The sequence below is a fragment of the Hoplias malabaricus genome, chromosome 8, assembly GCF_029633855.1.
Source record: "Hoplias malabaricus isolate fHopMal1 chromosome 8, fHopMal1.hap1, whole genome shotgun sequence".
Taxonomy (NCBI): domain Eukaryota; kingdom Metazoa; phylum Chordata; class Actinopteri; order Characiformes; family Erythrinidae; genus Hoplias; species Hoplias malabaricus.
In genome coordinates this window covers 27,554,229-27,626,317 of record NC_089807.1, presented here as the reverse complement: position 1 = coordinate 27,626,317, position 72,089 = coordinate 27,554,229, and the positions used below count along the sequence as shown (strand labels likewise).

The 72,089-nt window shown below is 37.7% G+C and overlaps 1 protein-coding gene across 1 annotated transcript; it reads right to left on the bottom strand.

Moving 5' to 3' along the window:
* Positions 1–31,148: 31,148 nt before the first annotated feature.
* Positions 31,149–68,479, bottom strand: mlip (muscular LMNA-interacting protein). Its single transcript, XM_066678267.1, has 9 exons — positions 68,306–68,479; positions 50,393–50,533; positions 45,881–46,003; positions 43,363–45,012; positions 42,975–43,046; positions 35,447–35,527; positions 35,289–35,372; positions 34,129–34,185; positions 31,149–31,202 (listed from the first exon to the last, which is right to left on the bottom strand). Exons 1-9 carry the CDS (start codon positions 68,477–68,479, stop codon positions 31,149–31,151), a joined length of 2,436 nt encoding a protein of 811 aa, XP_066534364.1.
* Positions 68,480–72,089: the final 3,610 nt, after the last annotated feature.

Sequence of the window (72,089 nt, the reverse complement as noted above, 5' to 3'; positions counted from 1 at the left end):
CACAGTCATCTCTGAAGGTTTCCTCTTTCGGTTTTGAGAATGTTAGAGGTCACCTTGTTACATTTCTTTCACAGACCATCACAACACATCCCCCACATATTTTCTCTCTCCTGCTCTTTGTGAACACTTAAATGGAAGTCTCTGGGGTTTCCATTTTCACATGAGTGTGCTTTAAAGATGTTGCAACACCTTGTGGAGAGCCATGTCTTGGAGATGGAGCCCTGGCTGTGGCCTGGGGAATCACAGACAATGGATTTGATGGAGAACCTCTTAGTTCCTCAGGGGGAATCATCTTTCCATGAGCCAGTTCTAGCCCCCAAGCTGCTTTCTTATCCTCCTCATCCACAGCAGCAATCTGCAAAACAAGGTTTTAGAAAAGACCATGTGAATTGAGCTATTTATTAAGTCAGTTTACCTAGTTTATCTGCTCCAGGTTCGTAATTGCCAATTCCACTCTCTAATTAGTTTGCCCCCAGTCACACAACGCTACCAAGCTGAGAGAGTTCAGACATGCATGATAGCTCCAAGACATGTGAAGCCAGCCCTGCATTTTTTTAAACTGTTGCTAATGCAATGTTGTTGAGCAGTTCAACACTTGAAGGTGACCATTAACCGCTCAATTATTTTGTGTTAGCTAACAGACACCCTCAGCGGCACTGAACAGTAACAATGGAGCAACAGTGGAGAGAGGGCCAACCTACTCATTCAGAGAAAGCAGTGCCAGATGTGCTCTCTTTTGACACTTTTCTACTGAATGGTACCTAATAGACTTGGCTTGGATCTACTCAGCTCTTCTGTTTTCCATTAGGCATATTTGGTACCTGGAACTGGAACTGTGTACTTTCTTAGTCCCTGCTCACTTGTGGCTCCAAGTGAGCTGAGTAGGTATTGACATGATGCAGGGCACTGATTGGCCAGAGAGATTTGTCACACATGACAAAATAGAGACTGTCGACACAAATTAACCATTTGTAAAATTTCCAGGTTACAATGATTCATGTTTATTAGACTCACAACGGCAAACTGTAAAATTAAACTGTGGTCTTTTAACAAGTTTCAGAAACTCTTGGGAGCTGTGGTAGAAGAAATATTTCAACAAGAGCGAGACAATAAGGAATGAAACAACTCTACTGATCTGATTGATGTGTGGCTAAGCTGTGTTCAGTCCCTGAAACAACAACATGTAAATACAAAATGAGTAAGCAACATTTTACATTACCGCTGTCACCATTGTGGTTACCGAAGCTAACAATTCCGGTTAGAGACTGTGTTTTTGGATGTCACTGGCTACAATTCAGGGAAAGTTGAGCTAATGAAAAAGCTAACATAGACCCAAGAAGCATACTGAGCTGAGTCAAGTAGGTACTATTCAAAAGTGCCATTGGACTTCCAGTCACAGATGACTATTGGGTCGCCAGAAAAAAATCTTCCTTTTTTCATGGAAAATATTTAATTTCAAATTTTTTATAGCAGACCAAATATCATGAAATTACTATCAAAAAAAGAAATATGGACATAAAAAATACGGAAACTTTATGCTAGATTTAGATATTTGAATAATATATTTAGGTTGTATAGGAACCGGGCTGATATATGATAGGTCATAACGTTTTATATTTGGTGGGAATAATCCTTCATAGGAGTTGGTCATTTTTATACAGACACTTTTTCTCTAAACAGCTGCCTGCATGTCTTCAAGAAATGAAAGGGAAAGCTCTCATGCAAAGATACTGGATCTCTTTAGTTTTTGCTAAATGCCATATGCAATTTTCAGTCATTCTTCTTCTGAAACGTTTCATCTTTTTCTGAGCTGTGGTGGGTCCGGCACCTACCCAGAATCATTGGACACCAGGCAGGAACAATCTAGTGCCAGTCCATTGAAATTACTCACACACGTGGACACACAGCTTGTCACACACACACACAAACAGGACCTCAGGACACTGTAGCTGTGTGGCAGCAATAATATCTGCTGTGGCACTTTACTCTTTTGGGCTTGGTACTTTTTTCTTGCTCAGGGGTGAACAGGACTGGATTGGTTAGTGCTTAGACAATGCAACTGAATTTGGATATCACTTCACTCCACAATGCGCTGTCACATCTCCATGATTACATCATCAACTTCTTGCTTTGCAATATCATAACATTTCAACAGACTTATGCCTCTACTTCTTATAGAGCCTGGCATTATTAATATAGTCAATATGACAAGGCATCAGCCTCTGTGACTCTCATGCAGATGGATCACTTCAGAGAATCATTGATAATTCTACAGAAGTCTGGCTCCTGATTGATTGGGCCTGATTGGGCGTAGCTGGACTCAATGCAAGACAAACAATCAGACTTAATCAAAGTTTTCTTTGAAAGTAGGAAAGTGCTCACAAAAACTATGTATCATTTCTTTTGGCTGTACTCAGCTGTCAAGAAAACTGTACATAATTTATTACCTTGCCAGTTATATCTCTCACTGCCACCATAAGCAGCATTCAATATTAATGCAACATAACCCTCATATTCTAACATGTCACTAGGTTTTATTTTCAAAACTAGAAAAGAATAATATCTCTTTGAATGATTTCTTTAATTAAAGAGAAACTCTTGTAGTTAAGATATGGAGGGCAAATACTATGCAAACACAGAGAATTTATAATAGGCTTAAAAGAGAACTTATCTAGAAGTAAAATATACAAATCAGAAGAAGTATTTATATAAAACACCCATGCCATTTAGACATAGAATATTTTTTAACCCTCAGGTGCAGCTCACAAGTAGGAAAAACAAGATTTGTGGAAGGAAAATTATTATTATGCTTTTGATGGCTAAAATTGTACAGATGATTCTAGAAATATTTTTCAACTGGTTTTGGTGTGTATAACAGTCAGGAAAAAAGATTATGTGGAACATACATTAAACTTTATTATTCACCTTGACCTTCAGGGCTTGATGCTAGCAGCATGTTACAAAAATGTTGACACGTTACAATAAAAACAAGAGCGAAGAGAAACTAGGTAAGCCTAGATTTGCCGGACTGCCATTAGCCACTGACATAGGTTTTTCTGGCATTTCAAAAACAGGAAAGCCCAAAATACATACCCTTGTTATTGGAAGCTTGGAGAAGCTTTGGTGCTTCATATCAATGCCTTTGTTTACATGGTTTTTATTATGTGATTGTGTTGTACAGAAAATATGGAGGGCAGGACTAATACTTCCAGAAATGAAAAAAGGAACAGACCACCAAAGAACAGAGAAGACCAAGAACATTTTGTTGATTTGAAGAATTACAATGCTTATTTATTCAAATGTAATGAGTTAAAACATGTGAAGTTTAAGGAGGCTGTGTGCAGCTATATGGAGGTTCATAAACACACTAAGGACACAAAATGTCTCCCCAACACTTCCCTAAACACTATTTCAGGCAAAAACACACACTCACATGAAATAAGACAAATTTAGCAGTCCTCCTCTCTCTGTGAGATATAATACGTGTATAAGATGTTGCTGAGTTCCAAGCCATCCTGCTGAACTTGTGAACTAACCAATGCCAAGCCAAGGCTCTGACCAATGTGCATTTCCTATTATTCAGCCACGGTTCATGCTGAAAAACCTACTGTTCTTTGATTCCAGCTGGGAACAAATTGTATTTTTTAAAGATACCAAACATGTGCCTGACAACATATTAAGGCAAAATCAAAAGTATATATAAACGGCCAAAATGTGAAATATGGCTGAACTAAAGGCCGATTTATACTTCTGCGTTGACTCGCCGCGAGCCCTATGCCGTTGCGAGCGTTTATACTTATGTGTTGGTGTCTGCAATGCTCTGCAATTATATGGCCACACCACTAGAGCTGAATCTCAAACATCTTCCTCTACACAATGTAATACACTATGTAATGGTGTAATTTAATTACTTTCATAAATCTTTAAAGTGTGCTATTAAGGGAGTAAGTTGTTGTTTGGGACAGAGACTAGTTTACATGAGGTGCCAGGAAAGTAACTAATACAAAGCCAGCACATTTGTCCCTCATGGTATTACTTCCCGTTATTTTTATATTTTTCCTTTGCTCAAAATTTTTATTCATCCCTAAAGCCCACACCATGTCTGAGGAAATCTCTCGCTGTGAATGTGCTGCTCTGTGTCTGGAGGAGAGGAGTTCATGTTTTTGTACTTCTTTGGTTCTGCATAAACAATGTTAGTCTGACTTCTGACTAATCACAGTTGTTGCTGTCTGTCAATACAGTGCATAATAACATTTCTGGAGAGATGTGCATCAGGCTATGGTGTAGGGTTCGCATTGACTTGTAGCCTGCAGCCTAGTGTCGACACAGAAGTATAAATTGGGCTTAACAGTTCCTATTCGCGCATGTTCGTTTCAATATTGGGAATTGTTCAATGCTACAAAAATTAGCAACAGGTCAGTGAGAAGTTTTTCAAAATAAACCAGCAGAAAACCTGAGCATTTCATCATAGAGTACATAAAATGTTTCAGAGAATCTAGGGGGAACACCCAAAACCAACATTAGCTGGCTGTGGTCTTTGGGTTCCAAGGTGGCACTGAACTAAAAACAGAGACAAATAACATGTGTAATCATAGCAGGGGCTCAAAAACACATCCCAAAACCATGTAAACGTTTCTTACCGCATCCAAAAATGCTCTATCATGCAAAGAATATACATATATAAACAGAATCTAGAAACACATCTGCCTTCTCTGGGCTGAGAGGTGAGAGGTGGAAACGTGTCCTGTGGTCCAAAGTATCAATATTTTAAATGCCTTTTGTAAACCATATATTCAGTTTCCTCCAGGCTAAAGATGAGTGGGACCATCCAGCTTGTTATAAGCACACAGTTTAAAAGCCAGTATCCATGATGGAATAGTGCTGCATCATTTGTGTTGCTTTTTTAGGGAAGGAGTTGTTTATTTTAGCAAATCAATGCCAAAACACTTTCTGCATGGGTTACAACAGCATTGTCCTAAAGTAAAAGGGAAGATTCTAAACTAGTTCAGATTCATTGAAATAATTTGGGGTTTGTAGAAAAAGTGAACAATCCAGTGTTAAAAACCAACATGACAAGAGTTTCAAGAGACTCACTGACAAGCAAGTGTTGCAGCACCTCATGCAATTTGGACAGAGACACAGCAAAAACACACTAATCAAAAGACAAGGACCCAGGCTTACAAAAGCCTTTCCATTATTTGTACACACACAGCCAACTAAGGGCCACTTAATCAGTAACCGCCAGCTGAGAGTACACCCCCCACAGACACAGCCACCCACATACCTTTGACAGAAGAAGGCAAATTATGATCAGGACACCTCCGATGGGTCAGCTGGGGTTCATCAGCACTAATTAAGCATCTTCATTACAGCTTAGTAAAAGAGACCAAATACAAACAGAGCCAGGGACCATGTAATTAAACATCAGAGAGTCAAGATAGTAATTTTAAACCAGTGAAGAGAATCTATTTGAGACTGGAAGATCAGAACCTTAGAGTGAAATTAAAGCTATCATTTGAAAAGTAACTACTAGGAGATGGCAGGGTGCTTCCAAAAGTAGTTTGCATCAGTGTAGAAATATATTTTATTATTTAAAAACTGGCCAAATTTTCTTGGCCAAGGATTAATCAGGATGCTGCAGGGAACAGTTGAAAGAAGCCCAGTGGGAATCTGGCAACTACGAGTATGTTTTTCCTTGTCTGCACTGAATGAAGTCACTGACATCAAAAGGTTTCTGGACAATTATTATAATAATTTGTGAACAGACAGATTTTTAACCCTATTTTTAATTTTCACATTACTCATTAAGCCTTTTCTACCTTAATTTTAGTGATACTTCATATTAATCTTGCTGTAACTCTGCTGTCAATCAATTCCACTGGGTTTTGCACCTTAGCATTAGCATCTGACCTCATTAATAGTCTAGTGACTAACTATCATCGAATTTTCACAGCAATGTTCCAGCAACTAATCTTCCTAAAAAAGTAGAGGTTGTTATTAATGAAAGCCTTGTTGTTTCAGAATAACTATATTGTTTAATTCATTCATTATCTGTAACCGTTTAACAAGTTGTGTCACGGTGTGTCTGGAGCCTACCTGGAAGCACTGCGCGCAAAGCAGGAATACACCCTGGAGGTGGCACCAGTCCTTCGCAGGGCAACACACACACACACGTACATATCTATAGACACTTTTGAGTCACCAATCCACGTACCAAAATGTTTTTACCAACCATGGGAGGAAATCAGAGCACCTGGAGGAAATCCAGGCAGACATGGGGGGAACACACCAAACCCCTCACAATCACCCAGAGTGGGCCTTGAACCTACAACCTCCAGGTCCCTGGAGCTGTGTGACTGTAACACTACCTGCTGCGCCACTGTGCTGCCCACTATAACATTTGCTACAGTAAATTAAAAAAGTAAGTTTATGCTGCAGCTAATGCTACATCTTTTTTAGCAGTTACAGTAAGTGAACCTCTATGATTGTGTGGAACTGTACTTCTCTCTGGATTGTTTACATTCAAAATCACTGCGTCTTTCAAGTTGGAACAGTATGTTTGAGGAAAAAATATGGATAATGTTTAACCTGACTGTATGTTTTTGTTCACTGTTTGAATTACCACAGAAACTTGTTTGTTACTTAGGTTGCTTAGTTTTGTAGCATGCAGTTAACAGTCTCCCAAATTTAGAATGGGTTCCTTCTTGAACAATCTGAAACAGCCAAAAAAAAAAAGTCAGTATTACCCACTTATGAATCAGGAAAAGGCAATATCCTCATCTTTTCATGTTTTTCAATGTTTGGTGCTCTCTTGGCCTTGTTGTGAACAGAGCCACTTTGTTGTTTTTTTTGTTGTTGTTTTTTTTGGCACTGGGTTTTTTTTAAAAAACACATTGAACTTGTTTTACAGTGCTCAAATAGATTGGAGAGCTAGCAAATAATGAAATATCTGAATTTTATAAAAAGTGTCTGTGCAATCGTTAAAGTTGCCTTTAAATTATGTTGTAAATTATGTTGTATGAATGATGTTCTGTCGCTAATGCTCTGTTGTTAATGTGGTCAGACAGATGCTAAACTTTGCAGGTGTGAGAGAGTAACAAATAACAGCTGTTTTTACTTTATTCAGTATATTTATATTTTAATTTAAATTTATGTATTCTAAGATTTGTACTGCATGCAATAAAATATCATACATAATATATAGTTAAACAAACAAACACTACTTCTGCTGCAGGAAATCTAATTAGTATAAAAGAGGATATCACCCAGTAATGATATGAACAATGACTAGTGTTTTTAAAGGCCCTTGCATCATTTTGCATTGATTTTCTCTTAATATGGTTAATATTAAGGTATAATACAGTCATATGTTGCATAAATCATGGTCCTGATCGTTATTCATGGCTAAACTCGACTTCTTGCTGCTGTCCAGGTCAGTGATCAACATTTAGACCCTTCAGCAGCAGAGAGGATGAATGCTAATCACTGTCTGTCTGGTAGTACACGTAACATGTATCACAGAGTTCCATCATTTTCTTTTTTTTTGTCATGCATGTCATAACAATATCTAACAATTAAAAAAATAAATAAAATCTAACAATAGTAGTAATGTGCATGCCTGTGTTTATCCCTATTAAAATACTGTCTTGGTCATACAGTGGTTTCCATGCACAGTAATACTTATTTCAGAAATATTCTTTTTGTTACAATATTTATGTTTACTCACTTTTTAAAAATGCCATACACACTGTTAGTTTAAATTATACTGACCAACCATGTAATGTAAACCAATTTCCTGTATTTACATTTGTCCATTTTATCAGCTTTACAGTAGTGGCATTGTGCTAGTGTCACAGTATGGTGTAGGTAAACTAGGAGGCAGATGTAAATGCACAGATGCCAATTTATTAAACGAGAATAAGGAATCAATTATACACCACAAGACAACACACAGACCCTAAAAATAAGACTATGAAATCAAAAACGAATTGGCAAAGGGGAAAACAAATATCTAGAAAAATATATCTATTAAACATACAAAATAAGCAAAAATAGTAAACAAGAATACAGTAAGGAATACAGGACCTAGAATAAGGTAAACCTAAAAAATAAAACAGACTGGGACAGAAGATCACACCAAGAAAGCATTAAAGGTGTAAAGACAGAAAACTAATCTCCAACAGAACAGGGAAAGAACATAAACAGAGACAGAGACTATCCAATGAACTAAATGCTAAAACAAAGATAGACCTAGAGACAAACACAGACAGACACCAAAGTAGAAACAGTTACAGACAAAGTCCAAAGAATTAACTCTAGATCAAAGACTAAAACAAACAGACTCTAACAGAGGAGACAGAAGCATATAAAATAACAAATCCTGAAAACAAACAAAAAACACTCACTGGACACTCCATTAGTCACACTATCACACTATCAGAGACTGATCATCATTTTCTGGTTCATCTGTTGCTGCACGGTTTGTGTTTGTTGTCCTCCAGTCCTTCATCAGTGTTCACAGGAGACTGCTCAAAGGAAGCTGATGTCTGAATAGTTTAAATTTGTGGATTATTCTCGGCCCAGTGATGATACTGAGATCCAAAAGCACTGCTGTGTCTGATCCATTCATACAAGTCTGTAATTGTAGAACTATAAACTTTATAGATATTGTCAGTGGCGCTGATAAATTGAAATATGAGTATAAAAACAAGGAGTTTGTTGTAATGTTATGGCTGATTCCTCCCCCCAAAATAAATAAATTAATAAATAAATAACTATAATACATTGCCAATGCTCATGTGGCTAAAGGAATTCAAACCCCTACAGAAATGTTTCAATATCTTGTGTAAATCTTTTAGAAAGACTAGACACAGAACTCAGAAGACTCAGAATAGAGGCACACGCTGTCTTCCAATACCCATGATTACAGAAGAGATTTTGATTGATCCACAAATGCTTGGGACACCATAAATTGGACAAGTAAAGTAGGCTGTGACTTTGAACACAGCCAAACAATTCTGAAGTCAACTGTCTGAAGAGACATGGCAGTCCATTGTTGCTGTCCACTGTGATGGAGTTACTGATTAAAATATTGTATGTGTGAACATTTGGTGAAACAGATAAAAAAAGTGAAAATGCGACTGTGATTCTATAAGAAAGTGAGACAATCCCCATCCCCCACCCCAAAGTACCTTCACTTGGGGAACAGAATTTGACCATAATCCCATTTCTCTCATATTTTAAATTAATATTGACTGCATATGCACAGTACTGACTTCCATCTTGTTGCTGTATTTTTCTATTTAGAAATTTTAGGTTAGTGCTGAGCATTCTGTCCAAGTGCATTAAAGTTTGTTATGGCAGGATGAGGATGGTAAAAACCATCCAGTCTATCAGAGTCCAGCTTTCCTCTCACTGAAGACATTCACATTAAAAGATATCTGAGGACAGCTGGCAGTATCACCTCAGAACACACATACACTTCAACATGGAAAGAGAATGGGGAAGCGCTGTGGCAGAATTACCAAATTCAGGAGCCGTTTCTACCCTCTAGCTTTTTAACTGGTCATCTCCATGGCTGCCATAAAAAGTTGAATACAAACATGGGCTGTCGCTGATCATCAGCACATAATGCCTTCTAACTATGTTCCAACACTTTTCCATACTTCCATATGATGCTAGAGCCAAACATTTGTGGACACATTTTTGTCCAAGATTTCTTCAGAAATCATTGCCACATGAAGGAGCATTTTGCCATGCACCTCCATTTGATGGCATAGGCATAGGGCGGGTGCTTCAGGTTACATGTGGTGTACCGCAGCTCAGATATTATGCGGATAAAGAGTGCACACATTCTTACTCCTCGTTCCTCCTAAATATAAGGTTATCGATAGGGAGTTTGTTCTCCTTTACTTTGGAAACTGTCTTTTGCGAAGGCTTTTAAATAGTAGCTTACAGCCTGTAATAATTTATATAATGGGTGTATAATTTAACGACCTGCGAAGTGCACTATGTAGAGGGCAGAGAGGTATTTGAGTTTCTCTCTTTCTCTCTCTCTCTCTCTCTCTCTCTCTCTCTCTCTCTCTCTCAGTAGCAACTATCACATGTTCTTGCTGAGTGAAAAAATAAACTGAAATATATGTTCTTTCTATTTGTTTGCCGTTTAACAATCTTCTTCAATTCATCAAAGAAAATTGAGGACATTCAGGAATTTTACAGTGTTTTGTAGAAATGAGGTTTGATTGTGTTTAATGTTACCTGAATCTGGCATGATTAGTGTAGCCCTGCATCATAAGAAATGCTAATTTTGCATTAATTCATTCATTGTCTGTAACCGCTCATCCAGTTCAGGGTTGCAGGGAATACAGAGCCTACCTGGAATCACTGGATGCAGGGCAGGAACATTCTGGATGGCGCACTAGTTCCATCACTAGGCATCAAACACTCATATCATGCACCCTGCCAGAACACCAAAAACCCACACAGACAGAGGGAGAACGTATTAATCTCCTCCCAGACAGTCAGTTAAGGTGTGGCTTAGACTCACAACCCCAGGACCCTGGAGCTGTGTGACAGTGACACTACCTGTCATGCCACAGTGGGCCAATATCAATTCATATTTTTTTTAATGAACAAAATATGTATATACTTCTGAAAACTGTAAAAGAGCATGGCAGTGTTGTCAATGGTTAATACTTTTTACAGAGCAATACACCCCAATTCGGGTGGCACGGTGGCACAGCAGGTAGTGTCGCAGTCACACAGCTCCAGGGGCCTGGAGGTTGTGGGTTTGATTCCCGCTCCAGGTGACTGTCTGTGTGGAGCTGGTGTGTTCTCCGCGTGGGTTTCCTCCGGGTGCTCCGGTTTCCTCCCACAGTCCAAAAACACACGTTGGTAGGTGGATTGGCAACTCAAAAGTGTCAGTGTGTGTGAGTGAATGTGTGTGTGTCTGTGTTGCCCTGTGAAGGACTGGCGCCCCCTCCAGGATGTATTCCCGCCTTGCGCCCAATGATTCCAGGTAGGCTCTGGACCCACCGCGACCCTGAATTGGATAAGCGGTTACAGATAATGAATGAATGAATGAATACACCCCAATTCACCATAACATTATAACCACCTCCCTGTTTAACTCTGTCCATTTTCTCAGCTCCACTGACCATACAGGAGCACTTTGTAGTATGCAGAGCAACAAATAGACTTCTGTTTATAATTGTGCAAACAGACAGAAGTGTAGAAACAAGATGGTGGTCATAGTGGTATAGTTGATTTGAGTCAACTAATAAGCAGGAAATAAAGTACTTTCAGAGAGAAGTCTTTTGTAGTTGATTACTTTTAGGTGTTAACATCATTAATGCATCACTTTTCAGGAAGTCTTGTGTCCCACAGGCCATTAGACTGTTCAACACATCTTAATTATTGCCAATGATGCATATGATTTTACTGGTGGCTATTCTAAGTGACCTGTTCCTTTGATCTCAACTGATAATTTTGAGGGAGTAAAAATCATCTCAAAGCCATTTGCACACATTAGGTCAATCTGTGTCTCCTGATGTGGGAAGGTCAGGTTCAAAGCGTTGTGTTTTCTTAGGCCATGCACATGCACACAAATACATCTCCTACACAGTTACTGTAAGTTGTGTCTTCTACCCTAGAAGACCCTCAGGGTCTTGACATAAAAGCTTTAAATTAAAGTGACTGTGCACAAAAATAAGAAATATGAAGAAACATAAATAAATGACACAAAATGATTCGTGTAATAATCAATAACTATTATTATTATTATTAATAGTAGTAGTAGTAGTAGTAGTAGTAGAAGAAGTATAAATTGTGTGGCATAATATTAATAATTATAATATTAATAAGGTGACATATTTAATATGACATGTAACATGAGAAAAGCATTGTTTTATTATTATTATTATTAAATATTATATTATAAATATGTAAATTGTCAAATCGTCAAAATTACCTCTATTGATTAAAAAAAAAAGACAAAAGCAAACACCAGATACAAGACACTGAATCTAGAAATAAGATGGGTGTTCCCGCCTTGCACCTAGTGATTCCGGGTAGGCTCCAGACCCACTGCGACCCTGAACAGGATAAGTGGTTTCAGACAATGAATGAATGAAAAAACATTTATATCAAGTAAATAAAATAAACGTTTCAAAGGCAATTATAAACTTATGAAGACAAAGAGAATGGGACTCATAACAACTGTACAAGACCATCAAAACATCAGCATCAGATAAACCTCACTTAAATGAACACACAATGGAAAACTGTATTTAAATTGGCAGAGTTGAATAAATAGTTATGTTTTGTATATGGAAATGATGCTAGTAGTTAAGTTAATAAACTTTTTGGAGAGCATTTATCCGTCTGCTTTAATTGTAGAGAAGACATAGTGTATTGACATAGATATGTGTTTTTGTTTGTGTGTGTCCCTACCAATGTTGAGACCAAATCTATGCCCTTGTATGGTGACAAAGATTATGTGTGAGGACATAACAGGCTTTTTGAGTCTTCTCACATTGCATCTAGGCAGGAGCCATAAAATTTAATTAAATCATATGTAAATACAGCAATACGCTATGATTTGCAGTGCTATTTCAAACCAGGACAAACAATTACTCTCTCAGTACTCACAACATTTCAATTTTGTGATTCTATGAGTCGATGCAGTGCTTCACTACAAAAAATGTCAATCAAACAAATTATTCTTGAGCCCACCAAAAAAAAGGGAAAACAGTTTGTTTCATTCCGAGGCTAAATCATAGGGTTGTAAATGGGCATGTAAAACAATATCTGGGCATTTTCTGCATTTTCCCCAAACAAAATCCAAATACCTTCTATGTACACATCAGAGGACAATAAAAATACTAAATAAATATGTTTGATGGCCAATTTAAAGCATTCAACTTTATCTTTCCACTTTGAAAGAGCTCCATTGTGTGGGTCTGAAAGGATGTGAAACTGTAATGTAAAGCCAAATGTGAGAAAAGTAAATAGACAGAAAATAAAGAATATATGTGGAATAGAACAGCCTACCTGGAATCACTGAGCACAAGGCAGCAACACACCCTGGAGGCTAGTTTTTCATAGGGCGAAACACACTCACACCTATGGACACTTTTGAGTCGCCAATCCACTAACCAACGAGTGTTTTGGACTGTGGGAGGAAACCGGAGCACCGGAGCAAACCCATGTGGACACAGGGAGAACACACCAAACTCCTCATAGACAATCACTCTGAAGCGGGGCTCGAACCTACAACCCTGGAGCTGTGTGACAGTGACATTGTCTGCTGTGCCACAGTGACACCTGCTTTTCATAATTTTAAAATAAAATTGTATGTAATTTAAACATCTAAGCAAACAACTAAATTACAGCAACATTTTGGACACACTAGGTCAGAATTTAACACTCATAGTAATATCCATCCATCCATCCATTATCTGTAACCGCTTATCCAATTTAGGGTCGCGGGGGGTCCAGAGCCTACCTGGAATCATCGGGCGCAAGGCAGGAATACACCCTGGAGGGGACGCCAGTCCTTCACAGGGCAACACAGACACACACACATTCACTCACACCTACGGACACTTTCGAGTCGCCAATCCACCTGCAACGTGTGTTTTTGGACTGTGGGAGGAAACCGGAGCACCCGGAGGAAACCCACGCGGACACAGGGAGAACACACCAACTCCTCACAGACAGTCACCCGGAGCGGGAATCGAACCCACAACCTCCAGGCCCCTGGAGCTGTGTGACTGCGACACTACCTGCTGCGCAGTTATGCTTTTCAATGCTCACCCAATTTACACAAATTAAGCAATTATGCAGATTACCGGTACACACTTTAAAATAATCTATTGGGTTTACTTTGTACATACATGTTGCCTGTTGACATGATTACATTACCACTTTATGAACAATCTGGTTAGAAAAGACTGAGCAAGATTTTGCTTAATATAAAATAATTGGTAGGGTGTCTTATACTGCAATATTCATTCATTCATCCATCCATCCATCCATCCATTATCTGTAACCGTTTATCCAGTTCAGGGTCACGGTGGGTCCAGAGCCTACCTCGATTCATTGGGCACAAGGCAGGAACACACCCTGGAGGGAGTGCCAGTCCTTCACAGGGCAAAACAAGCACACTCACACGTTCACTCACACACTCACACTACGGACACTTTTGAGTCACCAATCCACCTACCAATGTGTGTTTTTGGATTGTGGGATGGAAACCGGAGCTACTGCAATATTTAGTTTTTCAAATGACCATCTATTTGCACCATCATAACATTACCAAGAAAATGGAAGAAAAAAAAACTGTAAATGTCACATTAAAAGAGAAACCAAAATGTATCATTTATCAACCTGAAATTAATGCATATTGGGGCAGGGATTTTTTCTGCAATATCCTCTCTCAGGACACAATATTTTTTTTGACAACTGTCTGATGACTCACTGCCAGCATTTTTATGTAAAAAAGGCAGGTCATTATTATAAATATTGTATTTAGTGTGTCATTTTTTGGAGGCATGGGTGTGGGGGGCAGCGTGTTTCTCAGGAAGTTGGGGGAAATTTTTGGACAGCTGACTACTTATGTGTTTCTCTGAATGCTGTCCTTGCTGTCCAACCATTTGATTCAGCTTCAGTGATAGCACCATTTTAGAATATGATTACATTTTTAAAGTTTCATACATGGTTTAAAATGTGTTAATTAATGGTTATTAATTATGCAGTTAATACATTAAAAGTCATAAAAACATTTATAACACACAAATAGAAAGGGCAACAGTGATATGCTGTTTGCCAAATAGAGATATATAGTGAATTGTTACTAAGCCTAACATTAATCCCAACATTGATAACACTTAATTCACATTTTTGGGTCTTAACTTATTCTTTATCTTGACATTTTTAGTAAGCTATCTGGCACAAACTGTATTAGACAAAACAGAAATTACTGTTTTACAAATTATCATTAAAGACATTTACAACCTAATTATTAACCATGAAATAAATACAAATTGTTAAAAATGTAACCATACTTTAAAGTGGTACCCTGCATCCACATTTATTCTTCAGATATACACATACATGGGGTACACAGAAAAATTTCAGAGAACTGGGTAAATACTGACCTTCTGCAATTCTTAAATTAATCAGACTTTGTCTAAATCTTAATGATAAATAAACTATTTTTTAAATGAAGATGCTCTGAAGAGGTCCTTTTAGGTGGCGTTACCTATATTTATTGTTGTTATCTAATTGAAGGGAATGTTAGACTGCTTGCTTTTATGTGCATTAGGTATATTTGATATAACCATCCATAACCAAATTTAATTACTATCATTACCTGCATGGCTGAAAATCTTTTAAAAATTTGTAATTGTTCATTTCTCTGTGCAAAACTTGAAATAAACTCTCTCTGACAAAAAGCAATAACTACTCAAGCTTTTGCCAAGACATTTGTGCATTATGGGTAAAATGTAGTGTCTGTGGTGAATTTGCGTAGCACATGCACATTTTAGCGGGGCACAGCAAAATTTTACTGGTGCACATGCCCCAGTAAACTGTGCCTAATTACACCCCTGATGATGAACATTTAAATAGTTCCCCAAAACCCGAAAACTAGTATAAAAAACACTGAAACATGGTGCATTTATCATTGATAGATAGTTTTTTACTCTCAATTTCCTTTGCACAGAGCAATTTAATACAACACAGACTTTGATGAGCACAAGCTAACTACCTGCGTGCTGAGTGATGGATTTTAAATTGGGATTAAAAGCAATGTTCAGGGACACATTATAAGAATTGAAAGTGAAGGTCGAACTCTGTCCTGCAGCGCTCAGGTACAAGGTCAATTCCCTGTAGTGCCCTGTGGTGATTCAAAGCTTTTATCTGTGAGCATCTATTGCTATGAAATAGATCCTTCTAATTTTTTTTCCCACTGAGCAACCTGCCAACTCACAATCACAATGAGAATCACAATACAAGAGAAAAGATGACAGATTATTTCAGCATGTTTCAGTTGTATTGCAGCACTTTCATTTATGATGAATCCACAGATGTATTCCTTTATTCTTCTTTGCCCTGGCCAAGAATTCCTTGAAAAATGTTTATTTTCAGGCAGACATATTTCTGATGTGAAATCACCATGAGAGAGGGAACCTTGAACAAGACACTTTAGAACCAGCTTACATGGTAATGGGTTAGGGTTAGACATGCACAGACAAGAGCCACAAAGATGTAGAACCTCAAGGAACAGAAGACCTTATCTCTGAGCATCTCTGGAAGCAACACTAAGGAGAGAACTATTAGTGCTTCCAAATGCACAGTACAAATAGAGCAGTCAGTGCTTCGGTTCTTAGTGGCATATTCACCTTAAGTGAGGTAGCAGTAATATGCTTCATGTTCCACATACTTCTTAAAGGTGACCTTCACAATTTTATCAAAAAACACTTTTTTTTGGTAAAATTATGAGGATGTTTCCTTTCTAGTGGGTTTGCATACTCAGAATCAGTCTAACATATATTTATGTAGTCCCAGTGTCTGTAAATGGCTTAAAAACAACGTTTCTCAGTCTGGTATGCTGGGCTTTCTCTCTCTCACACAGCACAGAATGGGCATTTCTCCTTTTATAGACAATGGAGAGATTTCTAAACATTGAAAAGCATGAACTGAGGTGAGGAAATTGCTGTATTCCTTCCCCACAGGTGGGTAATATTTACTTATATTATATACTTACTCTTTCAGAACACTTAAGGTCGAACTGATGCCAAATTCGGGAGAGTGCTAAATGCATGGAACTCAGACTGTTAGTGCTACAAAACTAAAACTCAAATTACAAATGAGTTACTGTGATAATTCAAACAGTGAATTTAAACTTACAGACAAGTTAAACTTCAGCCTAGCCACATACAAACATCAGTGGTTTCTATCCTTAAACATACCATTCCACATTAAAAGAAGTGGAGCTTCTGAACATAAACAAACAAGAGAACAGCATGCCCCGACAGTCATGGCTATTCACTTAAAGTAGCATTTGTAAAACACAGCACTGATATGACAAAATCAGGAATGTCAGCAATAGAGCCATAGAGGACAACTGTCCTCTTACTGTATGCCCAGAGGAAAGAAACTATTCAGGAACAGTGCTATTTTATTCATAAGATCATAAGAGGCAGCTGTTTTCATTACCATTAACCTGTTCAACATTTTAATGAGGTATAACTCCTTAGGTCTTCTTCAAAGACAGGGATTCTGACAGGTATTTTAATACTTTGTTTACATGTTTACTTATGTTATGTTCATTATCTGTAACCGCTTATCCAATTCAGGGTCGCGGTGGGTCCAGAGCCTACCTGGAATCACCGGACGCAAGGCGGGAACACACCCTGGAGGGGGCGCCAGTCCCTCATAGGGCAATGTTTACTTATTTATCTGTAAATAATACACACAAAGAACATGTAGGGATTTCCTACTTAATTTCTCCACTGGTACAGATTTTACAGTGGTTTTTCAAATTGCATTTACATATACAAAGATTTTATGAGATTATCACCTAATACATATGCATACTGTCACAAATTCATAGGAAGTCTCTTAAAATAACATTCTGTGATCTGATTTTTTATTAATTATGAATGATGAATGAAAACAAAAATCATTGGTACGATCCTACCAAAACTGATATTTCCACTGGCCATTCTAATGGACAATATCATGTAGAGGACATTCCATAGCATGAAAAGAAAGAATTTTGTAAATAAGATCTGAAGAATTAAAAATGGGCCCGCACTCTGTATCTTCGCTTATGTGTTTGCTTGTTTGTTTTTACCAGAAGCTATGGGCAGGGCTAAGCTGTTTTTTTTTTGTTTGTTTGTTTGTTTTTTTTTTTTTTTTGAAAGCCATACAATCTGACATACAACAATACATTTTTTGGGGCAGCAAAATAAAGTTAAGAGAACATGTGATGTCCACTGTAGAGGATAAGGGTTCTGAATTAGAACGCCTACGCTGACCCTGCCTAAACGCTCCTACGAAAAAGAACTGCCGGAGCCAGGCTGGACCTCTCTCCTATCACCTCAAAGTGCTGCTGTACCCATCGAGTGGTGGAATCGGGAAAAAGAGTAAGCTAAATTCCTCATTTTCAGAGCTGATGTCGAATTAAGTCTCTTGATAAATTTATACACTAATTGAATCATTTAGCAACACCTTATTCCCAAGCCATATAGACTAGCCAATTATTAAATTCAAACTGTTTTCACCTGCGTTGATTCCATGAAATTTTGATGATTGTGCTATGTTTATCAAGCTATTATCATTCCTTTTAATAAAGCATTTCCATATCTGAAATAATACAATGTGTGGAGTTTGTTCCTTAAGAGTCTGAAAATCCTGAGAACTCACCTAGCGTTGACAGTATTTCCATTTCTAATAAATTGTTAATAATTTTGTCATTCAATTCAGTAATAATAATAATAATTATTTTAAGTGATAATCACCATTAAACATAACCAACTTAAATACTGTTACTACGCTACAATAGATTCATTAGAGTGATCAATTTCAATGTTTATTTCTTTTAATGTTGATGATTATGCCTTATAGCCAATGAAAAGCCAAACGTCATTATCTTAGAAAATTTGAATATTATATAAGACTAATTTAAAAAATGATTTTTAATACAGAAATGTTGGCCTACCTACAGGCCTACAGCGTGGCATGGAGGTGATCAGCGTGTGGCACTGCTGAGGTTTTTTGGAAGCCCAGGCTGCTTTAATAATGGCCTTCAGGTCGAGTGCATTGTTGGGTCTGGTGTCTCTCATCTTCCTCTTGACAATACCCCCATAACGTTTGCTGTCCCATCAAGCACAGTGATACTGCGGTTATTAAACCAGGTATTGGTGCTTTTGGCAGTGCGGACAGTTGCCAACTCCTGCTGGAAAATGAAATCCGCATCTCCATAAAGCTTGTCAGCTTCCTGGAAGATGGCTGTGCTGACTTTTGACTTGATTTAACAAAGTGGACCAACACAAGCAGATGTCATGGCTCCCCAAACCATCACTTACTGTGGAAACTTCACAATAGACCTCAGGCAGCTTGGATTGTGTGCCTCTCCACTCATCCTCCAGACTCTGGGACCTTGATTTCCAAATGAAATGCAAAATTTACTTTAATCTGAAAACAAGACTTTGGACCACTAAGCACCAGTCCAGTTCTTTTCCTCCTTGGCCCAGGTAACATGCTTCTGGTGTTGTCTCTGTGTCATGAGTGGCTTGACACAAGGAATGCAACAGTTGTAGCCCGTGTTCTGGATACGTCTGTATGATTGTGTAGCCTACTGAACCAGACTAAGGTACCATTTTAAAGGCTTAGGAAACCTTTACAGGTGTTTTGTGTTGATTATTCTAATTTTCTGAGACAATGGCTTTTGGGTTTTCAGTGGCTGTAAGCCATAATCATCAACATTAAGAGAAATATATGCTTGAAGTAAATCACTCTGTTTGTAATTAATCTATATAATATATGAGTTTCACATTTTGAATTCATTCATTCATTCATTATCTGTAACCGCTTATCCAGTTCAGAGCCTACCTGGAATCATTGGGCGCAAGGCGAAGGGGGCGCCAGTCCTTCACAGGGCAACACAGACACACACACACATTCACTCACACACTCACACTTACGGACACTTTTGAGTCACATTTTGAATTGAATTACTGAAATAAATTAACTTTTTGATGATATACTAATTTATTGAGATGCACCTGTAAGACTCATGAGGACTAAGCACAACAAGCATAGTCAATGTGAACTGTGAGCTGTGGACAATTCCAGAGATTAACAAACTCTCTATATACATTTAATTGGCTCCTCCAGGTGCATAGGAAGCAGAGGAAAGTTTCAAAGTGACTACAGCTTGCAAGTTTCACTGTCTGAAGTGCCATTAAGACACAGCATGTAAAGAGAACTGTGAAAATCAGGACAAGATCTGGTTGATTTCATATTAAGTAATTATTCATTCACATTTGTACATAACGTTATGGGTGACTGCAGAAATTGTGTTAATGTATTTTGTAATTTGTCAGAATGCTTAAACATTTATGTATAGGTATATTATTAGATGATATGATCAGATTATTAGATTATATTCAATTATTAGATTATATGGTTAGATTCAGTGCTCTCCAAACTTCCTGCTAGAGATCTACTTATTATACCTCAGTTATCTCCGCCCCTGCAATGTGATTGGCTGAGAGGCATTCCAGGTTTGCCAATATTACACGATAATGGCATTCTGACTGAAAATCTTCAGGTATCACTCCGCAAAATAAATGTAACCTAGCAAACGAGGCCAGCACTTGCAAGACAGAACTGTGCATGGACTTTTTCATCCAATGATGATGTGGTTCATTTTCCGTTCACGCACATTATTTTGAACAGAGTAAAGAGTTATGTCGCATTGGACCGTTATCTGCTTTCTGATTTGTAAACAGACAAAATCGGAATTAATTAAATAAATAAATAAATAGCTACAGGCCCAGTTCTAGATTTCTTTTGTTGGGGGGGGCAGGGGGAAGTAAAATATATTGCGTGGGCAGGTCTTACAAGCTACAGGTTAGAACTGTATTGTGGGTTTGATTTGAGCATGGATGCCAGTTCAATTTAGGGACTGCATACTTCGAAGGACACATTTATAGGTTGATAAGTACTGCGATTATGCTGTCCCATTTCCAAGACTCCTTTGTATGTTCATAATTTCCCGTAAAAGAAAAAAAATCAACATGCACGATGCAGTATTATGTTTAGTAATGCTGTACTTCAAGCACATTCAGCTCATACATAAATATTGAATCAATACATGCCAGTATTTAAGCCTTAAATTTGTATATAAGAGCCCTTAACTACAATGCTAATTGAAGCATTTAAGCACTTAACCTAATATTTTGTTGATATATACTGTATACAGTGGTGTGAAAAAGTGTTTGCCTCTTTTTTTTTGTTTGTTTGATGATCTGAAACATAAGAATGACAAAAATACAAAAAAAAAAGAAATCATAAAGGGGCAAACATTTTTTCACACTACTGTACCTCTAATGCTCTAATGCTGTGTTTTTTCTCTTTCAGTTGCTCGTAAGTATTTTGAATGTTTTTCAGCCTTAACATTTCCACATAACCGTTTCTTTAGCTAGCACTATCTAAACTAACTATAGTTTTCTTTGCAAAATAACCACACATGATATTAGTTATATGATTTAGGGTAAATAAACTCAAAAGTATAGGGCAACATAATACACTTATTGGACTGTCTGGACAGTGTAACAGCTTTCTAAACAGAAAGGTGCCTAATAAAAGCAGCGACTCAACATGAGCTCCTGAGACAGCACACAGTGAGAAGGTGAGGGGTATAAACTTTATGTACTAACTAGTCAAATAGCTGACTCTAGAAGCCAAAAAAATGTTAAACGAAATAGCAAACAAAAATGTCACAAAAAAATAAAAAAAAATCTAGCATGCGGTTTTAGCTTAAATTCTAATTGTCCTTTTTAGATCACTACCTCCTGTTCACAGTCACAGAACCTGTCTGATCTGCTGAGCTGCACGAAACAGCCTGTCAGTTTTATATGACACAGTGCCAATCAGAAATAAGCAAAGGAAAAAAGACGTTGTTTGTTTGGTTGAGCTGGCTTTGAGTTTGGGTCAGTGAGGAAATTAAGGTGGGCAATGCCGTTGTGAGTTCCATAAAAATAAACGTGAAAGCTGCTGTAAACAATGGTTAAACCATGACATTTTATTGACTTGATGAAAGTATCTCTGCTTTATTCCTGATTTAAACAGAGAGCAGCTCTGAATAATGCAGCCTTGTTTCCCAACAAATCTGGTATGGACACGGACTGGCTGGAGAGAACCAAGGTTCAAAAATCCTGGACAGGTTCAACATCGCACAAGTTAAAAATCCAGAGTTCATTGAAAAGAGTAAAAAGCAATTTATTTTACTATTGGAACTAATTCGATTGGAACTATTCTTCCTCATGGAACGTTAATAAACAAACAAATAATTTTTCACTGTCTTCTTTACCTTAAAACCTTATAATAAATGTAGATAACTAACTGTGGTGTATAATAGCAATAATACAATAGAGGTTCGTGCTATAAACTGAGATATTGGCACGGGTGCACTGATGTTCTGCACTGACCTGCCGCACACGAGTGCCAATATCTCACATTATAGCACTCCCTCTCATGTATTATTGTTTAATTATTCTGAGGGGTTTGTTGCAGTCTGCATCTACTCCGTTGTACAAAATTCTAATCAGAACCTACACTAATCTAATGCATCTGATTCATTCTAGGACTTGTGGAGAAGTTAATTACTTGGAGTAGGTGCACAATATTTGATTAAACAAATAGATTATGATTTCAAAGATATTATCTATTAATGATAAAAAAAAAACTAATTTCTCAGGAATCAAATACAGAGCTGAAGTTGTTCTTGTTGGAAATCATGAAAGATTATGCATACACTGATCACCCACAACACAAAAATAACAATTTAATAAATATTATGTACTCTCACTCTGTTTTATCAGCTCCACTTACCATACAGAAGCACTTTGTAGTTCTACAGTTGACTGTAGTGCACTTGGTAATTTTGATACATTGTTATTCATCTTTGACAGCAAGCAATAATTACAGATTGTAATGTTTTGGCTGATCAATGTATATGTAAACATATATGCCTGTGTTTATGTAGGTGTACAGATTGTATTTGTATATATGAGCAGTAAAGTTGAGCATGTGTATGGAGGAGAGTATATCATCACTGTCGATGCAAATACCACATATCTCATAAATGTTCTTAAAACTTTAACTTCATATGGAATTTAATAAACTGGTTGAGTATATGTATAATAATTACAATACAGAGGATAAGATGTAAAATGTCCTATGCCAATCCATTATTGCTTTACTTAGGGCCCACCACACTCTCATCCTACCTGCAGCCACAAAATTTCTGTTATCACCCATTGTTTAAAACCTACACCTAATCACTAGGGTTGCAGTGGTTATTTATGCACCAATCAGCAACCAGCTACCCGTAACACATGAGGTTACTCATTGAGCCCAGCCACTGTATCACTAGCTCTTCACATTGGCAGGCACCTCCCCTCCCCCTTTGTTTCACTGAATTAATCCCATGACACCTCCAGAGGGCTCAACAGTGAAGTCTGGCATCCCATCCACCTCCAATCTAGCTTTACAGCCCTAGCATACCCTTGAGCATCAACAGCCATAAAACCACACTGGCCTCCTGGTGACTAAGGCTGTACCTAGCCCTACTGGCACCGTTAATGCAGGTTCAGGCTTTATCTGATTCATTACTAACAACAACAATAACACCTCTACAATGTAGTTCCCCATCTAGTCTGTGCTCTTCTTAACCACAACCACTGACCAGACCGTTTAACTGTTTCTGATTTCTCCTTCCTCTTATAACTTCTATATAATTTTGTTTGAAAAAATGTATGTACAAACCCATTTGGTAAAGTACAAAATAGAATTATGTCATGTGTTAATTCCATTGAACCTTGCATTTTGGTGACAAAAGTAAAAAGAAAATAATTCCAATGTTTTTATTGTCAGTGTCTAGTGACTTATTACTTTGCCAGAAAAGCACTTCAAACAAGAATGGCATCACAAACAACATTTTCATAGCAATTTTGTGTCTATTTTCACAGCAATATTGGCGTAGTCCACACCAAAAAAATGGGAACAGGAGCACATGGGCTTGGGAGAACGTCAGGAAATTGTTATTGCTTTTTAGAGTCTGAGACTCTATAACTTGAAATGTTGTGCCTTCGGGCAGATAGTCTGAAATACAGTAAAAACATTTTCTATGGTCAGATGAGTCTGAGTTTCAGTTTGTTTTATGTAAAGAGTTCACTGTAACAAATGTGAAATATATATATATATATATATATATATATATATATATATATATATATATATATTATCTACAAAAGGTAAAAAAATCTAATGTCTGTATTGGATTGGAGGGATGAATCAGTGCTAAGGCAGGGCTGACTTGCATTTGTGTTCCACCATATTTGTTTAATTAAAAAGGAAATGTAATGTAACACAATGGTAAATATGCCTGTAGATTTATAATCTGTGTAGATTTATTGTTTTATTCCTGTAAGTGTGTTGCAGTCATCAATTAAAAAAAATGTTTATATTTACACAACACTATCAAGTTGGTCAGTGAGAACAACTTAAATCTTTGTAAATTTGTCAGTTTAATTAAGTTTCAAGAGAATTAACAGAACAGGTAATTAATTAATATTTTATTTCTTGTTTTACAGCATTTTTTACAAAAATAATTTGAAAATGGACTCTACATGTGAAAACACACACACTCCTCAGCAACTGACAGAAAATAAACAATAATGATAATTATAGGGGAGGACTGATAAACCTATATGTGTATCTAAAAAGTAGTGTTCATTTTAGTGTTTCTCTTATTTTTCTATTCAACAAAAATTAACATTGCTCCAAAATGGCACAACTGGCTGACTCTACTAAGATTCAGAACAGGAAAAGTCCAAAGTAGTCGCTGAGGAGATATTGGCATGGGGGGGGGGGTAACGCTGTCCGTTGACTTTATATTTCTGCTGGCCTGAGAATTGTGAATCGCACACTAGAGACTCTGAAACTGACACGCTTGACAGCCAAGAAGACAGAAGAGGGTAAGCCAGTGTTATGATCAGTAGCACCCTCGCTAGTTTACAGCATTGTCAGTCAAAGCAACATTTCAAGCAAATTGAATTCAATACCTGACTAACATGCCAAGCTTTAGCGAGAGGGGAATAAGGTCCAGCAGCACAGGGAAGTGAAGCAATGGACCAGGATCACCACCCAGCAGTGGACCAGGATCACCTTTGGGAACTGGAATAGTCTTTCTGCCCACTCCTGCCTGCAGTCCCACATAATTCACAAAAAGCCATTGTCTCAAATCTAGTACAGCTCCATTAAAGGAACTGGGGGAATAAGATCACAGACTTTACATTCCCTCACAAAAACAAACAAACACGCATGCACGCTCACACCCACACACTCATACATACACACACAAATGCACACACACACACCAATGAGGGGCCAACTGACCATCAGCACAGGATGCAGAATTCACAACAATGTGGTGTTCATGTGATTGTTTGCTTAACAAATATTTAGAAAGATATTTAGCTATTTTCTGTTATGTTTATTGTGCATGGTAATTACTATGTGATTATATGTGTTTATTTAAGACAGATTTGCATTTAATTTGCAGGACCTTTCTACATATATCTATTGTCCTGCTCCCTCACAGGACACTAAACTTTTTTTCTCAACCGCACAATATTGTGAACGGACCCATGAGTCCTATGGGAATGCAGACCTCTTGTGCAAAGCTGGCCCCCAGCATGTACTGCGGCATACTCCAATGAGAGATGATGAAAGTTTATGTTGTTTATTTGTAGTTGTATTTTTAGTAAGTCTGTGGTTTGGGTTCCATGTTGTGAACAATGAAGGTGGTTTTTATTTTATATGTTTGTTTACCATTGTCATGTGTTGTGTCCTATTATGCTACACCTTGCATTCTAGGCCAGGGTTGAGTTTGCACGACAGGTAACTTTCAAATAAGGAGGAAATAATGAGCAAAACTTCCAGAAGCATTTTGTTTCCCCTGTCTTTTGAGGTGATGATGATGTCACCATATTATCTGGCATCAGGTAATGGGAAAGTACATTGTGTAATAACTGTCTTCCAAACTGCAGACTGGTTTTTGACTCCTAACTTGAGCACTTTGGAGATTTGCCAAGCAATAAATTGTAGTACATTATTTGAGGAAAATAGTTCAGTATTTAAAAAAAAAAAATGACACTGAAGTGTAATTACAGCATAAATAAATTCTTACAGGATTTCTTGGATAAGTTTAATGTCACGGTTGAAGGGATGATGAAGAGTTTGTCGTACACATAATAATTGTATTACAAGAAACAAAAGTACAAACAGAAAATAAACAAAAGCATGGCACTGGAACACAAACTAGAAAATACTAAAATAAAGACTGAAGAGAAACGAACAGAAAACAACCATGAACTGATGAAACATGCAAACACACATCTAAACACAAGACCAGACAAAGGAGCACTGAAGCCAAGGGGTATATATACCCAGGGGAACACCTGGAAGAGATAACGAGAGGGCAGGGCAACAAAGGAGGCACAGGTGGAAACACTAATGAGAGGGTGGGTCTAAGGCGGAGACAAGGGAGCACATGGCAGAAAAAAGAAACAAGGGACAAGGCAGAAAGTGTGACATTTAAACAGCAAAGTAGCCTAGTGATACTTTTTCACTTCAGTTGTACTTTCCTTCCATTTTTTCTGTTGTAACATCTTGTGTCTCAGTTGTTACCTTTTCTCATTTTTCCATTTTTCAGATCAATATTTCATGATAAACCAGTAGACAGAATTGATCCAGAAGCCCCCTTTACATTAACATCAATTAAAGGTTTTTCCATCTGAAAGGTTACTCTTAGAAAAACAATATTTTGTTATCACAAATACAGTATATCCCCTGCTGTACATTCTTCAGTGGCATTCTTAAGTTGGTAAATATAGAGAGAAATTCTCACCTTGTATTGGTGATGATGTGAAATATTGTCTTGCTTTCTTTGGAAGGGATTGAAAAAGTAGTCATCCACTCTGAGATCATCTGATCTTGAAATGTAGACTGGCCGTATAACTCCGGGTTTAGTCTGGAATAAAGGTCAAAAGTAAAGAAGTCTATTGGTGAAGTCACCAGTTGTATGCCTAGGCCTTGGCTAGGGTGATGTAGCTTGAGGTCTTTTGAATCCTTTTTGGTGATATAATGCACTATAGCTGAGCCATTCAATCATAGATTCAGAATTTGAAAGATGAAAACCAAAGCTACATTTTGATTCAAGAAGTTCAGAAAGGCTACTTAAAAATAGAAATCTGGTCAATAAAATGGTTATTAAACATTTCATTAAATTTTATTTACATATTAGCTCTAGAACTATATTTATTTTGGTTTGGATTATATGAATATTTCATAAACACTTAATACCTTCTTGACCTGAGATCAAATATCCAAACAGTCTAGCCACACTCAGGAGAGCATCTCATTGCCAAAATAAACTGACCGTTCCATAAATTCTGCTATTTTTCTGCTATGATTTATTAATGCGGTTTACAGGGGTGTTTTTTTCATCTGTGGATACTCCTGCTATTACTGCTGATCAATAACACATGACATGAATTTCAATATCAAAGGCAAGAAATGGTATGATTTAGTTTGCTGTCAGCTTCAATTTGCTGAAAAGAAAACATGTTTAATATTTGAGAAATTTGCTTTTGATGTGTCAGATGAGGTTTCATTATCTGAGAATGTCATACAAAACATAGCCCTCAACATTGAGTAGGTGATTTAGACTATAGTTCAGTGAAAAGACATAGTTCAGATGTGTAAAGCGTTTGTTATAAGATGTATAATTTAATGCATTTATAACAATTTAGTTTTAATGGCACTTATTTGTTTATAACCTTTAACCAATTTTTGTATATTTTCAACAACAATTCTCTATGGCTCCATATTAAGAATGGAATGAAACTTGGGCACACTAGGACCTGAGGGAATTGCTGCTATACACTGTATGTCCCTTTCATTCCATAGGCTATTGGTCTGTATTGCTTTCTTGAAAGAATACACACACACTGTATGCAGGGAGAAGGTGTAGTGGGTTTCCTGACAGCGAGTGTGATTTCAGGAAGAAAATATATATAAAAAAAAAAACATGAATTGAATGCCTGTTACTATTGGTGATTGACCAAACTGAAAGGCCACTGAGGCACTAGTTGAAATAGCATTATGCTAGCAGAGGAAATCTGATTGTTGATGATTGTAAAGTAAGCCTGCAGAAAAAGCCAGTTAAAATGTCCATGCATTAAACAGTGCAGTATTTACGGCAGACTAAATTGATGTTCATGTTCTTTCCGTTCTTTCAGATGTTATGACTATATATTTTACAGATACCTGTATATAATGAGTAAATAATTGTTTTTCTACCCGTAGATGGATATTCTACATTTTTTGTAAAGGCGGCAGCTCCTTGTGGCTTTGCTTAATCTGTATCTAAAAACATTTGCTACAAGGCAATTATATTAAAATAGAAAAGCTTTAAAACAGCATTCACACAGAACAAAGTCATTTTAGTGCATGCCAACTGGACGATTCATGTTGGACTTTTCACATGTCGTAAAGGGCAGCTGTTTTTTTCTGTTGATACAGACAAATATAAATCAATAAAGGGAGAAATAAATGTTTATAAAAAGTGATGAGATATTAGCAACACTCTGAAATTCTTATATCTGATATTTTCCATGTACATATCTGTGGATGCTGAAGCATATTATAGTAGAAATAGATTAATTATTATTAAATAGACATTTGCCAAAGAACATTTATTTCCATAGGTTACCATGAATAAAATACAGACATTTTATCCCAGAATTTCATAAATCTTTTGCACTGCTGGAGATCTTTTAATACAGTATAAAATCACGTTTATGGATACCATTATAATTAGTAAATTCACCTACTGTAAGGTGTACCTGTTGTGGTCATACAGGTAGCATTTCCAAATACGATTTTAATATCATCATACATGGCATCCCACAGAGGCTTTTTTTTTAATTATACATATGACCAAATGTTTCTGGACACTTGCTCATCCAATATTTTTTCAAATTGTAAGAAAACGCTTTAGGGGGAGTTTAGACTAGATGCTGGAATATTTCAATGAGTGTGTAACGGAATACAGCCACCAGGACATATAGCGTATACCAACATTTGGACATAATTTGTTTCTATTATGTCAGAGTGGCTCTATCTATCAGCGTTGTGTACTTCTCACAGTAGGTGCCTGGGCTTGCTGGACAAAGTCAGCCTGGGAAGAAGAAAATGAAATAATGACAACTGTTATTTTAGAAAACTATTGCTTGGCTGAGATACTCTAGTGAAGCATAAATCATTTGCATTGGACTGACATAGATTTCAACTGATGCATAATCAGTTTTTGATGATATTTTCTATAGTCAAAAATAGTGGAAAACCTTGGGCAAAATCAATGTGCCTGACAACGAACCATAGATTTATTTCACCAGGGGCATTCACAAAAAACATATGCCTTTGATTCAGTGTATATTAAGTTTTCTCCCTTCCAGGTTCAGAAAACAGAAAAGAAATAAATGAGTGAAGAGCTCTCTGTGTGATTGCATCTGTTCAGAAGGAGTCATGTTTTACGCAGTATCGTTGTTGCTGAGAGATTAGCAAATCTCTGATTTTCTGACAGTAACCAAGTACAGCTTTAACTTTAGTAAGGGAGCCTTTTTCTTCTGCACTGTTTTTAATAATGTTTTTGGGCATTAACTATTGTTTGGTCCCCTTAAACAGTGTTTTTTTCCTAAGCACAAGCTGTTTATATGTCCTCACTATTCAATGAAAAACATGTATCTCATGGGTCAGTTTTTTCTACACAAATTTTAATAATGTTTTATGGCATGAAGTAAGGTCTGGTCACAGTATAGGACCCTGTCATTGTAGAACCCTATTTTGTACAAGCTGTAATGTAGGGGAAAGTGGCATGAAGAATAATTTTAATTTAATTTTTAACATGACTCACTTTAAGGCAATTTAAAGCCACAGTAATTTATTCTTATGGTTGAACATGTTGATGTGACCTTCCTTACAATTAAGAAGTTATATTTAAGTACTTTAAGTAAGTTATACTGTGTAAAATTAGAAGAAATGTAAAAATTATATACATTTGGGTGTGACAATATTTTTGTATTTATTATATGTAGGATGGAATACCAATTATCACCATTAGGGTATGTAAAAATGCCTGTAATCCTACAACAATATCAACCCTTCTGTCATGGTTATTCGTCCTGTGTGTTTTGGTCTCACATGTCCTATAGACATGTCCTACACCTGTTAGATTTTAGGGATTATGTGACCTAGCTCACGCTGTTTCTTTTCCCGTTAGCTCTTATAAGCCCTGTGTTCCTATTCCTTGGTGTGAGTAATTTCTGTACTATTTCCTGTGTTTGTGTAATGGTAGTCTTAGCGTACAGACTGTCTCTCCTAGTTCTGCGTAAGTTACTTGTTCACATTTAAATTGAATAAATTTCATTTCGCATGTGCATCTCAGCCTCCTCACCTCTACTGCATTACACCTTCAAAAACACATCAAAACATTAACATCACAGGAGTTTGGCAAATCTGGAATATTTGCATTGTGTATTGCTTCAAAACTGCATCCACACAGAACAAAGGCATTTTAGTGCATGTTCACATGACCAATTACCTTGGACTTTTCACACAGTGTAAAAGGCAGCTTTTTATTTTTATTCTGTTGATACAAATAAATCAATAAAATAAATGTTTTTTTTAACAGTGATGAGACATTAGCAAAACACTATAATTCTTATAGTATTATTATTTTTTCCATGTACATATATGCGGATGCTGTATTGTATGAGGGCGGCACGGTGGCGCAGCAGGTAGTGTCGCAGTTACACAGCTCCAGGGGCCTGGAGGTTGTGTGTTCGATTCCCGCTCCGGGTGACTGTCTGTGAGGAGTTGCTGTGTTCTCCTCCGGGTGCTCCGGTTTCCTCCCACAGTCCAAAAACACACATTGCAGGTGGATTGGCGACTCGAAAGTGTGAGTGAATGTGTGTGTGTCTGTGTTGCCCTGTGAAGGACTGGCGTCCCCTCCAGGGTGTATTCCCGCCTTGCGCCCGATGATTCCAGGTAGGCTCTGGACCCCCTGCGACCCTAAATTGGATAAGCGGTTACAGATAATGGATGGATGTATTGTATGAGATAGAAATAGATGAATTATCATTTAATGTACATTTGCCAGTAACATTTTTTTAAATGCAGTTCAGTAATTAAATGCAGACATTTTAGCCCAGAATTAGCCAGAATACACTGCTGTGTACACAAACATTTGGACATACTTAGTTTTTAGTTTGTCAGAGTGACTCTATCTAGTAGCATCGTGCATTCATAGTAGGTGCCTGGGCTTGCTGGACAAAGTCAGCCTGGGAAAAAAAGAAATAATGACAACTGTTATAAAAGAAAATGATTGTTCGGTTGAGATACTCATGTGTTGTCTGCCATCCAGGTCCGGAAAAAAAATATTTGCAAAAAATAATTTCTGATAGTAAACACTTACAGTTTTAACTTCAGTCAGGGGTCAGTTTTTGTGTACACTGTTTTTAATAATACTTTGGAGCTATTTCTAAGCACAAGCAGTGTATAAATGTTTCTTGTAATATAACAGGAGTCCTTCCACACATTATGCATAATTAAAAAAAAAAAAAAAAAGCATGAAAAATGGGATGAGATATGAATTGCACCAAGCCTTAAATACAAACTACTTTAATCCCAAACACCATAAACAGAAAAGCTGGATGCAATGATGTACAAATGATTTAATCGCTATCTTTAATTAAAGATTATATAAACACACTATATATGCTGGATTTTTTTAAATATGTGCCTGTGTTTACATTTTATACCAGCAACAATTTCTAAAAAAGTAGGGCCTGGGGCATTGCATCACCTCTTCTTTTAGGAACACTCTTTAAATATTTGGGAATAAGGAAACCTCATTGTGTACTTTGAAAATTATAATAAAATGCTCAAAATGCTCATTCTCCTGCAAGGTTATGATATATATATATATATATATTTTTTTTTTTGCAAGGGTCAAAGATGTCAGTATCTCCAAGTCTCCAGATTACTGTGCTGTTTTCCACATTTACTGTCTCTCATCATTCAGAGCTCTCTGTACTTTAAAGGGCTTGAAGATTTTCTTTGGGTCACTATAAATTTTGCAAATAACTAATATGTACTACAGACATTAGGACACCCATAAGAGAATGTAGGTGTAAAGTGGATTATGAGACTTATGCTTAAAAAGGTATCAAATGAGAAGGAGGTGTAATAATCTGAATTGGCCTCCCACCCATTCACATTTTTTTTCTTTTGCTGTCACCTGAAGCCCATATACAGCTTACAAATAATCACTGCACTCAATCACTGGAAGATGTTAAGTGTATAAATAAACAACTGTTGTATAGTATTAATAATAACCTAAAAATGAAGTGAGTGAGAAGAATTTGTTACTGCATTTGTCACTGAGTTCCATCAAAGAATAAAATGCTGCAAAAATATTTGCATCACTTTATTCTGTTCTTGGGAATAATATTGTAACCAAATATTCATGTGAGGTTTGGTTTAGATAATATAAAGATGATGATTTCGATGTTAGCAATAGTAAAGGTGGCATATTAATACTTCAATTTTAGATTCATGATTATTTAAAAAAAAAGACAATTGTTATTGTTAATACTACACACCAGTTAGCATAAAATGACAAAAGGCCAGGTGAATGTTTTAGATTTTTTAAATTACAATTATACGTTATAAACTTACATGTTAATGACATGTTTAAAACAACCAGTGCCATATTTCATTCAGTTACTGGCATATTTCACTTGACTACTAACACATTTAATAACAGAAATATTTCACTCTCCCATAAGAATGTGTAGTGCTCACAGATGCACATTGTGGCTCAGAAGAGTAAATGACGATTTAAATAAAAGGATGACTAACATAAGGACAAAATGAAGACAAGATGAGAAATGATTTGAGTTTCAATCTTTAGTCAATTTGTAGAAAAACAAATAGAGTGTTTCTATCCCATTAAATCTGAGAATAGTGTAACAGGAGGCTCTTTTCTCTAGAGAAATATCCTAGCAAATCTCTCCTTGTAAATGTACATCTGATCAGATTCTTCAGAAGAAATTAGATAGCAAGGGCATCTCTTTCTTGGTGGGTTGTTGTGGGTTTTGTTTGTTTGTTTGTTTGTTTTGTTGTTTTTTGATGTGGGGAGGTTGGGAGGCAGTGTAGGGTGGTGTGGGAGTTGCTGGCATGTTCTTTCAGAGATCCTCCCAGATTTAGAATGGGATGTTATAAAAGCTCTTATAAGTGTAACGTGAACTAAGCCTCCAATATCCATATGTGCCATGACTGTTTATGTGACTGAATGCATAAAAATTCTCCCACAATTGTTCCAACATTTTATCTAAAGCCTTCACAGAAGATGAGAGGATATAACCACAGCAAGGAAGGGAAAAACTTCCTACTGGTATACATGATTTCAGAAGAAACTTTAAAAAAAGCTTACAAAGAGTTTATAAACTTTTATAGACCTTATAGAGAAGTTTGGAAGCATCATATCCTTGACAAGATTGCAGCTCACCCATGAGACATGAATAATATTTTCACAAATAGGCCATGTGCTTTAGACGGCTTGTATTGCTGATTGGTTGATTAACTTACATGTTGGGTTTCCAATCCTGAGGATCTGTGCATTGGGTATAACATTGATTTCTGTGGGCAAAAGGAAAAAGGAAAAGCATAAACGAAAATTAGCTCAGTCAAGCTGATATTGGCCTCTGAAATAATTAAGTTTGTCTCCTGGAGCGAATTCTGCTTTAAACATGTGTAACATTTATTAGTCTGGGCGGCACGGTGGTGCAGCAGGTAGTGTCGCAGTCACACAGCTCCAGAGACCTGGTTACTGTCTGTTCTCCCCGTGTCCGCGTGGGTTTCCTCCGGGTGCTCCGGTTTCCTCCCACAGTCCAAAAACACACGTAGGTAGGTGGATTGGTGACTCAAAAAGTGTCCGTGTGTGAATGTGTGTCTGTGTTGCACTGTGAAGGACTGGCGCCCCCTCCAGGGTGTATTCCCGCCTTGTGCCCAATGATTCCAGATAGGCACTGGACCCACCGCCACCCTGAACTGGATAAGCGGTTACAGATAATGAATGAATTTATTAGTCTTATTTTTTTTTTTTGGCAGCAATGTACTGTATGCTGTAATGTGAAATGAATTTTTAAAATTGTACTAGAATTGGGCATAATTAACAGGAGCTGTAGCATGCTAATTACATACCATCTGAGCCTTTGATGGAGCACTCTTCACAGCAAGTTTAGCAGGATTTGATTGACGCTGAAACACAATGTTAAGAGGCTCTTCAACCACAGCAAAAAATCTGGCCATTTCTGGACAAATTACATGTTCTTTTGATTCTCTAAGTGAAAAATAAAGAGAACGCTCTTTTGCACATATTAATGCACACTTGACACTGATTTCCTGAATTTAACATAAAATGTCGCAAATGATACAGCACATTTATCCTGAGGCATCCATTGCCAGAGATGCAGAGCAGCAGAGAGAGTAAATGGAGGAATAAAAACAGCAGGTGATGTCATGCCTCCCATGATGCTATGCTGCGTTCATACTGCAGTGAAGCGACGGGTGTTTTGGCTCACTTCCTATGGTTTCCTTTGGAGGCAGCTCCGCACAGAGGACTCTGGGGGCAGTAACGGCACGAACAAGACGAAGCAAGTGTCAACATTATGCAAATGAGAAGAGAGTTTTGCTTGGCACTGGCCAGTCAGCACCGCATGGAAAGGGCTGTGTCACGACACAAGCCCCAAGCTAAAGTCAGTATGAAAAAAATGGAGGTGAGATAAAATCCCTGTCCTTTACATTTCTCTGTACTAAACCAAACAGAGCATGAAGGAAGGTGTCTGGACTTGTCTGTACTACTCACAGAACTATTAAACCTTGTTTAATCACTTTAATAAAGAGGGAAGTGCTGAAATAGGTTTAATCTTTTAATTTATTCAATATCTAAATATGAAATCAAACTACATACAGTAGTTAAGAAAAATAATATATTCAAATCACATATGAGCATTCAAGAGGAGGTGAAGTCAAAAGAAAAATATAAACACAGTGTGTCATTAACTAATGACCACATCTCTAAAAACATTTGCTTGGGACAGAAAAACTGCTTGCGTTAAGTGATGCACCCAAAAGCAGCTAGCAAATGGCAAAGGAAACATTTTGCTTCATCTACTGTAGTGTTACCACCAAACTCGCTGAAAGGACAGTGACCACAAAGAATGTAAAACTGTGTGATAGTGAAGTAATAAAAATTAAAAGGGAGCAAACAGGCATAGGCTCATATAATAGAACAGTAAGACAACACAAAAATTTCTCATAATATTGTAATATTAAACCAATGTAATTGAATGACCACTCACTGCTAGGTTGGTGTCCTCCAATACTTCATCAATGGCTGCATACAGTTCTGCAGACTGCTGTCTGAGCTGAGCAGGGGTAGACATCTAGACAGAGTAAACACACAACAGTAGCTTTATTTATACTTTAAGCTAGACTGAAGAAAATGGTGCTGAAATACCTGAGCATGAGGGTCTTCCACTGCATCTTTGTCACTAGCGTGCAAAGAAGCTTCATTCTTCTCAACGTCATCATTGATTGCCTTCAATGGAATTGAAAGGATATTAAAATTTTGTCTGAAATCTGGGTTATATTGTAAATAAAGATATTTTCCAGAAAAGCTGAGACCAATTACAAGTTTTGAACTAACAAAATTATAAGGAAAAGATTTCAAGTGTTTCTCTGAACAATTTGCTTGTACATATATTGTGAATATATAAACATTTAGAAACTGATGCCTGAAGATTCCAAAATAGCTTGGACAGATGCATATTTACTATTGTGTTACATCAACTTTCATTTTAATTACACTGTTAAAACATTTGGAAAATGAAGATATTCACTGTTAATGTTTTGCAAGTGGTTTTTTTTTGACCCTTCTGACTTGATACTACACTTCAGCTCCTCAAAAGTCTATGATTGGCATTTTTCTTTTCACAACGCACCACAGGATGGCCCATGTGTCTATATTTATCACTATAGCATGACAGGTCTTTGTGCAGTACCATCTGAGGGCTCAAAGATTATACTAATTCAACATTGGTGTCAGGCCTTACCATGCATGAACATCATTGTGAAATCATTTTACAATATTAAGTATGATAGATGATAAAACACCTAACTTCTTTAAAATTATGCATTGAAAAATGTTCTGTTTTAACTTTTTGACAGTTCTGCCATGTGTCAAGTAAGGCATAAAGTGTGATTGTGTGCCGTGCATCAAATTCAAAATGTATACTTACATAACAGAAGTTGGTCATTGAAAACATTACAAATTGTTTCCTTGTACGTGTGTCCATTAAGTAAATGTTCATGGGAACTTTACAATAATCACAAACATTTTTTAATTTTATTTTACAAAATGTCCCTTTTCTGGAATTCTTCAAATTTAGCTTAGTTATTAGAATTTGATATTTATTATGTGTGTCTACACATTATTCAATACCATTGCTCCAAAAAGGTTTCTGATTAGGTACTGCACAAGGAAATTCACTTATTTTCATAAGGCACCACCATCACCTTCTTCCCATATATGAATTTAATATAGTACTGCAATCAGGCATACTATTAATATCTTTGTCTCTACACTCATGGCCTCATGGCCTACTAGCTCCACTAACCAGTTATACAGTTACAGGTTGTGTTGTTCTGCAAATTTGTTGAGTCCCTTTAATCCTGTTCTACTATGGCCTTCCATGCCTCGGCAGTTTCGGAAAAGTGGCCTCCCCCACAACTCAAAACTCTCCCATTAATCTGTGAGATTAATCTGTGCCAATACAGATGTGTGTCAGGTAAGATTATGACTCGGCTATTGAAAACACAAAAGAAAAACACTATAAAAATTCCTTTTCAGCAGAAATATGTTCTAGACATTACCCTTCTGATTGGAAGAAACTTAAAGTGGAAGTGATAAAATAATTCGGGATAAAATTGGGGCTTTTATATCAATAAAAATATGGATAAATCAGCCTCTCAGCAGGAGAGCCACTAGACAAATTAAAATATTCATCATTGCCCTGGAAACCGCACACAAATCAAGACCATTTCATGCAATTTCATTTTTTTCGTTTTTTTTCTGACAGTTGAAATAATTGTCATTATCATTATTCATATGGGTACTAACTGATCTCATATTCCTCATCCTCAGTCATCGTAGGCCACATTAGCATTTCTAGGAAAAGTGTGACTTGTAACCTCAGGAGTACTGAAGATGTAACTGTAGATTAAAAGGCAAATGTCAATGAAAGAGACTTTCCCATTTGCTTAGAATAGTAGAGCTCTCTCTCTCTCTCTCTCTCTCTCTCTCTCTCTCTATATATATATATATATATATATATATATATATATATATATATATATATATATATATATATGAATGAAATTAGAATCATTTTTCACAGATGTTTTATTATAATTACTATGTCCTTGGGGGGTGATTTCTGTGTCTTGTTGCAGTTCTGTCAAAGCATGAATGACATTTCAAACAAAGACTTCGGCAAAAACACTGAAGTTGTCAGGCTTTTATAAGTGTTCACAATCTGAAGGGTTCCACAACCTTTTTGAGACACTGCTGATAGTATTAGGATGAACTCTGCATGAGAGAGGCAGTAACAACTTTCTTTTAGAGTTGTAAGCACACTTAGATCTGAAGTGCTATAATGTTTAATATCTACAAGCCACCAGGGCCCTATAAAGGGCCACGGCTTTATTGGAAATTTAGCCATAGAATGTGATGAAGTAATAATTATCAGAAATGCAGTTTTATCAATCAAGGTTTCTCAGCTTTACACAAAATATAATGGGGCTTACATATTATTGTAATCATATTGATTTCTTTTTATATTGGGTATCAGCATAGATAACCTCCCCAAACCACAGTAAACTCAGATCATTACCTCATTTTCAAAATGTATTTACAACCCTTTTATACGGCATGTAACACTCAATAATGCCATAAGCAGTGTAAAATGTTATTTCACCATTGAAAATACCTTCTGATTAATGTTAGACATGAGCACCTCTAAAGAGTAAAAACATTAGAAAAAAGCTGGTCCCAGGGTACAGTTACCAAACACGTATCTTAAAATGAGCAGCGCAAATATTACGGAAGAATTTGGAAATCTCCAACTGTACCTGGAGTGACAACCTTAGAATATTACTTACTAAAGCACACATGGTGTTCATCACCTTGCTGACTGGAAACAACAACGACATAATTCATAGGATATTATATAGCATATCTCAAAATTTACAAAAATATGGCGGGTACTGAACCTCAGATATTATCTGCAGCATTGTTAACTGTATAGACTTTTTCAATAATAAAATTGGAAAAAAAAAATAAACAAAAAAAAAATGCACCATATGCCTAATACAGCATAAGACACAATTATAAGAGAAAGGCTGGAAGCATTCTCCCCACTTCAATGAGTAGAACTGGAAAAACCTGCACACTTGATTCAGTTCAAACAAATCTACTTAAAAGGGCTATAATTAAATGTCTTTAAACATTACACCTCACTTATTCTGGGTCACATACATAAAGCTTGTAACCTTGTAAAATCTTGATCCTAATGAACTGTCAAATAATAGATCTGTCAGTTAAAAAAAAAGCTGTAGCCGAACAACTCTTTTCATATTTACACAGAAATTACATCCATGAAATATTCTAATCAGGATTTAGGCCACATCAGTGCATAGAGATCGCACTTGCTTCCAATAAAGGCTGTGTGTCTTTGGTGGTGCTACTTGACCTAAGACTTGTGTGGCTTTTGATAATATAGACCACACTACCCTTAGAAGGATTAGAAAGCATGGTTGGAATCACAGAAAAAAAGCTATATCCTGGATAAATCTTACAAAGTAAACTTTATGAGTTCATAAATGTAAATCATGTATCAAAAACTGTTATTAATAAAATGTGGTGGCACAGCAGGTAGTGTCGCAGTCACACAGCTCCAGGGGCCTGGAGGTTGTGGGTTCGATTCCTGCTCCGGGTGACTGTCTGTGTGGAGTTGGTGTGTTGGTGTTGGTGTTGGTGTGTTCTCCCTGTGTCCGCGTGGGTTTCCTCCCACAGTCCAAAAACATACGTTGGTAGGTGAATTGGTGACTCAAAAGTGTCCGTAGGTGTGAATGAATGTGTCTGTGTTGCCCTGTGAAGGACTGGTGCCCCCTCCAGGGTGTATTCCTGCCCTGTGCCCAATGATTCCAGGTAGGCTCTGGACCCACTGCGACCCGGAACTGGATAAGCGGTTACAGATAATGAATGAATGAATGAATGAATGTTGCCAATGGGCACAATTCATTTGGCATCAATGGGCATCAAGTTTCACTGTTATGTACAGCTGACTGTCTTCAGTGTATCAGCCAAACCAGATGAGAAACTTAAATTAAATCAAATTTAATCAATGACTGCGAAAACAATATTACCACTTGATATAATGTAATTAATTTTCCTAAACTCTGAGAAAACAGAGATTCTTCAATTGAGTCCAAATTGTGCAAGATATGAACTGTCAAACTTGTTAAATGTAACATATTTTTCTGTAGTACCTGGGTCAGCAGCTATTTAATAAATTAGAAATTACACAGAAAAATCTTAGATTATTTTTATGCATAGTTGTCATGGTGTACCCACGGAAAACCAAGTAAACTTCAGCTAATTAACAATATTGTAATCTTTACTGAAATCAAAGTATTTGATCATATCAGTCAGTTCTATCAACCCCGCATTGGCTTTTAGGTGAAGAGCTTTTTCATATAAAGTGCCCCTACTGTGGAATAATCTTCCAGGACTCTGACACAGCCTCAATCTGTATGTTTAGACTGAAAACTAAGTATTTTAGCATAGGTTTTAGTAATTACATATCCACACTGATAAAGGCTGTAGACACAGCGGTTTAGTAAGGCTGTAATAAAGCCCCTGACCACACTCTGACAATATAAATGTTTTCTATACTTCTTTCAGAATTAATGCCATATATCTACTCTTTTCCGAGTTAATGGCTGCCCTCCTGTCTGGATTGACACTGATTGGAAGGCTAGCAATTGGAGGCTCCTACTCACCTGCTTTGAGACCAGTTATCTGCCCTCCATTCCAAGCATCTGTACACTCCAAACCTCTACTCCACTTCACACTTACAAATTCATATCTTTGGCATCTGTCATTCTAATGCAGCAGCTTCTGGATATTTGATGGGATTGATTAAACACAGACCTTTATTAAAGTCCTCCATTACTCATACAGACTCCAAGTCTGTTTCTACCTGCAGTTTTAAATTAAAGCTCCTTTGTTAATAATTTGTTTGACGAGAGGAAGATGGGTCACTCTTATGTAATTGTTCCTCACAATGTTTCCTCAAGGGACTACGAGGTATGAGGGAGTTTTTCTTTAGCAATGTGGCTTGCATTTTGTTGTACATTATATGGCCATAGATTATGGATTGATCATCCAAATTGTCTTCTGAAATTAAAGGTATTAATATGTAGTTTAACCCAGCATTGCTGCAGCAACAACAAAATTTCTTTGTACTAGCAGAATTGATTTGTCCCGAGATGAGTACATTCATTCTGCAGTTGCAGAATTGACTAGGCCTGACATGGACATTTGTTTCTCAACTGTACACAGCAAATTCACCAGTGTTAAACCAACAATATAAGTGTTAAATTAACACTGTTACTGTAATAATTTAACACTCTCAATGTTAAGTTAACACTAATAGTGTTGATTTAACACTGGAGAATTTGCTGTGTAGAGGAGCTTTCTAAGCTAGAACTAGGGACCTTCTCACAATAATGGATTTGGCTAGGCCTGAGCTGGGGATTTTCTCACTGCAATAACACAGCTGACTACACCTGAGATGGGTACTATCACACTGCCGTAGCAGAGTTGACTGAGCCTGTGCCAATGTCAGGTCTTTGCTGTTTGTCAGAGTGGTGAATCTCAGAGGATCCAAGTCTAAACACAAGCTTTATTTTCATGTTGGGGCTGAGCTAAGCTTATCTGAAACAAGTCTCTAAGAATAGAGGACATTGTAAAAAAAAATCTGTGAATACAGACTACAGGCTTGAGGTCACATATACAGTATAAATGCAAATATGTAGGGGCCCATGCCTCCTACAAAATCCTGTGAACAGCAGACTTGCACATTTATGCTTTCCCTACCTGCAAAATCTAACTGCCAGCTTGTAATGCAACAATCTAGCAAAAGATGGCCTTTATTGTTTGCCTGCTTGCAATTCAGCATTGAACCCCTGATGATAATCACATGGTAGCCACATGGGTGGCCCATTCCAGTCATTGTAATAACATTTTAAGTATTTTAAATCATCCATCAAGCTGTGTATATGGCTGTGAGATTCTCTTGTTTAATTGGTTTTATACTGGAGTGTAGGTACATGGTGGTTTATAATGGGTTTTATGTGGATTGTTGTTGCATTTACTAAACTGGAGCCTGGCTGTCTTAGCCTTGTGTTTTGTTATTTGATGTGATTTAGTGCATTTGGCTTGCTGTTTTAGCTGGCTTACTATGGAGGATTGCTGTATCATCTGCTGTGGTGAGAAGCCTTAGCTAGACTTTTATTATGTAAGATATTAGCTGACATAAACTATGTATATCCAGATTGTATGACTTCACAGAAAAGGATGAAACAAAATGGGATGCTGTGGAGCAGCTAAATGTGAGCCTTAGTTCACCATGGCAATCTATAAGACAAGCTGAGTTGTAGTTTGTGATACAGAACTAATCATCCAACATCAGCACCTGACCTTACTAGTACTAGTGACCTTACTTTTGTGGTTTAGTGTCTTTAAACCCTCACAGACATGTTTAATTATTTAGTCAAAAGCATGCTCTGGGTCTGATCCACTCATACGAGCACAACACACACTTACACACTACCACATCAGTGTAAGTGCAGTGCTGAGAATCATCCACCGCCCAAATCATACCTGCTTTATAGTGGTACTGTGGGGGTCCTCACCATTCTGGTGTCAGTAGGGCTGGACCAATTCAGTATCAATATATATTGCAATGTAAAATGTTTGAATAACAATGATATGATTATAACACATAACACATAACACATTTTCTTTAAAACACATTACTTACAACCTATCACTGACTGAGGGTCATTACAGGGCGCTGCTGTCTGTTCATTGCACTCATATTTAAAGCTAGCTTAAAAATATTAATACTGACAAAGCCTAGAGGTTTATGTTTGATTGTGATGTCATGTATCTTTTTTTGCCAATTTTGTTAGTAGCTTTTATATTATTAATATCGATATCAGAACTGTATCATATCGACCAAACTAAAATAAGATATTGTGATATGAATTTTGGCCATATCATCCAGCCATTGTTGTCAGACAACAACTGACATCAATTCTACTGACATCAATTCCTTCCACATTTCTGTTACAGAAACTTAATGATATTTGAAAAAAATAAGACAACTACTTTTAATTGACCATTGAAAAGCAGGGTGGAATGAGGGTAAGAAAATATGCAGAGAAACATATGGACAGTCTCTTATTGAAGAACTACAAGTGTAGTGCTCCTGTGAAGCTGATAATATGGACATTGAGTGTAGATACAAGGTAGGTGTTCCTAATCCAGTGATCATTCAGTCTAAATAATGATGTATATTTATGCAACTGTATCCTAGTCTTTGAATGTAGAATTTCTGGGAAAAAATGTTCACAAAAACTAATTATTCCAAGAAAAAAATAAAACAAAAATAAAAACCTCATTACTGCACTGACATTAATGTCTTCTTCATGGGTTTATCCACAAGTACAATGAGTTCTGAAAAAGAAAAAAATTACCTAAATGTCAAGTATTAAAAAAAATTAAAAGACTGCTGGAAGTGGCTGAATAGTCAGTGTGGGTCATAATTGTAGAGTAATTATGAACATGTCATTGGCTGTCAGTCACTGTAATGATAATTGAAATGTAAAGGTGTTTGATAGGTGAAAAATTGTCTCACCTGCTGTTCCAGAAGAAGGGTATTTGTGGGAATAGCAGCCATTGCTTTGTAGGCAGATTTGATCTTGTATGGCTTTTAGAAGAAAAAAAAACCTATTTTAGGAAAAATCAAAACTGGATCTATTTAAACTCACATTTAACATGTCTGATTTATGAAAAAGCCATTTAAAGCATGCTGATCTGCAAACCAAACTTTGCCCTTCAAAAAAAGGTTATAGTATATGACCCTGTCTTTCAGTTAGTATGCTGATGAAGATCATGTTTCCCAGCAATGTGTGGGGCCTTGCTTGTGAAACATGCCAGTCATAAAATGAATGCCTTGCTACTCTCCTGTCCATTAAGGCATGCAGGTGGCGTGCGGTTGAGACACCCAGGAGCAGGCCTGTTACCTTTCTGTTTCTGCTGTCCCTGTCTGCACAGTCTGATGTACCTTCCCTTGGGGATGGGCAAGGTGAAGAACGGAGTGAGTAAGAAGGAGATGGGGAGAGCTGCCGGCTGGGGACTGCTGGAGAGGGAGACAGCATACAGCGGTCTGGTGTAGAGGAGCGGGAGCTTGGTCTGGGTGAGCTACGAGAAATATCAGGCGTGCAGGCAAGGCGTGTGAGGCCCACAGGCCCAGGAGAAGGAGACCGTTTAAGGGCCGGGGACGCCGAAAGAACTCTCTCTATTTCAAGGAGAGCCTTTTTCCTGTTTGGCAAGTGAAGATGTGGTTTGTCATCTGCTTCCTTCAGGACTGGGGAAGATAGCCCTTTAGAGTGCTGAGTAAGTTTTATGTCCGGGATGGGAGAGGGGTCACGTGGCACCCATCCAGGTTTTGAATTTAACAATGGCTCTGGGTGCTTCAGAATGGGAGAGGGTCCTGTTGATTTGTTTCCATGTCCTTGACTGGGGGAGGCTAAAATGTTATGCAGCTCTTTTGAATTCTCTGTAAGTGGGGTTGCAGAATGAGCACATGGTTCAGATGTGGGGGTTTTACTGTCAGAGCTGCAGCAAGACAAATAGCTTGATTTAGGAGATAGGGACCTTGGTGTTATGAAAGATGAATAGAGCAAAGTGCTGGGGACTGTGGACACATGGCTGTCTTTGCAGTCTGGCTTAGAGAGGTGTCTCAAACTAGGTTCAGAAGGAGAAGGGAAACTTGGCAATGTCAACAAGTTGCTGTCATCAAGTGAATGCACACCCCTACTGATTATAAATCTTTCAGATTCAACTGTCTCTGGATGTCCCAGTAGACCCGAAGAGTTGCTAAACTTGGTCTGTTTCTTTGGTGATAGAGACAGAACATTACAGACCAACTTATCTGTAACAGCTTTGCCTTTTGAGGTACAGGTCTTTGTAGCCTCCATAGGGGCTATTGCAGAGGCTGCTGAGCAAGCAATGCAGGAGGACATGCTGTCAGGGCTGATGGGCCAACAGGGAGTGTAAGGTCTCTGTAAGGCAGAAGACAGGATCGGCAGGCGGCCCTTCCTCAGGATTGCTGTCAGCAAAGACAGCTGGGTAGGTGGAGGCCTGTGGCGGACCCGGGAAGTCTGGGGATAGGGTGAAGGGGTTTGGCTATCAAAACAGATTGTCTGCTCAGAAGAGAAGGGCATCTGCACTAGGCTGGAGCCTGGGGCAAGTGTGTGACGCCTGATTTTCAAAACTGAAGGAGTGAAGGCTCCTGATCTCACAGAGGAGCATGGAGAAACAGTCCCACTGAAGGGAACGGGAGAAGCACCTGGGGATAACATCTGCAGGGCAGACCAGTTTCTGTCCCTCTCCCAGCCGTCTGAGAGAATGGACTCTTTAGATGATGCAATGGATGGGAATAGGTCCACAGAACTGGCTGGGCTCAAGACCTCCTCCTCTCTCTGGGACATACTGTTTAAAAACAACCCTGAGCTGACCTCAGCACCCTCAAAAGTGTCGTGACACTCTAGCTGAGAGATGCCTAGCTGTTTGTTATCAGCTGCCTCCATGGTGACAGTGCTGGGCCTGGGGCTTTGGCAGCTAAACTCAGTGTGAGCTCTGCTTGGGACAGGGGACGGGGTAGGAGTGAGCTGAAAAAAAAGACACAGGTGAGGAGTGGAGATTTAAAAAAAAAAAAAAAAAAAAACTTTCAAAAAAACTTTCCATACTAGAATCAATATAAAAAGACTTTCATGACTGATGGATGTGATATTAATAACTTGTGAGCCCATAAAATGTTTGTTTAAATTTAATTTCCGTACTTTACAATTAAGTTCACCACCACAGTTATTACCACGGGACCCCTTCTATCGCTTCTCTCCTCATTATACATGTCTTTTAAATTCTTTTCATTATCATGAAGACTTTCTAAAAGATGAAAATAGTTTTCAATTTAAGATAAAAAAAATCCTGATACTCCTCCCTCTACAAATATCAGGTCTATGCTGGAAGCAGAAGCACATTTAAGGGGTTTCAAAGTTTTCTCATCTAAACTAAGTTGTCTTTCTGGTGACAAGAAAATATGAGCAACAAGTGCATGTATTTAGGTATAATTTTGCTGAGTATTTTCTGATGGTAATATATTTCTACTCAAAAATAAACTACCATTTAGGCACTGATTCCTTTTTTGTGTGCTTTATTATGTTACCTTCATAACAAAACCTGTGTTGACACATGATTGGTCACACCTTTCCATTTTGGGCATTAGCATTTTATTTCACACCATGTTTGCATCATAAATAATAAAAAACCATGAAACCATAATAAACCATGAAAACCTAAGAAAATAAAAATGCAATTCTAGATGTCAGTCAGTATTCAGAGTCAAATGAATACTGTTACTGGATGATCGAGGGTCAAGTAACATCAAAATGAATGCAATTCCTTGAGTTTGTATACCCCCTATGAGTACAGAAAAAAATATATAAATATAATAAATAAATAAAAATTCGGACTGACCTGAGTTTGAGAGTCCTTGGCGGCCTCCTGAGTGCCTTCAAAGTCATGTATATACACAATCTCAGCCTTGTAAACACCTTCATCTGTCATGCTTCCTTTAGATGCCACAGGTTCTCCTAAAGTCTGTCATGGGCACAGGAAACGTTTCTAAGAAACACAGGATCTGATACGTCAGCCATTCCATGGTAGACACATACACAAACAATCACACACAGCTATTTCCAGCACCTCAGCATCGCCGGACAGGAATGTGTGCGTGTGTGCTTTTTTAGAGTGAGCCTCACTCCCACCCACACATCTTTTTTAACCAGAAGGCCTGTCCCCCATGTACCACTCACATGAAAGTACACATGACCCTCTCAGATTGTATTAGAGCTTGAGCAGCTGCATTTCACATGCAAACGGTGCACACTTAAGCCATAGTCCCTACCCTGCTATTCCAAGAAGAACTTAAAAAAAATGGATTAAACTTCAAACAGCTAACCAGTGACACTGTTACAACTGAAGAATGGAGTTATTACTGACCTTTTGCTTTGGTATTTTAGTGTAGTTTACAAGTGTGAACCTACATACACCACTGCTGTCCTGAAAATCTAATATGTAGCTCCAAAAGACTACTTTCCTAAATTTATATTATGAGTTTATATTATAAAATACCATCACAGGAATTCTTAGTGAAAATCTCACACAAATAGGACAGCACCTTGGCATTGTAAGTAGTGGCACTGCCATACAGCTCCAGGATCTTGTGGTCCTCGAGTCCCATCCTCTGAGGAGAATTGTGTGTTTTCATTGTGTCTGTGTGAATTTCCTCTGGGTGCTCCAGTTTCCTCCCACAGTCCAAAGCACATGTTGGTGGAGTGAGTGTGAAATTACCCCCTGGTGTGAGTGTTTGTGTGAATGTGTGAGTGTGTTATACCCTGTGATGGACTGACACCCCATTCAGGGTGTGTAACTGCCTTGCGCTCAGTGATTCCTGGTAGGCACCAGACCCTCTGCAACTCTGATCAAGATGAAGTGGTACAGTAACTAAAATAATTAAATTGCAGAACTAAAAAACTAAATGAATATGATTTATGATTTATTAGTGCTTCTGGATATCAGTGAAAAAATATCATATCATCCATATAAATTAAGCTTTTGTCACAATGTTAGTTTGCACCATTAAAACTGGTGATTTCTGCTACTATAGGATGCACCCGTTGTGGATACTGATGTGCAGCTGTGCAAAAAAAATTATATGCTCTCAATAAAATACAGCCACACATGAGCTCACTATACCCAAATGTCTCATTAAAGCTTTCATAGCTGAATATCATCCCATCCTCAAGCTGATGTCCACAAACACACACAAATAAGATTGAGATATGGAAAAAAAGTCTCACAATAAACAAACAGTTCTGGCATGTCTAAATTTGTTTTTCAATTTCTGTTATATTAGGTGTTCTAGTCTAATAAAATCAGACTGGTGTTGGTAGTCCAACTGATTTATGACAAAAGTGATATTGGCAAAGACATCACTGTCACCAGCACCCTCCTGAGAAAAAAAAAAAAGTTTTGTGGTAATAATCTAAAAGTTGCTTTTTCCCTCACTGTCACTTTGAATGATTTATCTGCATTCAGCTAAGTGAGACAATGTTTAGATGTTTAATCAAGTAAAAACACATTTTTGAAGAATAATTAGTTTGATTGGTAAATAAGCATATATCATTAAAAAATGGACAAACTGCTCTTTTGTATTTTTTGCTGATCCTCCCTCTAGTTTAGTCAGTGCCAATACCACACATTAATTTGGAATCCCATAATCACATAATTCTTACCTTGATACAAGTGAGGCCAGCCACCACTTCTTTTCAAAATGCCCCTAAAACAATGCCACTGAACATACTTAGAGAAGGACAGTAGCTGCCCAGATCTGTTATGTTAGTTAACATTCTCACATTGACCGGCATCATGTATGCAGAGGTAGGCCCATCCTGCCCACCCAAAAAGAGTGAGGCCAGAAGAGAACTCTTGGGCCCCTTTCCTTAGACGATTGTGGCACCTCTGGAGATTGAACATGTGATCTGATGATGGGGCCAAGATGTTGTGGATAATGATTTTAAAGCTATATATTTCTATACATTTATCAATTAAATTACACTGTTTAAATATGAGGGCGACATGCTGGCACAGCAGGTAGAGTCCCAGTCACACAGCTCCAGGGACCTGTAGGTTGTGGGTTCAAGTCCCGCTCTGGGTGACTGTCTGTGAGGAGTTAAGGTTAGGGTGTGTTCTCCCCGTGTTCGCATGGGTATCCTCCCACTGTCCAAAAACACACGTCGGTAGGTGGATGGGTATCTCAAAAGTGTCAGTAGGTGTGAGTGTGTGTGTTGTCCGGTGAAGGAATGGCGCCCACTCCAAGGTGTGTTCCTGCCTTGAGCCCAGTCCAGGTAGGCTCCGGACCCAGCATGACCCTGAACTGGATGGTTAAGGACAATGAATTAATGATATAATAAAGCACAGTTAAGGTTGTTAGACCATGAATATTGTCACTGTTCAATTAAAAATTTTACACGAGAAGGGAAAAATTTCAATGAAAATTCAAATTAATTTTCAATGGAAGCCAATTTAAAAACATCTACAGTCCTGATGGCAGCTGGCTTAATAAATGTCTGATAAAATCCTGTAGAAGACTGTAATTGGATAACGATTGCTTTTCAATTGTGGCACAAATGCAGCACTGCTCTTAGCTGAAATGCAATCCCTGCTTTGCATTTTTCTTTGGCACGTTCACAGCATCACACGGTGGAATACAATACAGTTGAGTTCAGTTCTGACACAAATTCAGCTTTTTATTCTTTAAATGGAAATCGACACGTATTGTTTTTTCTCGTAAAAGATAAAGCGACATTCAATGAAATGAATATTTGTTTTTCATTATGGCATGTACTTTTTAAAGTGCAAATCCTATTGTTCTTGAGTCAAGAGGTCAAACAACGAAAACAATGTAACAGCTGTTTTGCTTTTAATTTTGGCACGAATTCTTCATGTTAGTTTGGAAAAGTAATGACATGTGTGGATTGCATTTCACATTGTTCTATTGCAGTGACTGCTATTCAATTTAGCACTAATTCCTCTCCATAAATAATGAATGTTTTGTCTGAAATATTCTGATATTATTGAATATTAAACCACATTTTGCTAGTACGGACCACACCCGTAGAGGCTGAAACGAGGAGGTGAACTCAGAAGACTTTGGAGTCTGAGGAGTTCAGTGTGGCTTATGAATGCGTATGAAGCCGGACCCCCTCGTTGGATAAATGAATACGAAAAAAGGGTGGAGACGAGGTGGAGGTGAGAGCAAGTTTAAAACAGGAGGCTTAGTGGGTTTGATAATGGTTAAACACTGCTCCATATGGGGATCAGCAGAAATGACTGAGCGCGGAGGATTGGAGCTGATGTAGTGAAGCAGTCGAGTCGAGATCCGTATCCTGAACTAAATGAAGCGAGTTTGTCCAATGCGGAAATGACGGGGTATGTATTTGCGGGGTATGTATTTGCGGGGTATGTATAGGGCTGAGAGGAGGAGTTCAGGCGTGGTCCTACTCCCAAAATGATGTTATTACATAACTTCAATTGTTATAATGAATTGCACATGGTCATCTATTTTGTATGTTGAAATTGTGAATTCACCATGCACCATCTGAATGTGGCAAAAATGCCCTGTGTTTATCTGTTTTTGTTGACATCATGTTATTTTTGTATTAGTTAAGCACTCACATATTAAAGTAATCTAAAAGTAAATTTACATGTGCATCTTGAATTTCTGATGCAATATAATGGGGAGCTGGATTTTCAAATGATGCCAGAAATATGAAACACAGCAAACAGGAGACACAAGGTATATTTCCTTAAATTATCAACAAGATATTTAAATGTAGTACAATTTAACACATATAAGACTAAAACCTATCAGCCTAGATGTGTATGTTATGATTTCTTATTATTTCCTTGTTACTTCATAGTTAATTTAGAATCACTGAGGAAGCTTTCATTCACAGATGATGCTCTTTTGCTAAACTCAGGCAAACTGTCTATTATGTACCTGAAGAATTACAGACAATGTGCTGTAGCTGTAATCTTTTGTAACAGAACAAACAGGAAAATATCCTTTGCTTATAAACTTCACAGTTATGTTTAGGTTTAGCGTTAGGGTCTGGTTTATGGGAAGGGTAAAGATTTTCATGTTTGTTTAGTATTTGAACTTCACATATTCAGCCACAAAGGCTGAACTATATTTCATGCATTGTGTGAACTACGGAAATGGTTTTTTAGTCAAATACTTTCAAATTCCTGATGTAACTGACATTCAAATTATGCCAATTACTCCACTTTTTTTGGAAAAGTAAAAAAGGACATCATCCGTTTAAGGCACTGGTCTGAATTTAGTGCATAAATCATCATGTTTGTGAGGCAAATTTAGCTACTGTCAATGAAAATGTCTGTGAAAGTGTAGTGTACTTTACTCACCATCTGAGCGTGTTCCTTGGCTCCACTGGCTGCACTGAAATCCTTTTCTCTAATGGAAGTCATTGTGCTCTCTTTGGGCAGCTTCTTCATCACAGGCAGGAAGGTGAAGGACTTGAGCTTGGTTGCAAAAACAGTGTAGACCTAAAGAAAAGGAGGACAAAAACAGGCCAAATAACTTCATCAGGTCAAATGTTTCAGATCAGTTATATAAAAAGAAATAAAAAGAAATAAACAGAATGCATACTGTAGCATTGATGGCAGAAAAGGTAAACACTGGCTATGATTGAAAAGTTTTATTGAACCCCTTGACAGATATCACTGTATCGAGATAATAAATGTTTTATTTTTTGGAGCTGGTTAATGTTAATGTTGTGCATAATATTTTATTATAGTATGTACTTAAATATACTTTATTAAAATAGTCAAGGTTTCATATGACCAGGGACTAATGGTTCAGAAAGTAAAAAACAACTAAAAATATAATATCCAAAGCGCATTTTGTAAATTAGCGTATGCTTATTTTACTATATTATAGTCCAGAGTGTGTTCCTGCCTTGCATCCAAAGATTCCCGCTAGACTCCTGACCTATGGTGACCCTGTTCAGGATAAAGCAGTTGCAGATGAATAAGTGAATGAATGAAACGTATAAAAAGGCAGTGAGGTTGATTTGCTGGATTGTCAGATAATCAGATTATGTAGGAAATTGTGTTTGAACAAGGCCATCCAAAAAAGCAATGTATCCTTAACCAAAGCTTCTTATTGCACTATTAGTTGCTTGATAAATGCAGCTCCCTTCAGTAACATAATTACACCATACGTATTGATGAGAAAAAAAAAAAAAACACTGGGAAAAGTCTTTAATAGTTTCTACTCCAAGATATTGGACATTACTCCATTACTTCTGAGAACACAGTTGCACTGCTCCTAACCTAAATGTTGGGGTGCATTATTTAGCTACAGCCAACGCTTGGCATTGATCACAGTGAGACTTAATTGCACCAGATGACTGCACGATTTAATTTCTCCATTCACCATTTCATGGTTTTCTATTAAGACTTTAAGTAGAAGTGTAAACATGAATTATTCCTCAATATATTAAGCAATACATAAAATGATAATGCTTAGTGATTTCTTGATAGTCGATTGGTCAGTTTCAAACAAAAACACAGATTGAGGCATGAGTTCACCACTTACAAGAGAGATGCAGATGACGGACAAGTAAATCCCCCAGTTAGACACGGCCAGAGGCAGAGGAGGTCTGCCTCAAGCTTTTTCACAGGCTCGCAGCTCGGGATGTATGTCCTGTACAGTCTTGCAATCAGATGCAATCGAAAGGGCAGTTTCTACACATTCAGAGAGTGTTTGAACTGCGCTGTGTTATCGGCAAGATATTAATAGAAACATCACTAAATATTTTGACGCGATGGCACGTTCTTCAACCCCAGAGTGTTAATTAGGTTGTAAACATCTACGGTCAATAATATTAATTTGTAACATACTTATAGAATCACAATAAGAAATGTTGAGGTGCAACACATTATCGTTAATGTCTAAGAAAACAGTCTGTTAAACAATTTATTACATTTGGTGGATTAATGATTAAATATGTGAAGCTGAGTGGCTTAATGTCAAAAGATGGAGAAGACAAAGTAAGGTCAGTATCCAGTGAGATCTGAGGTTTAACAGTGTAGATGGATATGTGTTTAACATTTGACAAACAGCAGATCATTTCAGGACACTTTCCATCTATCATAACTGATTTTAATATATCAACAATGTCATACAATGTCAATGTCATAGCCATAATTAATGCTGTATTTATATAATTTTGCCATCATAAACCTCAATCACAACCTGCCATATAGGCTGAAAAATCTGAATTCTGTATATGTTGGAAAGGACATTCAAAATATTGTGCTTCCCATAGGAAACCCACACAGACACCACACTAACTCCTCACAGACAGTCACCCGGAGCCAGAACCGAACCCACAACCTCCAGGTTCCTGGAGCTGTGTGAATGCGATACTACCTGATGCGCCACCATGCCACCCTAGATACATAATTTCAGTGCAAAAAAATCAGTTCTACAAATTCAAAGGTGGTAATATTTCAAAGTCTGATGAGACAGATTTGCTTTCTCCTGTGTCTGAAGACCATGAGACACAAACCATGGATTATTAATATTGTCTCACAGAAGGCTTAGCTGTTTTGTGACTAACTAATGAGTATAAGTTCATCTACTGCATACATACCTCTGATTAATATTTCAAAAATCAGAAATCTCAAACTTCAGTGTCAGCTGAACTGATCTGAATTCACTATATTCATACCTGAGGGGCATACCTGGTGGCCAATCTTCATTAATTGCACATTGCACCAGTAAGAGCAGAGTGCGAAGGTTCATTTAGCAGAGGGGAAGAGCACAGTTTTGCTCAAAATATTGCAATGCACATAACATTATGGGTGACATACCAGAGTTCAAAAGAGGACAAATTGTTGGTGTACGTCTTGCCGGCGCATGTGCGTTGATACATTACCAAGACAGCAAGTCTTTGTGATGTATCAAGAGTCACGGTATCCAGGGTAATGTCAGCATACCACCAAGAAGGACAAAACACATCCAACAGGATTAACTGTGGACGCAAGAGGAAGCTGCCTGAAAGGGATGTTCGGGTGCTAACCCGGATTGTTTCCAAAAAACATAAAACCACGGCTGCCCAAATCACGGCAGAATTAAATGTGCACCTCAACTCTCCTGTTTCCACCAGAACTGTCCGTCGGGAGCTCCACAGGTTCAATCTACACAGCCGGGCTGCTATAGCCAAACGTCAGTTTCAATGGTGCAAGGAGCGCAAATCTTGGGCTATGGACAATGTGAAACATGTATTGTTCTCTGATGAGTCCACCTTTACTGTTTTCCCCACATCCGGGAGAGTTACGTATGGAGAAGGCCCAAAGAAGTGTACCACCCAGACTGTTGCATGCCCAGAGTGAAGCATGGGGGTGGATCAGTGATGGTTTGGGCTGCCATATCATGGCATTCCCTTGGCCCAATACTTGTGCTAGATTGGCACGTCATTGCCAAAGACTACTGAACCATTCTGGAGGACCATGTGCATCCAATGGTTCAAACATTGTATCCTGAAGGCAGTGCCGTGTAACAGGATGACAATGCACCAATACACACAGCAAGACTGGTGAAAGATTGGTTTGATGAACATGGAAGTGAAGTTGAACATCTCCTATGGCCTGCACAGTAACCAAATCTAAATATTATTGAGCCACTTTGGGGTGTTTTGGAGGAGCAAGTCAGGAAACGTTTTCCTCCACCAGAATCACGTAGTGACCTGGCCACTATCCTGCAAGAAGAATGGCTTAAAATCCCTCTGACCACTGTGCAGGACTTGTCTATGTCATTCATAAGACGAATTTACGCTGTATTGGCCGCAAAAGGAGGCCCTACACCATACTAATATGGCTCCAGGGATCTGGAGGTTGTGTGCTCAAGTCCCGCTCCGGGTGACTATCTGTGAGGAGTTTGGTGTGTTCTCCATGTGTCTGCGTCGACTTCCTCTGGGTGCTCCGTTTTCCTCCCACAGTCCAAAAACACACGTTGGGAGGTGGATTGGTGACTCAAAAGTGTCCGTAGGTGTGAGTGTGTGAGTGAATGTGTGAGTGTGTGTCACCCTGTGAAGGACTGGCTTATTCCCGCCTTGCGCCCAGTGATTCCAGGTAGGTTCCGGACCCATCGTGACCCTGAACTGGATAAGCAGTTACAGATAATGAATGAATGAATGAATTAATAATAATAATAATAATAATAATAATAATAATAATAATAATAATAACATCATGAGCGCTCATTCAGTGCCCTGATGGCTTCAGGCATAAAATGTCACTCTTCATCAGAAAGTCAGACTACTACTGCAGTGTTTAATGTGGCTTTCATGACTCCTGTAGTTTTCGGTATACAAATTGAAAAATTAAAGAAACACACACACACACACACCCACACACACACACACACACACACACGCACACACACCCCACACACACACACACACACACACACACACACACAAAACGTCTCTTGAATTTAAGTCAGGTCACGCTGGCCAACTAATGAAGGTCTGGGACAATTCCTCAATGAGCAAGAGCAAGGACTTGAGATATTTCAGCCTCTATAAGGCATAGTATCATTATAAGATGAAGGAAATGCTGTGTCTGTGAAGGGCAAGGCTAAAAATCATGGCTGAATGTATGTGACATAAAAAAGTACCAAAACAAGAATCTTTCTGTGATAGATAGGTCACCATGTGGGCTCAAGAATACTCTGACCAACTCTTGTCAGTAAACATCATTTGTCACTTGCTGTGCACAGGGGAAGCCATATGTCAGCTTTGCAGAAATGCCACTGACTTCACAAAAGTGTATCTGCAATGGACTGATGTAATGGACAATGTAAATGTGTTTTGTGGTCTGATGAGTCAAACTTTCTTAGGCTTTTAGCAGTGCAAAATTTAAATACTGGGGTTTTTCATGGTATAGATGTTTCATCACTGCCCAGGGCACATACTGTTTTTTTGGAACTGAAGTTGGTATCAGAATAGAACGAGGGTTCATGCATTTGTCATTGTCTGCCCTGTCGCCAGAAAAATTCTCCAGAGTTTCCCACTATGTGACTTTTGTTCACACTCTGTGCACACTGAGGCATGAGTATTTGCATGGCTGCATTATACATGGTCAAGAGGAGGTCTTTAGGACCCACTGCGTATCATTTCACTCCAGATCATTTCTCACAGCAAATATTTTACATGTTATATTTTCACCTCATTTTATTTTTTATTATTTATTTTTTATCATTTTACTCCCTATCAGGGACAACAGAGCTAAATGAAAGGCCTCTCATGTAAACTTTAATACATTTTCTTGTTTGTTTATATATTTATTTATTTTTGAGGACCTTTGGGCTTTGTCTTTGTGAAAAATCACCTCTAGAGCCATTTATTCTTCTATTGACTATATGACTAACATCCATATAAAGATGTATTGCTTCAGAAAAAAATGCCTAAAATACCTAGTGCCCTTATCTCTATACCATATAAAACAGTACAGAAACCCACACAGACATTGCCGACAAAACGCATTCATTAATCAACATCAGTAAGAACATTCTGCTGTCATTTAGAGGCCTAAAAAGTTTCACTCTAACACATTAGCAAAGTGCAACCAATAAATGTTTTCAGACAAATCATATTTCCTCCAGTGAATTCAGACAGTGGAGTTAAGCGGCAATTTTTCATATAATTAGCCAGTGTTCCTTATCAAATGCAAGGCCTGTTGGTTGGTGTCTCTTTGTAACTGAGATGTGGTAATTACACTCAAAAAGGATGCTCCTATCCTGACATGCTGAAATAGTCAGAGCAAATAACACAAAACTGACTGAGATTAAGTTAACTGAGCACAGCCAAGGATCGGGTAAGTATTTCATGTGAATCCACTTGACCCACTTTATATAAAGAGTGAGTTAAGCTATATTAAAGGCAACATATACAATTGTGAGGAGATGCTGTTCTCTGGTTTATTTATCTCCAGAAGCTCAGCGTCTTTTAAGATAGAACAGTATGTTTGAGGAAAGAAAATAACTGTTGTTTGTACCTGGCTGAATTTGAACTTGTCTGTATGTTTTTATTCACTGTTTGAATTACCACAGAAAGTCGATTATAACTCAGGTTGTTTAGTTTTGTAGCACTTTCCATCTGTGTTCACCTTCATGCAGCTCTCCTGATTTTAGTGTCAGTTCCATCTACAGCTAAATTAAGTCAATATTATCTACATATGGAGCAGGAATAGAGCAACATCCTCATCTCAGTTGATGTTTTTCAAACTTTCTCTTTGTGGTATAAAAACCTCCAGATGCCTTTTCTCTGCTGAGAGAGAAAGAAAGCCTAGCATACTCGACTGAGACCCTTTGTTTTTCATTTTTTTACATATTACCAAACACTGGGGATTCGTAAACCCATTAGAAAGGCTTCAAGCATGCAAATGGGGTGATATCAGATGGTAAGAAAACATACTCAGAATTTAATTTAAAATAAATAAATTCTACTAAAATTGTCACTTTAATTTTAAATTAAATGTCACCTTTAAGGCACACCCTTTTAAGAAAACAGATATTCACTTGCTCCAACTTCTTACATACTCTCCATAGAAAATAAATAAATAAAATGGGTTGCCCTAGATTTGCTAAGGCCCTTGGGTCACCATGTCCGAGTAGGGTATCCTCACCTGCCTCTCCTCTAACTAGCTATGACCATGAAATCGGACTATCACATCCCTATAACATGCTTCAAAAGTTTGCATTCCTGCACATCCCTCATGGAATTTTCTGAATGTGCTAGAGTGGCTCACCTCACATCACAAACTGAGCACGGAGACTGGGCTTTAACTAGATCTGTTCACTCTTCACATGGTTCAGTCTGTTCTTTATTAGCACAGTTCTTAACATAATCAGAACATGTCAATTTAGACCACTGTACGAAATTCTTCAGTTTCACCGGTCTGGTTATAAACTGCCATTTGCCTGGTTTTGATCTGTCTTGTCCAGAGGAGGGACCAATTATCCATCCAGTATGGATTTCTAAATTGGCAAAAATGTCCAGCATTCAGATTTTGATGTCTGCAGTTTTCTGCCGTGTTAATTCTTGCCATAAGCCCTACTATTTTCCTTGAAGTATAAATTTTAATGACGTTTGATTATTGTTAAAATGTGAGAAGCAAATGTGTTGGAGTGTTCAAGAGGTCAGAGAGCTGAGAGCAGAATTTCAACACACTTGTCCTGCTTCAGCGCTGTATGTCCCTACAGCTTAAACACCCTGTACTGTGGTGAGCAGCTGAGCTTGACCAAACACTACTGTGTTTTACTAGGGTCTCGAACGTTCTTGAAAGTTAAGGTAATTTATCATAGTCTCTTTGTGTTGAGGCATTTCTGTGACCGGTGCCCTTTCACTTTCTGCTCTGTATTTTAAAAAACTGAAAGTCACCTTTTCTGTCCCTAGGAAAAAACAAAAACACACTGTACACACAAGTGTTACGGACTTTCTTATGAGGAACTTACATCTGCAAAGCTTACTTACTAGTTGTCTCATTAAACAGTATCTGTTTATGTATTACATTTCAACAACAGAGTGTTGTTGTCTCCCAACCCCACACACACATTGCCATGGTGCCACCAATTACTTCTATCACCAGATATACACCACACATCCAACACCCCCAGCCACACAGGGTGTAGACATCTGTCTGCTCCATACCACCATCCTGCCTTACGTGTCCCTTTTTTGAGAAAACCAAAATACGGTCACTCTAACATAACAGAACAATCCTGAGTTTCTCAAAAGCTTCAAAGTATTAAGAGCACTGAGCACTGTGATTTTTAATATTACGCAGTGCTGCTCTTCTCACACTGCTGCTGAGACAGAGTGAAGCTTTTTTAAAATAGCATCTTCAAAGGCAGTGCGTGTCCATCCTTTAGAGACAGAAACCCGAGCTCATTTTAATTTCATATCTATTGGGCACATCTAAATAAACTGGACTGATTCGTAATGAAGCATGCAGTTGCTAGGTACTGGTTATATCAGGAATTTGCTTTAATCAGGATAATAAATCAACACCAGCCAAAAAAAGCCCAGGGCCCTGGGCAATGGCAGCTAACTTAAACTGGATCATAACAAGGAAAACACACAACATATTGTCACTCATTTGTTTGGAAGGAAATCAGAATGTGAATGCTCAAAAAATTTGGCAGACATAAAAAACCCAGCATCTGGCAAGTTGACTGTATCTGATATCACTGTGGAACATGGAGTCAATATCTATGAAAAGCACTTCCATAGTCAAACTCACTCAGCTAATGCACTTTTCCCACCTTTCCTGCAGTATCTGTACTCTTCTAGGGCAGCTTTTAGGAGCTTTACAGAGGCTGTGACCATGTGTAACAAATTGTATATTTTATATTCAATAATTAGAAGCTGTGCGTTAAACTTTGCTGAAAAAAGTACATATTTAGATTTTATCTTATTAGAGGATGTGTACTCATTTATACTAAGAAAATCAACACTGTCAAGGCAAACATTAATTTTATAATCCAACTCTAATATAATGTATGATTAGGTAACTTCATAGGTTTCAAATAATTATTAGGAAAATGACTTACATTCATTCATTCATTTTCTGTAACTGCTTCATCCTGTTCAGGGCACAAAGAAGGAGCACACCCTGGATGGGGCACCAGTCCATTGCAAGACTTCACGCAGTCAAACATTCACACACATTCTCACACTTGCATAGCCATTTCACATACCTGAACGTATTTTTTGACTGTTGGGAGGAAACCAGAATACCCAGAAGAAAACCAAGCAGACAGTGATAAGGCAAATTTGAACTCCCATTTTGTTTATGTGTGATTTATAAATTCAAAACTAACATTTTTATGGGTTATAGGTTATATTAGGCTTTTGATGCCAAACCCCAAGTAACTAGTACATAACTCACACAGATAATAATTCTTGAACTTTTAATAACTGAAACAAAAGGGGCATTATTACTTACATACACATACAAAGGACTTCTTTACAACGTGTCCTTATCTGATATCAAAGAAAGTGTAAGAAAGTGTAGTTATGATACATGTGAACTGTATTTATAGCAGGGAGTTTTCTCAATACCTTTTCATTGTATTGTTCTCAAGCAGCTCATAAGAGTCACATTTCTTTTGTAAATCTGAAATATTCGCTTCCACTTCAAATAATGCAGAAATCAGCATTTAAAGTGGAACTGAAAATAAATAATTGGACCAAACCCCAACATAAACTAATAGGATAAATGTATTAGCTAACACCCAGTCAAAACATATGACAAGTGATTTTGAACATTTGAACTACAGTTTATTTTCGTGGGTAAATGCTTATAACTATATCCTCGCATTGCTGTTTTCTGAATGGAGAAACTCAAAAGGTTTCCATTTAAATCACGCACTCCACCCATATCCTCATCCTTTAAATTGTAACCACAGAGACCGAGACCACCACAAACAAACACAAGGGAGGAAAATGTGGCAGAAGACATTGTCTGCTTATTGGCAAAGTGCTCTCTCACTCTGTGTCTATGAGAGTTAATAACTGTAATTATGGAGAGGTCATGCTGTTCCCCTGGTTTACATTCTGAACAGCACAACAGACCAATGGGCTTATTTTTCAATGTCTGGTATGTGTGTGTGTCAGTTTTCAGTGTGGCCTTTCCCCTACACTCAGATCCTGTGCCTTCAGCCTGAGTGTTGCCTGACCCTTGACCTTTTAATCTAAGGGTATGGTATTTTCACTGCTGGTATGGTAAGTGTCGAATGAACATAACATAAACAAAACCAATAATAACAAGCACCAGTACTTGTCTGCAATAGTGCTGCTGTTGTAGGACTACTGTCATAATATTTTATATTATAAGTGTGCACACCTTCTTTGTACAGGAACACTGTAGTATTTTTAGTTTAAAATTACAACTTCAAAAACATTGTGATGCTCCATTGTTCTGTAATAGGGAAAACAGAGCTTCTGTGCTGACTGTTCCGGGATCAGCACTGCAGAAGATGTACTATGTAATGCTTGGAGGAAGGTAGGAAGACAACCCTGCTTCCTCACCCTGCCCACTGATTTCAGTGTAGTGCTGTAAGACTGAATTATACTATGTTACATAGTGTACCATAGTATGTGACTGTGTTCAGAATTAACCCACATTCACATTTATACTTATTTAATAATAATAATTATTACATTTATAATGGGCTTTTTAAAAACCCAAAGATGCTTAGAAGTTACAGGTAATATATCAACATACACACAACATAAGAAATTTAACATGTGAGATGCAAGTAAGTAAACGTCACTGATGTAGGTTTACGAATGGCCCAGAGAGCCCAGACGTGAAATCAACTGAAAATCTGTGGGGTGACCTGAAGAGGGTTGTGAACAGGAAAGCTCTCACAATCTGATAGATTTGGAGCACTTTTGCAAGGAAGAGTGGGCAAAGACTGGCACATTAAATCGTGCCATGCTGAGACACTTAACTGAACAATGTGGTCATAAAATCAAATGTGAAACTGCATTCTCTGGAGTGGTGGAGTCAGTTTGATCTTGGTTTGTGATCTGTAACTTATCATCAAATCTATCACCAACTGTTTTTCAGTGGATGACTGAAAGGTCTGGAAATTTTTTAGTACTTGGCCATTTATTAAGGAGCCATGTTGTCATAGTCAATGCAGAATGTGGATTAGCTTTGTCCTACCAAAATAAGCAAGGACTTACTTCAGCATTGCTATATGCACTAATGCACCCCCATACCATCATGGGTGCTGGCTTTTGAAATGTGTATTTTAGCCCAGAGGACACAGCATCCACAATTTTCAAAAAGAATTAAACATTTTGATGTCTTGGACCACAGCACATTTTCCCACTTCACCTAAGTCCATCTTAAATAAGCTTAGGCCCAGTGAAGATGTTCTTCTCTGCATTTGTGAGTTTTAACTTGTGCATTTGTGGAGGCAGCAATGAACTGTGTTCACAGATAATGGTTTTCGGAAGAGTTTCTGAACCCAGGCAGAGATTTCCACTGCAGAATTATTTCTATTTTTAATTTAGTGCCACCTGGGGTCACAAAGATCACAGCCAGTCAGTTTTGGATCTGAACCTAGTCCCATAAATATAGAGATTTATCTGGATTCTCCTAATCTTTTAATTATATTATGTACTATAGGTAAAGTGCCCTGGTTCTTTGTTATGTTGGGACACACAATTCTTGAATTGTAGCCCACATAGTCATTCACAGAGTAATAAACCCCTTCCCCACTTCTGAAAGTCTTAGCCTTCCTAAAATGCTCTTTTAACCTTTTAAAGCCAGACATATCAAATATGATACATGATCTTTAGAGGTGGCTCTAAAGTTATACTTTAGAAATACTGAACCAAAATTGTATCCTTTTTAGGGCAAGTGTTCTGTGTTCCCTACTGAATTGTGAATGAAATGTAAGCCTTTCCATGCATTTACCAAACCATTACAAAATTGTTGCTATCATCATGAAAACACAGGAGAACATCTCAAGGCTATTTTTGTTAAACTGAAGCAATTCCAGGTATGATTTGTATGATGCTGCTTGTAATAAAACTAAGCATTTTTGTTCCATCTCATTAATTATGATAAATATTCAGAAAAGTCAATCTCTTCTTTAAAGCAGCCAAACACATTTAGACAATTATACAAAGTATTTTTATGAAACAAAAATGTATTTTTAGTTTTCAAAAGCCTTTGTGTGCAAACATTGTTGGCTCAGTTGTTGAACTTAGATTACGTGAGACAGATTCAGAGGAAGAAGATGGTGATACAGATGAGTGTGGGAGGTCTATTAATGACCTCATACCTCAAGCCAAGGCTCAGATAGTAACAGACACAACTGTAGTTCCTCTAAATATGGAAACACAGTTGTGCACATCAACAAAAAAGACCCTTTGTGGTTTTGGTGTTTTTATTACCACCAGTATATGAAATATATGAAAAAATGTCAGCTAGGACCTCTGGAGCAGTGTTTCTCGTTGGCTCAATGTTATGCTTTCTTGATAAGTTCTGAGGAACAGAGACAATCACTAGGTATTCATTGTTTAATTGAAATTAATCTAAATTAAGGAAAAAGTGTAAAGAATTGTAAAGAACAGTTTTAACTGATGCAGTGAACTAAATGAAAGACCAATTAAAGAAAAAATTATATTGTAAAATTCCTGTAAAATATAAACTGTATAAAAAATATATTGTAAAATATGATGCATTTAAAAAGTGTTTATATTATCATTATTTCATGTGTCAGGCCTAAAAGTTTTAAAACCCACTCATGTATCTGTCTTGTTGTGAGTTAACCTAATTGTTTATTGTTTGTTAGTTTTATTTTGTTGTTGTTTTGTTTGTAGCAGTTTTACTGGTTATTTGCAGAACTGTTTATATTACCAATATTTAAGGCCATTCAGAGGATATTTCATAAGCAAAATCCACAAACAATATAGCATATGTCTAAGTAATGAAAAAGAGATATTGTAACCATTTCATTTAATAACAGTATCACTTATCAGTATCACTAGAGGCATCAAAACTATAATGAAATGTTCTAAATGGGAAGAAAACAAAGCTAACAAGCAAACATGACATCATGTTAGTACTGATTCCTTACTAAATTTGTTCATATTAAATTTTCTCGCTTTATTATCAAGTATAATTTGCTGATATCAGTTATGTAGCGATATGTATGAGTGCAAATGAGTATGAGTTTAATCCCCATTTCTATCAGATATGTCACGAATCAGGGCAGACAAACCAATACTGAAAACACACTGAGATTAGTCCCTGTAGCTGAATGGCCGAGTCAGGAATGTATCAGTAGGCAAAAAGCATATGAAAAACAGGACTTCCTCACCTCCCATTGTGAAGTCAGTTACAGTAAGTGTTAGTTTTATCCCAGATTCTCATGAAATAGCTGACTTTAGAGAGATATACTACATGGACAAATATGTGTGACAGCCTCTACTCTTCCAGAAGTGCTGTAAACAAGATGTTTCAAAGTTGGATGATTACTTTTGGATCATAAACACCACTCCAGTTCATCCCAAATATATTGAATGGAGTTTTATGACTCCAGAGAACCCAGGTCCACTGCTCCAGAGCTGCCCATTAGTGGTGAACTTTATACCTCTCTTGCCATACTTGTCATTGAGCTTGCTAACTTTCAGCCTGTGTTGCGTGTGTTGCTACTCCAGATTTAACAGTCTACTGTCTGTTCCTTTTTATGGAAAAATCAAAAAGTGCATGAATTTCTAGAAATGAGTCTTAAAAGAGCTGAAATTACACATTTAAACAATATATAAGTATTCAATATTTGCAAAAACCCAAACCCATGACATGACAATTATCTTTATTAATGATAATTTTAAAAAATGTGTGTTTTGGAATGAAATCTTCAAATGTAATGGTAATATCTGAAAATAAAAATGTCCAGACTCTCCAATGAAGGCAGCTAATTAAACCACAGTGAGCTGGGAAAATGGAAGAAGCACAGAGCTATTTCACACCTGCCACTTCAACTTCCCACCAGCCAAAACGGATCCCAAATACGTCTCACAGACACATTAACGCTTCTCTTTAGTGCCCAGCAGATGCCTGCAGCTGAAGTACAGCTGGATCTTTCCCCTTTTGGCCTTTATTGCTATAGTTATCAAACACACACACACACACACACACACACACAAACACACACACACACACTGGGGAAAATGCTGCAAAGAAAACAAAGCAGTCCACCTGTCCTGCACTTCATGCCAAATCAAAGCAACATGATGAAATATTGGAGAAATACAGGGTTACCAAGATCAGCCAGATGCAGAAAGCATATTAATATAGCAAGTTTATTCATATATATTCTCTGGTTGATTACAATCAAAGCATGGCCTACTGAAAATGTCACCACCCCATTAACTGGAAATTACAATGCACCACACTGTTCCCATATGTTTGGTTTGTGATTATTCCAAACAGATCTACCAGCTGCATGAGGTAAAGGTTCAATCTTTTTTTGCCCACACACATTAGACAACAACACAGCATACATAAGCAAATACATAAACAGTGCACTCACTGTGGACACATATGCCCATGTACTTTCCATAGAACATTATATAGACAAATTATGTGATGCTCTGGATGCACTGCACATGAGTTTAACGTTAAAGTACTCTAGGGCTATGGATCCAAAGAACGGGTTGTCTAGAGTGTTGGAACACCAATCATAACCTTTGGAATGAGTTATATTGATGTTTCTGATCCAAAACTAAACATCCAACATCCATACCTAACCGCATAACTGTTTATGTGGATGAAACCCATTAAACCTCCAAGCCTTTCTAGAAGAGTAGAGGCTCTTACTTCAGCCAAGTGGAACAAACTACCTATAGATGCAATTAACCCATAAGACCCAGACTCTGTTCACCATAAAGCCAAATTATGGGAAATATAAACAGCCCAAGGAAGCAACATGGAACACTTTTTTTTCGCATTTCTTGTCATATTCTGTAATTATATTGGGGTTAAAAACCCAATGGCACAAGGTCTATGACCTCTAATGTTCTCTCCTAACACACCATCACACCTGTAAATAAGGTCAAATGTACACACATTCACAAACTGCCATGTGACTTCATCCAGTATGTTCAGCAAATGTTACTTAGGGACATCATGATTTACCATGAAGGATAAAGCTGTGTAGGGAACTTTCCAGATTTTATAAGTTGTTTGTGACACATATGTCCCCTTAAGGGTTCATTCGAGAAAATTTTTTCAGAACAACGTGAACCAAAATGGCTGCACAGTAATACAGTCAGATAAGTTATTATTGGCAAAAGGCCGTTCATATTACTTTGTTTTCTAAATAAGAATTACTAAATATCTAAATGGCATCATGTATAGCATTCTTGGTTGCTATGTTCATTAAGCACAAGCTGACTGAAATTTGTATAGAATTGTGGTTGCAAATGTATTTATTTATTTATTCTGGCAAGCAACTGTGTCCAAGGCTGCCATCGTGGTATCTATGAAAATAAATTTTAGTTAATTTCATAGCTAGAAATGAATTGTTGATCTATATTTTGATATGGTATAATATATTCCAGTAGGAGTATAATCAAGTCCATGTCCCCTAGCCTTGAATATGGTATGTGAAGGCTTGCTATATAAGACGTATTAAACTCTTGGCAGTATTTTACTCTGACTTCATGCCAGACATTCATGATCATTCGCTACTATCTTATGACTGATAATTAGGCTTGTTCACCAAGTGGTAATATGTTAATCCTATCTCTTGCCTAGTTTCTAAACCTGGTTTAATGTTTTCCCCGATCGAATACATTAACATCATGTTTAAACAATGGCTTATGACTTGAGTCGTTAGTAGGAAAAGCAGTAAATCATTTACAGAAGATCTGCATAGGCAACTGTTATAGCTGTGGCTAGGCTAAATAAATGGCTATACAAACTGAGACTAAAATATGGGCTAATTATCAGGATTTATGAAAGAATTTACAATATCTATATGTTAAATGATTTGTGGCTCCTTTTTAAAAAGTGAAATCAGATGCTATAGTTGTTCAAATTATGTTTGGAAAGCCTCTATAATAAAACATTTCTTGGATGCTTAATCTTGCCATGCAGGCTTCAAATGGCCATGCTAAATGTCAGGTGAAATCCTGGTAAATTGCACTAGGGAGCGGAGGAAATGCATTCTCTAAATGTTTTCAGTATGTATCCAGTAGTTTAAGAATGTGTTTATGATCTGAACCTAATAATCTAACATCCATACCCATTTTACTGATGCTCTTAAGCCTGGATGCAATTTCTCACAGAAATATTCCAATGTTTTAATGTAAAGTTTTCCTTGAATCAATTACTGGACAGACCACCCATTTATATTCCTAATTTTACAAGAAATGATGGTACGAGTATGAGTATGTAGCATTTTTAGTATTTCAATTCAACAGATCCAGTGATACACAAGAAAAAAACATGTCAGCAACAAATGTTTGGTTATCACTGGTCTTGTCAGTGTCATGCCATTGTTTATTTCACCATGGAGAAAAACTGTTCTTTATATGGACATGACACATGGCATGCAACTGGGATAAATATAAACCCTGATTAATTATAGGACACCACTTCATGCAATATGTCTGTAAATGTATTCTGCAGGATAATTAGCTTTGCCAAGTCATAGATGTTGAGTTAAAGAAGTAGCTATGGCAAGTATGGGGAATTGGTCCTCTCTGGTGGAAGTATGTAATTGCACAAAACGTGCAGAAAAATATTTTGTAACATGGGTGATGTCGCGTTCAACTTCCCCAAGAAGATTTACCTTATGACTGCAAGCTTGAGCTCATAAAAGAGGTATACAAAAAGAACTATTTGATGGAAATGACATCTTTGTTGTGGGTGTATCCTAATAAATAATGGAAAATGTTTTGAAAGTGAAAAATGACATCAAAAGCAAAACATGGGACATATTTCCAAAAACAAAAACCCCTGACACTCTATGGCTTACAGACAAGCAACATGTCATATCATATCCATAACAGTTTGTATCAAACCCTTTACTCCATATTCAGCAATCACTCTCTTTCATTTCATTCATTAACTTTCAGTACTATATGCATCAACACTGTGTGCAATGAACTCACTGAAAGCCTAAGTATACATCTTCTGGAGAAAATAATTCACATCTGGTATGCTTGTACTAACTTCTGGAAGTTAATTTCCTGGTACATGTTATGACCAGATGTTTCTAGGCTTAAGCTGTGTTTCAAATTCTGGTTTGTGCTCCATCATTTCAGAGAATTCACAGTAATACTGTTTCACAGTCCAGTGTTGGGTGCTTATACCGCTCTAGCCAAAATGTGGCATAGGTCATGGTAGCCTTAGGTTCATCTGTTTTTTCGTAAAAAACACTACTGCTGTTTTCCAACAGAGTATACAAAATCTATATGCACAAATGCCTTAAAATAGAAGCAGTCATCCATACAGTTTAGTTTTCAATCAAATTATACAATGATAACATTGTTTATCCCTTTCATGTTACCCTGGATCTCTTGAATGACAGCTATTCCTTCTTAGATTTCAGCTACACATGTTTTTGTCACATGGTTCTGAAACCTCATTTTGTGGCAAGAAGCCAGCATATCAGCTGCAGCTTTGAATTCCAGACATGTCACTTCTTAAAATGATCTATATGTAAACAAAATCAGTCCTGATCAAAGTAGAAACTACAAAACTTATTACTAAAATAGAATGTGCGCTGATTTATTGAATGTTTCCTTAACTGACCATTGTGGATGGACTCACCAATCTCATTTCATAATTATAAGCATACGTTATGAATATGAGGATTAAGGCAGCAAATTAGTGCTGACGAATAACATGCAATTACTGTTCACTAGAACAAAAGATCTTTGGCAAACCTAAACTGAATACCTGTATTGCACACCTTGGGCAACTAAAATGAGGCAACTGACCTTTAGACGATCAGAATATTCAGAGGCAATACTGACCTCAATTAGATTTAGCCTGGGGAACAATGGTAAATTATCAAGTGTCCGACTTTGTTCACGTGTAAAGGCTTATTAATAAGATAGCTCCATACCTCGGGTCAATATATTCAATAAGATAAAGAGAAAAAGATTAATGCTTTGTATTTATACAGAACCTGTTTCTAAAATGTGACCTCCATTCTTGATTCATTATGGATACCTTGCCAATTAAATATTAAGGATTACCCTTCCAGAAACTTATTTCCCTGCTGTACAGAAAATGTAATATCAAACTTAGATAAATGTTAGCCTGAAACTGAGCCCTTTTTTCACTTTAGACAATGTGCAGCTGTATGGAAAGTTTGGGCACCCCAGCAAGGACTTATTTTGTTCAAGTGAAAATCAGAGAACAAACTTCAGCATATTGATGCTATTTAGTTGCTTAATTAAACAGATCTGTAGAAATAAAATACCTAAAGTTTGGCCTGACAAAGTGAGGGCTCATAGCTTATAGAATTATTGATTGTCAATATATTTAGCAAATTTAAAAAAACAAAGTGAATGGCAGTACATGTTTCATTTGTCTCAAACTCTAAAGCTCTACCAATCATTCCCCTAAGAGCAAGCTGTAAGCAAACAAGCTACCGGTGACTTTTCTTGTCTAACCTGAATGTCAAAAACAGCAAAGGTCCAGCCCAAATCTGTAAGTGAAAAACCTCTCTTTGCCTCTGTCAAGCTCTCAATGACCACTCACCTTTCCCAAGGGCCAGCGTGGCTGCTCCAAGGCCATGTCCCTGCTGTTTGCGATGAAAGTTTGTTTGGACATGGGGGGCTCTACTTCACATACCTCTACCTTCTGTTCTCCACTGTTCAAATGAGCTGCAGCCTGTAGCTGCGCAGATAAGTACGGAGAGCCCCAGGCTTCCATTTATAGGTTCACAAAAGCCACAAATAGCTTGCAGAGGGCAGGCAGCCCACTGGCCACCCATAACAACGATTGCTAGCTCGCTGGCTGGGCTGGCCTCTACTCCCCAGGAGGATTATACACTTGAATTTAGACTTGTACAAGAGTGTTGCTAAACTTCTATGGAGGAGTTAATGATAGTACTCATTAAATATCTATATGGAGCACACCTATCTTTTATCTGAGCATGGGTGGAGTAAACTAATACTATTAAAAATTATGCTTTGTAGCATGGTCTTATTTTGTGACAGTCCTAGTAACAGGAAGCAGAGCAAAAGACAATACATTGATAAGATGTAGCTTGGTGCATAGTTAATGCTCACCACATTAAACTTTGCAGAACATTCTCTGAGTTCTACTGACCATACAGGAGCATTGTAGTTTTATATTTACAGATTATATTTGATATGTTGCTCTGTATACTTTATTTCCCACTTTCATCCTGCCCTTCAATGGTCAGGACCCCCACAGAGCAGGTGCTGCATTCTCTGTGCTGCGGTGACACTCATAAAACCTTGCTGTGTCTGATCCTGTTGGTTGTGTTTTGTGCTGGTATGAGTGGATCAGACACAGCAGTGCCGCTGGAGCTTTTAAAAATGTGTCCACTCACTGTCCCCCCTGTTAGACACACCTATCTTGTTCGTTTACCTTGTAGATATAAAGTCAGAGAGCAGCTCATCTATTGCTGCACAGTTTGGGTTTCTCATTCTATAATCCTTCATCAGTGGACACAGGATGCTGTTGGCTGGATATTTTTGGTAGGTGGACTTTTCTTGGTTCAGCAGTGACACTGAAGGCTTTAAAAGCTCATAAAAGCTCACTGTGTCTGCTCCTCTCATATAAGCTGAACACATATATACACACAAGCAGCATCTCAGTGTCACTTCTGCGCTGAAAATGATCCACCACTCAAATCATACTTGGCCGGTGAAGAACAGGGTGAAATGGGGATAAAATAGTGTGTGCAGAGAAACAGATGGACTCCAGTCTGACATTGTACCTTGAACTACAAACTGCTCCTGTGTTGACAATTGAACTAAGAGAATTGACAGTGATTGTAGAAACAAGGAGGTGGTCATAATGTTATGGTTGATCTGTGTATAATACAGCAGTGTTAATCAAACTGGTCTTTCTCACCAGAACATTTTCAGTGGTTTCATTTTACTTTGGTTAGGAGTGTGTAAAATGATTGGAGAAACTACACGTATATGTTCTTTCCAGGCACATCAAGGCTCAATTTGCATTTTTTTTTGTCTTTTCACACACATCTATTTCAGTAAGTTTAAAGAGTGTTATTCATTTAGTACATGTCCAAGGCCTGTGCCTATATCTAGTCACTCTGTTTGTTAGTGTTAAAGAAAGATTCCTCTAATAAAAATGACTTGAAAGTCAAATATAAAGCTGCTTTAGAAAGATAAAGGAAAATCAGTGTTAAACCAGCCACTGCAAGCTGCTCAAACATTAGCAAACTGAGTGGAATATGGAATGGCCTCAGGGATCTTTCAGAAGATGAGTGCTTTACACTTAGCTTGAGCAAAGCTGGGTCTAATTTGTCCCTTACAGATGGGTTTGAAATCCATCCATTCAACTGTATTCTCAAGCATTTATTCCAACATGTATCACAGTTCTAAACAAGGAAAAAAAGAAATTGGCTTTATTTTAAAAAGAAATGTGTCCTATGTCACATCATAATGTCAGCATACACAGCAATTATGTCACTAGTAAAGCAAAGGTCAACGATTAAGTACGTAATGATTTACGGTGGCTTGGTGGTTAGCAGGTTTGCTTCCCAGCGCTGGGATCTTGGGTTCAAGTCCTATATGGGTGGAGTTTCCATATACTCCCTATGTCTAGGGAGGGTTTCCTAACATGGATGTTATGTGAATTGGCTTCTGAAATAACTGCCCAGGTATGAGTGTGTATGTGAATAGATGTATTTGTGAGTGAATGTGTATGTGCCCAGATATGGAATGGCGCTCTATCCTGGGTGAAACCCTAGTGCCCTATGCAGTCCTCCTGGTTGAGAGTACACTGTGCAAGTTTGCTCCAGTGTGTGTGGATTGAGCGTTGAATAGAATGGCCTTATGAGCAGTGTTGATTGTAAAGTGTCTTTTGGTATCTAGAAAGGCTCTGTATAAATGTAACAATAAATTTAAAAAAATAATAACAAGTAGTATATATATATATATATATATATATATATATATATATATATATATATATACCGTGCCTTGCGAAAATATTCGGCCCCCTTGAACTTTTCAACCTTTTGCCACATTTCAGGCTTCAAACATAAAGATATAAAATTTAATTTTTTTTGAAGAATCAACAACAAGTGGGACACAATCATGAAGTGGAATGAAATTTATTGGATGTGTCAAACTTTTTTAACAAATAAAAAACTGAAAAGTGGGGCGTGCAATATTATTCCACCCCTTTACTTTCAGTGCAGCAAACTCACTCCAGAAGTTCAGTGAGGATCTCTGAATGATCCAATGTTGTCCCAAATGAGTGATGATGATAAATAGAATCCACCTGTGTGTAATCAAGTCTCTGTATAAATAGACCTGCTCTGTGATAGTCTCAGGGTTCTGTTCAAAGAGCAGAGAGCATCATGAAGCCCAAGGAACACACCAGGCAGGTCCGAGATACTGTTGTGGAGAAGTTTAAAGCCGGATTTGGATACAAAAATATTTCCCAAGCTTTAAACATCCCAAGGAGCACTGTGCAAGTAATCATATTGAAATGGAAGGAGTATCAGACCACTGTAAATCTACCAAGACCCGGCCGTCCCTCTAAACTTTCATCTTGAACAAGGAGTAGACTGATCAGAGATGCAGCCAAGAGGCCCATGATCACTCTGGATGAACTGCAGAGATCTACAGCTGAGGTGGGAGATTCTGTCCATAGGACAACAATCAGTTGTACACTGCACAAATCTGACCTTTATCGAAGAGTGGCAAGAAGAAAGCCATTTCTCAAAGATATCAATAAAAAGTCTTGTTTAAAGTTTGCCACAAGTCACCTGGGAGACACACCAAACACGTGGAAGAAGGTGCTCTGGTCAGATGAAACCAAAGTCGAACTGTTTGGCCACAATGCAAAATGATATGTTTGGCGTAAAAGCAACACAGCTCATCACCCTGAACACACCATCCCCACTGTCAAACATGGTGACAGCATCATGGTTTGGGCCTGCTTTTCGTCAGCAGGGACAGGGAAGATGGTCAAAATTGATGGGAAGATGGATGGGGCCAAATACAGAACCATTCTGGATGAAAACCTGTTGGAGTCTGCAAGAGACCTGAGACTGGGATGGAGATTTATCTTCCAACAAGACAATGATCCAAAACATAAAGCCAAATCTACAATGGAATGGTTCACAAATAAACGTATCCAGGTGTTGGAATGGCCAAGTCAAAATCTGTGGAAAGAACTGAAGACTGCTGTTCACAAACGCTCTCCATCCAACCTCACTGAGCTCGAGCTGTTTAGCCAAGAAGAAAGGGCAAGAATTTCAGTCTCTCGATGTGCAAAACTGATAGAGACATAACCCAAGCGGCTTGCAGCTGTA

Excerpts from the sequence above, each read along its gene's own strand:
- mlip (XM_066678267.1), bottom strand. The coding sequence starts at position 68,479 with ATGGAAGCCTGGGGCTCTCCGTACTTATCTGCGCAGCTACAGGCTGCA. Across the intron at positions 46,004-50,392 it reads CCAAGGAACACGCTCAGATG|ACTTTAGGAGAACCTGTGGC; the intron begins GTGAGTAAAGTA and ends TGCCCATGACAG. Across the intron at positions 35,373-35,446 it reads TGGAAGACCCTCATGCTCAG|ATGTCTACCCCTGCTCAGCT; the intron begins GTATTTCAGCAC and ends TACTCTGTCTAG.